This window comes from Alosa sapidissima, chromosome 5, assembly GCF_018492685.1.
Source record: "Alosa sapidissima isolate fAloSap1 chromosome 5, fAloSap1.pri, whole genome shotgun sequence".
Taxonomy (NCBI): Eukaryota; Metazoa; Chordata; class Actinopteri; order Clupeiformes; family Clupeidae; genus Alosa; species Alosa sapidissima.
Genome location: NC_055961.1, coordinates 6,535,740 through 6,607,828, shown reverse-complemented (window position 1 = coordinate 6,607,828; position 72,089 = coordinate 6,535,740). Strand labels below are relative to the sequence as shown.

At 40.5% G+C, this 72,089-nt stretch overlaps 3 protein-coding genes and 2 long non-coding RNA genes across 6 annotated transcripts; 3 read left to right on the top strand and 2 right to left on the bottom strand.

Annotated features, from left to right (window-relative positions):
- Window positions 1-27,822: 27,822 nt before the first annotated feature.
- On the bottom strand, window positions 27,823-29,320 carry LOC121709236. Its single transcript, XR_006031871.1, has 3 exons — window positions 29,217-29,320; window positions 28,491-28,576; window positions 27,823-28,273 (listed from the first exon to the last, which is right to left on the bottom strand). It is a non-coding gene; the product is annotated as an uncharacterized LOC121709236 (long non-coding RNA).
- Window positions 29,321-31,352: 2,032 nt separating this feature from the next.
- LOC121709243 lies at window positions 31,353-50,546 on the bottom strand. Its single transcript, XR_006031878.1, has 3 exons — window positions 50,536-50,546; window positions 44,986-44,992; window positions 31,353-31,823 (listed from the first exon to the last, which is right to left on the bottom strand). It is a non-coding gene; the product is annotated as an uncharacterized LOC121709243 (long non-coding RNA).
- On the top strand, window positions 36,652-41,189 carry LOC121709230 (odorant receptor 131-2-like). Of its 2 annotated transcripts, XM_042092453.1 has the most exons (2): window positions 36,652-36,846; window positions 39,514-41,189. In XM_042092453.1, exon 2 carries the CDS (start codon window positions 39,517-39,519, stop codon window positions 40,429-40,431), a length of 915 nt encoding a protein of 304 aa, XP_041948387.1. In that variant the 5' UTR covers window positions 36,652-36,846; window positions 39,514-39,516; the 3' UTR covers window positions 40,432-41,189. The 2 variants fall into 2 exon arrangements, with proteins under 2 accessions (XP_041948387.1, XP_041948386.1); XM_042092452.1 differs by lacking the exon at window positions 36,652-36,846 and having other exon boundaries at window positions 39,466-41,189.
- A 2,861-nt stretch (window positions 50,547-53,407) lies between the features above and the next one.
- Window positions 53,408-54,373, top strand: LOC121709233 (odorant receptor 131-2-like). The gene has a single exon (XM_042092456.1). The coding sequence runs from the start codon at window positions 53,408-53,410 to the stop codon at window positions 54,371-54,373; it is 966 nt and encodes a 321-aa protein (XP_041948390.1).
- Window positions 54,374-66,962: 12,589 nt separating this feature from the next.
- Window positions 66,963-67,931, top strand: LOC121709229 (odorant receptor 131-2-like). The gene has a single exon (XM_042092451.1). It carries the CDS (start codon window positions 66,963-66,965, stop codon window positions 67,929-67,931), a length of 969 nt encoding a protein of 322 aa, XP_041948385.1.
- Window positions 67,932-72,089: the final 4,158 nt, after the last annotated feature.

Below are 72,089 nucleotides of genomic sequence, written 5' to 3'. Positions count from 1 at the left end.
GCCAATCTTGGGTTGTATGGCATGGAACTTGCTGTGACTGCTTAAGGCTATATGTCTGATGCAACGGCATTGATTTACATGGTTAATCTGGCCTGCTGATCTCACTGCTTGGCCCCCTCATTGCTGCTTGCAGCTATATTTATTATTATTATTCCTCTGCCATTGAAGTCAATGGCAGCCCATAGAACCGTCTGGCAAAAAGTTCTGAAATTTGGCACAGTGATTGGAGACAGTCCAATGATTAATTTCACCAAGTTTCATGTCGGCACCTCTAGCGCTCTAGCGCCACCAACAGGCCAAAGTTGGACTTGCGTTCATGCACGTAACTTCTGACCCGTTGACCCGATTGTCAAAAATGAGGTATCGCTGGAATCCTTGGACCAAGCTGAGTTCAACGCACCCTATGACGTCAATTTCCGCCATGATGGATTTTCCGCCATTTTGGATTTCATCAAAAACACTAAAAAGTCTTCACAGGTCACAAATTTTGTCCGATCGACACCAAACCTGACACACTTCATCTTCAGACCAAGCCTCACAAAAGTTATTCATTTTCGTCTTCGGAACTCAAACCGTTCGCCCGTAACAGCCAATCGAAATATGCGGCGAAGCCGCCAAACAGGAAGTGAGCTCATATCTCAGCAACCCAATCATCTAACATAACCAAACTTAGTACATGGACTCAGGACCCAATCAGGGGGACGCTCAAGAAATCTGGTGACCTTTGACCTCTAGGGGGCGCTATAATTAAGAAACAGGCCTTTTGGCCTGTAGCTGCTGTTGTGCTTAGAATTAAAACGCACTACTGGTGTCTGGTAATACTGTTGGAGGTCCTTAGGCCGTCCCAAGCCAATTTGTGATGTCATCGTAATTGATTCGGCCGCCATATTGGATTTAATCAAAACCACGTAAAAATTTTCGCAAGTCACAAATTTCAGTGGATCCTCACCAAAATTGGCAGAGATCATCTTCAGACCATGCCTTATCAGTGCATTGCTTTCTGGAACAATTGACAGAAGCATTCGGCTGTAACAGCCAATTGAAATTTGCGGCGAAGCCGCCAAACAGGAAGTGAGCTCATATCTCAGCAACCCTTTCATGTATCAAAGCCAAACTGGGTGCATTGACTCAGGACCCAATCAGGGGGACACTCAATAAATCTGGTGACCTTTGACCTCTAGGGGGCGCTGTAATTAAGAAACATGCCTTTTGGCCTGTAGCTGCTGTTGTGTTTGGAATTAAAATGCACTAGTGGTGTCTGGTAACACTGTTGGAGGTCCTTAGGCCGACCCAAGTGAACTTGTGATGTCATCGTAACTGATTCGGCCGCCATATTGGATTTAATCAAAAACACGTACAAGTTTTCACAGGTCACAAATTTCAGCGGATTCTCACCAAAATTGGCAGAGACCATCTTCAGACCATAATCTATCAATATATTGCTTTCTGGAACAATTGGCAAAAGCATTCGCTTGTAACAGTCAATCAAAATTGGTGGCGAAGCCGCCAAACAGGAAGTGAGCTCATATCTCAACAACCCTGCCATGTATCATAACCAAACTTACTATATGGATTCATGACCCCATTAGGAGGACGCTCAAAACATTTGGTGACCTTTGACCTGTAGGAGGTGCTGCAATTAGCAATATTGCATTTTGATGTGTAGTTGCTGATGTGTTTTATCAATCTTTTATTTTTTGATGTGAAACTGATGACATCATGTTCCATCCAGTTAATTCTAATGCGTGCGTGCAAGGGCATGGCAGGACGGGGTGGGACGGGCTAGGGTGATTAGGTGGGGGGGCTGGCTGGCGGAGGCGTGGCAATACTCAGCCCTGTTTCAGCCCTGTTGATCGCGGGTGTCTGCTGAGTTCTATCTTGTCGCCGTAGCTACTCCGGCCTATTCTGCTTGGCCCCCTCATTGCTGCTTGCAGCTATATTTATTATTGGGGGCCAAGCAGCGAAGCTGCGAAGGCACCCATTGTTTTTCTATCTTTTCTTATTATTATGCAACTTTCTTCCGCCATGGAAGTCAATGGCAGCCCATAGAACCGTCTGGTAAAAAGTTGTGAAATTTGGCACACTGATTAGGGACAGTCCCATGATTAATGTCACCAAGTTTCATGATGGCACCTCAAGCACTCTAGCGCCACCAACAGGCCAAATTTGGACGTGCGTTCACGCAAGTAACTTTTGACCCGTTTGTCCGATTGTCAAAAATGAGGTATCGTTGGAATCCTTGGACCAAGCCGAGTTCAACGCACCCTATGACGTCATTTTCCGCCATGATGGATTTTCCGCCATATTGGATTTTATCGAAAGTGAAACTAAAGTTTCACGCCTCACATAGTTTGTCCGATTTTAACGAAACTTAATACATATGATCTTCAGACCAATCCGCACAAAAGTTATCGATTTTTGTCTTCGGAACTAAAACCGTTCACCCGTAACAACCAATCGAAATATGCGGCGAAGCCGCCAAACAGGAAGTGAGCTCATATCTCAGCAACCCTTTCATCTATCATAACCAAACTAAGTACATGGACTCAGGACCCAATCAGAGGGACGCTCAAGAAATTTGGTGACCTTTGACCTCTAGGGGGCGCTGTAATTAAGAAACATGGCTTTTGGCCTGTAGCAGCAGTTGTGCTTAGAATTAAAACACACTAGTGGTGCCTGGTACTACTGTTGAAGGTCCTTAGGTCGACACAAGCCAACTTGTGATGTCATCGTAATTGATTCGGCCGCCATATTGAATTTAATCAAAAACACGTACAAGTTTTCGCAGGTCACAAATTTCATCTGTTCTTCACCAAAATTGGTAGAGACCATCTTCAGACCATGCCTGATGAGTTTATTCCTTTCTGGAACAATTGACAGAAGCATTGACCTGTACCAGCCAATCGAAATTTGCGGCGAAGCCGCCAAACAGGAAGTGATTTCATATCTCAGCAACGCTTTCATGTATCAAAACCAAATTTAGTACATGTACCTCAGACCCCATCGGGAGGACGCTCAAGAAATTTGGTGACATTTGACCTCTAGGGGGCACCGTAATTGACAAAAATGCATTTTGGCCAGTAGTTGCTGATGCGCATTATTTTGCAATGGAAGTCAATGGCAGCCCATAGAACCGTCTGGTAAAAAGTTATAAAATTTTGCACACTAATTGGGGACAGTCCAATAATTCATTTCACCAAGTTTCATGCCGGCACCTCAAGCGCTCTAGCGCCACCAACAGGCCAAAGTTGGACTTGTGTTTACGGACGTAACTTTTGACCTGTTGACCCGAATGGCAAAATGAGGTATCATTGGAATCCTTGGGCCAAGCCGAGTTCAACACACCCTATGACGTCAATTGTTGACCTCTATGTTTAAATCACAGCAAGTGTGATCATATCTCAGTCAATCTTTTATTTTTGATGTGAAACTGATGACAGCGAGTTCCATCCAGTTAATTCTAATGCGTGCGTGCAAGGGTGGGGTGGGACGGGCAGGGGCGGTTGCGGCGGTGGGCTGGCTTTGTGAGGGGGCGGCGACACTCAGCCCTGGTTCAGCCACACAAAATCAGTTATGTTTTGATGTGAAACTTGACCTTGTAACTCAGCCAATCTTGGGTTGTTTGACATGGAACTTGTTGTGACTGCTTAATGCTATATGCCTGATGCCACGGCATTGAGTTGCATGGCAAATCTGGACTTCTGGACTGCTGAACTGCCTGCTTGGCCCCCTCATTGCTGCTTGCAGCTATATTTATTATTATTATTCCTCTGCCATTAAAGTCAATGGCAGCCCATAGAACCGTCTGGTGAAAAGTTGTGAAATTTGGCACACTGATTAGGGACAGTCCCATGATTAATGTCACCAAGTTTCATGATGGCACCTCAAGCACTCTAGCGCCACCAACAGGCCAAATTTGGACTTGCGTTCACGCACGTAACTTTTGACCCGTATGGCCGATTGTCAAAAATGAGGTATCGTTGGAATCCTTGGACCAAGCCGAGTTCAACGCACCCTATGACGTCAATTTCCGCCATGATGGATTTTCCGCCATATTGGATTTCATCAAAAACACTTAAAAGTCTTCACAGGTCACAAATTTTGTCCGATCGACACCAAATTTCAGAGATATCATCTACAGACCATGACTCATTAATATATTACTTTTTGTCTTCAGAACTAAAACCGTTCGCGCGTAACAGCCAATCGAAGTTTGCGGCGAAGCCGCCAAACAGGAAGTGAGCTCATATCTCAACAACCCATTCATCTATCATAACCAAACTTACTACATGGACTCAGGACCCATTCAGAGGGACGCTCAAGAAATCTGGTGACCTTTGACCTCTAGGGGGCGCTGTAATTAAGAAACAGGCCTTTTGGCCTGTAGCTGCTGTTGTGCTTAGAATTAAAACGCACTAGTGGTGTCTGGTAATACTGTTTGAGGTCCTTAGGCCGACCCAAGCCGACTTGTGATGTCATCGTAATTGATTCGGCCGCCATATTGGATTTAATCAAAAACACATACACGTTTTCGAAGGTCACAAATTTCAGCGGATCCTCACCAAAATTGGCAGAGACCATCTACAGACCATGCCTTATCAGTGCAATGCTTTCTGGAACAATTGACAGAAGCATTTGGCTGTAACAGCCAATCGAAACTTGCGGCGAAGCCGCCAAACAGGAAGTGAGGTCATATCTCAGCAACCCTTGCATGTATCAAAGCCAAACTTGGTGCATGGACTCAGGACCCAATCAGGGGGACGCTCAATAAATTTGGTGACCTTTGACCTCTAGGGGGCGCTGTAATAAAGAAACATGCCTTTTGGCCTGTAGCTGCTGTTGTGTTTGGAATTAAAATGTACTAGTGGTGTCTGGTAATACTGTTGAAGGTCCTTAGGCTGACCCAGGCAAACTTGTGATGTCATCGTAATTGATTCGGCCACCATGTTAGATTTAATCAAAAACATCAAAACGTTTTCACAGGTCGCAAATTTCATCTGATCTTCACCAACATTGGCACAGACCGTCTTCAGACCATAACCTATAAATATATATTGCTCTCTGGAACAATTGACAAAAGCATTCGCCCGTAACAGCCAATCGAAATTGGTGGCGAAGCCGCCAAACAGGAAGTGAGCTCATATCTCAGCAACCCTGCCATGTATCATAACCAAACTTACTACATATATCCATGACCCCATTAGGAGGACGCTCAAAACATTTGGTGACCTTTGACCTGTAGGAGGTGCTGCAATTAGCAATATTGCATTTTGATGTGTAGTTGCTGATGTGTTTTATCAATCTTTTATTTTTTGATGTGAAACTGATGACAACATGTTCCATCCAGTTCATTCTAATGCGTGCAAGGGCAGGGCAGGGCAGGACGGGGTGGGACGGGCTGGGGTGATTAGGGGGGGGGGGGCTGGCTGGCGGAGGCGGCGGCAATACTCAGCCCTGTTTCAGCCCTACAAAGTCAGTTATGTTTTGATGTGACACTTGTTGAAAGTGTTGATCGCGGGTGTCTGCTGAGTTCTATCTTGTCGCCGTGGCTACTCCGGCCTATACTGCTTGGCCCCCTCATTGCTGCTTGCAGCTATATTTATTATTATTACGCTTCCGTCATTGAAGTCAATGGCAGCCCATAGAACCGTCTGGTGAAAAGTTGTGAAATTTGGCACACTGATTAGGGACAGTCCCATGATTAATTTCACCAAGTTTCATGTCGGCACCCCGAGGGCTCTAGCGCCACCAACAGGCCAAAGTTGGACGTGCGTTCACGCACGTAACTTTTGACCTGTTGATCCGATTTTGAAAAACGAGGTATCGTTGGAATCCTTGGACCAAGCCGAGTTCAACGCACCCTATGACGTCATTTTCCGCCATGATGGATTTTCCGCCATATTGGATTTTAGTGAAAGTGAAACTAATCTTTCACAGGTCACAAATTTTGTCCGATCGTCACCAAACTTGACACACATGATCTTCAGACCATGCCTCATTAATGCATTGCTTTTTGTCTTCGGAACTAAAACCGTTTGCGCGTAACAGCCAATCGAATTTTGCGGCGAAGCCGCCAAACAGGAAGTGAGCTCATATCTCAGCAACCCATTCATCTGTCATAACCAAACTTAGTACATGTACTCAGGACCCAATCAGGGGGACGCTCAAGAAATCTGGTGACCTTTGACCTCTAGGGGGCGCTGTAATTAAGAAACATGCCTTTTGGCCTGTAGCTGCAGTTGTGTTTAGAATTAAAATGCACTAGTGGTGTCTGTTAATACTGTTGGAGGTCCTTAGGCCGACCCAAGCCAACTTGTGATGTCATCGTAATTGATTCGGCCGCCATATTGGATTTAATCAAACACACGTACAAGTTTTCGCAGGTCACAAATTTCATCTGTTCTTCACCAAAATTGGTAGAGACCATCTTCAGACCATGCCTGATGAGTGCATTGCTTTCTGGAACAATTGACAGAAGCATTGACCTGTACCAGCCAATCGAAATTTGCGGCGAAGCCGCCAAACAGGAAGTGATTTCATATCTCAGCAACGCTTTCATGTATCAAAACCAAATTTAGTACATGTACCTCAGACCCCATCGGGAGGACGCTCAAGAAATTTGGTGACATTTGACCTCTAGGGGGCACCGTAATTGACAAAAATGCATTTTGGCCAGTAGTTGCTGATGCGCATTATTTTGCAATGGAAGTCAATGGCAGCCCATAGAACCGTCTGGTAAAAAGTTATACAATTTTGCACACTAATTGGGGACAGTCCAATAATTAATTTCACCAAGTTTCATGCCGGCACCTCAAGCTCTCTAGCGCCACCAACAGGCCAAAGTTGGACTTGTGTTTACGGACGTAACTTCTGACCCGTATGGCCGATTGTCAAAAATGAGGTACCGTTGGAATCCTTGGACCAAGCCGAGTTCAACGCACCCTATGTCGTCATTTTCCGCCATGATGGATTTTCCGCCATATTGGATTTTAGTGAAAGTGAAACTAATCTTTCACAGGTCACAAATTTTGTCCGATCGTCACCAAACTTGACACACATGATCTTCAGACCATGCCTCATTAATGCATTGCTTTTTGTCTTCGGAACTAAAACCGTTTGCGCGTAACAGCCAATCGAAGTTTGCGGCGAAGCCGCCAAACAGGAAATGAGCTCATATCTCAGCAACCCATTCATCTGTCATAACCAAACTTAGTACATGTACTCAGGACCCAATCAGGGGGACGCTCAAGAAATCTGGTGACCTTTGACCTCAAGAGGGCGCTGTAATTAAGAAACATGCCTTTTGGCCTGTAGCTGCTGTTGTGCTTAGAATTAAAATGCACTAGTGGTGTCTGGAAATACTGTTTGAGGTCCTTAGGCCGACCCAAGCCGACTTGTGATGTCATCGTAATTGATTCGGCCGCCATATTTGATTTAATCAAAAACACGTAGACATTTTCGCAGGTCACAAATTTCAGCGAATCCTCACCAAAAATGGCAGAGACCATCTTCAGACCATGCCTTATCAGTGCATTGCTTTCTGGAACAATTGACAGAAGCATTCGGCTGTAACAGCCAATCGAAATTAGTGGCGAAGCCGCCAAACAGGAAGTGAGCTCATATCTCAGCAACCCTGCCATGTATCATCACCAAACTTACTACATATATTCATGACCCCATTAGAAGGACGCTCAAAAAATTTGGTGACCTTTGACCTGTAGGGGGTGCTGCAATTAGCAATATTGCATTTTGTTTAGTTGCTGATGTGTTTTATCAATCTTTTATTTTTTGATGTGAAACTGATGACAACATGTTCCATCCAGTTAATTCTAATGCGTGCGTGCAAGGGCAGGGCAGGGCAGGACGGGGTGGGACGGGCTGGGGTGATTAGGTGGGGGGGCTGGCTCGCGGAGGCGGTGGCAATTCTCAGCTCTGTTTCACCCCTACAAAATCAGTTATATTTGATGTTACACTTGTTGAAAGTGTTGATCGCGAGTGTTTGCTGAGTTCTATCTTGTCGCCGTGGCTACTCCGGCCTATACTGCTTGGCCCCCTCATTGCTGCTTGCAGCTATATTTATACTTTCTTCCGCCATGGGAGTCTATGGCAGCCCATAGAACCGTCTGGTAAAAAGTTGTGAAATTTGGCACATTGATTGGGGACAGGCCAAAAATTAATTGCACCAAGTTTCATGCCGGCACCTCCAGCGCTCTAGCGCCACCAACAGGCCAAAGTTGGACGTGCGTTCACGCACGTAACTTTTGACCTGTTGATCCGATTTTGAAAAATGAGGTACCGTTGGAATCCTTGGACCAAGCCGAGTTCAACGCACCCTATGACGTCATTTTCCGCCATGATGGATTTTCCGCCATTTTGGATTTTATCGAAAGTGAAACTAAAGTTTCACGCCTCACATAGTTTGTCCGATTTTAACGAAACTTAATACATATGATCTTCAGACCAATCCGCACAAAAGTTATCGATTTTTGTCTTCGGAACTAAAACCGTTCGCCCGTAACAACCAATCAAAATATGCGGCGAAGCCGCCAAACAGGAAGTGAGCTCATATCTCAGCAACCCTTTCATCTGTCATAACCAAACTTAGTACATGGACTTATATCCCCATCTGTAGAGCACTCAAAAAATCTGGTGACCTTTGACCTCTAGGGGGCGCTGTAATTAGCGAAAATGCATTTTGGCCTGTAGCTGTTGATGTGTTTGGAATTAAAACATACTAGTGGTGTCTGGTAGTACTTTTGGATGTCCTTAGGCTGACCCAGGCCAACTTGTGATGTCAACATAATTGATTCGGCCGCCATATTGAATTTAATCAAAAACACTAAAAAGTTTTCACTGGTCACAAATTTCATCTGACTTTAACCAAAATTGGCTCAGACCATCTTCAGACCATGCCTTATCAGTGTTTAATTTTCTGGAACGATTGACAAAAGCGTTCACCCGTAACAGCCAATCGAAATTGGTGGCGAAGCCGCCAAACAGGAAGTGATTTCATATCTCAGCAACGCTTTCATGTATCAAAACCAAACTTAGTACATGTACCTCAGACCCCATCGGGAGGACGCTCAAGAAATTTGGTGACATTTGACCTCTAGGGGGCACCGTAATTGACAAAAATGCATTTTGGCCAGTAGTTGCTGATGCGCATTATTTTGCAATGGAAGTCAATGGCAGCCCATAGAACCGTCTGGTAAAAAGTTATAACATTTTGCACACTAATTGGGGACAGTCCAATAATTCATTTCACCAAGTTTCATGCCGGCACCTCAAGCGCTCTAGCGCCACCAACAGGCCAAAGTTGGACTTGTGTTCACGGACGTAACTTTTGACCTGTTGACCCGAATGGCAAAATGAGGTATCATTGGAATCCTTGGGCCAAGCCGAGTTCAACACACCCTATGACGTCAATTCTTGACCTCTATGTTTAAATCACAGCAAGTGTGATCATATCTCAGTCAATCTTTTATTTTTGATGTGAAACTGATGACAGCAAGTTCCATCTAGTTCATTCTAATGTGTGCGTGCAAGGGTGGGACGGGGTGGGATGGGCAGAGGCGGTTGCGGCGGTGGGCTGGCTGGGGGAGGGGGCTGCGACACTCAGCCCTGGTTCAGCCCCACAAAATCAGTTATGTTTTGATGTGAAACTTGACCTTGTAACTCAGCCAATCTTGGGTTGTATGGCATGGAACTTGCTGTGACTGCTTAACCCTTAAGAACGTAACTATCCGTAAAAGCGTACCGTCACACTTTTGTGTTTGGAATGTTGCTACATAAGTATTCTAATTGCTGCTTAACAATGGGCTACCACTGTTTGGCTAACATGGGCTGACATTGTACATTCTCAAAGTCAAAAATGGTCTCTCGCAAATCACTTTGCCACTACCATTTTGTTATGTCCACATTTTGCAGATCTAGTTTATATTATGATTGTGTGGTCGGGCTATACTGTACATGACAAAATCCACGGAAGTGGCAAGTATTGGGAAGACGTTTATTTACAGGAGGCTACAAATGTTTCTAGCTTCACTGCCATTTATTGCCATATTTCTGAATGTCAGTCATTACACCAAGCACAATAAAACAAGCAAAATGAGTGATTTTTCTAAATTAAATGATGATGTTATTCAGTGTTTAGTCAAATCTCATGGCCACTGAAAAGATGAAAATCAAAATGACCGCGAAATGTACGGAATGCTGGAAACAAACATCGTTCATTCACGAGCTATGAAGCTTTCAGTAACGCACGGCTCAGGAAACCTAGTTTGCTACATTCATGACATTAAAACTCGCACAAGAAATGCACATACATCTTTATCTTGTCCCATTATAATCACAGCTTTATTTGCGCAATAGCAGTGCATCCATCAAGTCCGTCAATGCAAAACATTACAGCGACCGGCATCTCGAAGTTCATTCATTCAGAAAACATTCGTAGTATTTACAGACGCTATACAATTTCATCGATAATATTAGTCATGGCACATTTGAAAAGGCGTCAGCTTACTGATGAAGAGATCAGGGTTATTTTTACATCTAATGACGACTCTGATGTGGACATTGAACATCCGTCTGAGGTAAGAGCAGAGATATTTGCGTGTCCTGTTATTCTCGTGACAATTGTAACACGTTGTCAGCGCGACTTCATTTGCGTAATCAGGTGCATGCATGCAACACATGTGATCACATGATGAAAGCATGTGTGTGTGTGGTACTTTGCAATATTCACGTGAAATAAAACAGACCAGCCTCATGTACAAAGCTTGCATACGCACAAAAATGCTGCGTACGTCACTTCTCACGCTCACGTGCGGATGTACGAAGGCTGACTTGAACGTGAGAATGTGAGGTCCTCCACGCAAACTTCATGTCTGGCGTAGGCCTACGCACATTTCCAATGTGTATCGTCAGTTGGCGACACTTAGAGGCAATGCAGCGCAACAACATTAGTTGATCGCGAGTCTAGGCCTTTATTTGCACAGTATATTGTGAAACGTGGGTTATTAAAAATGATAACACTTCGAAAGTAGTTGACCTTTGACCTGTAGGGGGTGCTGCAATTAGCAATATTGCATTTTGATCTGTAGTTGCAATGTGTTTTATCGATCTTTTATTTTTGGATGTGAAACAGATGACAACATATTCCATCCAGTTCATTCTAATGCGTGCGTGGTAGGGCGGGGCAGGACGGGGTGGGACGGACAGGGGTGATTAGGTGGGGGGGCTGGCTGGCGGAGGCGGTGGCAATACTCAGCCCTGTTTCAGCCCTACAAAATCAGTTATGTTTGATGTGACACTTGTTGAAAGTGTTGATCGCGACTGTCTGCTGAGTTCTATCTTGTCGCCGTGGCTAGTCCGGCCTATTCTGCTTGGCCCCCTCATTGCTGCTTGCAGCTATATTTATTATTATTATTATTACTATTATTATTATTATCAAATTATGATTAATTATAGTATCCATATATTATTAATTATATTATTATTATTAAAGCTATTGGTAGTGTAGTGGTTAAGGAGCTGGGCTAGCGTGCAGTAGCCTGAACGTTGTCGGTTCAATTCCCGGCTTCCACTGTTGTGCCCTTGAGCAAGACACTTCACCCCAAGTTGCTCCGGGGACAATGTGATCCCTTGTAATATAGCTGACATACATGTATGTAAGTCACTTTGGTCAAGAAGTGTCTGCTAAATGTAATGTAATGTAATGTAATTATCAGAACCTCACCTGCATCTAGTCAGTTAGCAAATAGAATTCAGTGAGGTCCCTGATGAAGGAGATTACATGGGGGTTCATGTATGACATCTTCTGCTTCACCACTCTCTCAGTCGTCTTGCTCATCTGCTCCTTGGCAGTGCACTTGTTGGAGTCAGGATTAATCCTGACTAAAAACCTATGAACATAAGTATAGGAGTTACGGGGTGGGGCAATGTATACATGTTAATGAGTAACTGTAAGAGCAATGAGCGATGTAGAATCATACATGAAGACCAGCTGACAGGCATTTCACATCACAACAGGAGTTAGACAAGGCTGTTTACTTTCCCCATTACTATTCCTCTTAGTGGTCAGTGTTGGGAGTAACGAGTTACAAAAGTAATGTAATTACTGTAATACATTGCTTTTTGCTGTAACGGAGCAATGTAAGGCATTACAAAAAAAAATTGGGTAATATTTTACTCGGTACAAACTTAAGTAACGCGCATTACAATGCATTTTAACCTGAAATTAAGTGGTATTATGTATTGATACATATTCGCAAACAACACTGCAAGAACAACAGAGGAGAAAAAATCTGCGCAAATAGCAGAACATAGCTCCTGTTACTGGTTGAAGATGACTGTGGCTGGCTGCAACTGACTCGATGGACATAAGCCTATACGCTCATTATTTTCAATTTGTCAGAGACAACTAGGATATGAAGAACAGTTAAGTGCACTTTGTGTGTTAAACCGAAAGATCTCTATACCTCGCGAAATAGCACAATTAATTTAACTAGAAATGCAATTCCAAGGAATTACCAGTGCATGAAAATGCTAAAGTTGTGATGTAAAATATCATGTATAGTTAAAACAGATAATACAGAGATGGTTACTACGGTGATGCTAGGATAGACATGGTGGTTGCATAGCTTAATAAAAGTTGATAGTTTAAAAGTAGACTGTTTAAAAGCTGAATGTAGATAGTTTAAAAGTTGTTGATAGACAGTAGATAGTTTAAAAGTTGTTGATAGACAGCTAGTTTAATAGATAGTTTAATGATAGTTTAAAAGTAGACCGTTTAAAAGTTGAAGGTAAATAGTTTAAAAGTTGTTGACAGACTGGAAGTTGAATGAATGTTGATATTCAAATAGTTTAATGGCTGTGTATAGGTAGATATTTGACGATAACTGAAAGTTGGAATGGCTCTAATGTTTGCTAGCAGTTATGCTAAGATTTTTAACTATGCTAACCATGCTACTTAGCTAATGTTTTATAGTAGTGCTAGCAATGCTAACATGCTAACCATGCTACTTAGCTAACTTAACTAACATTTTCTAGCATTTTTGCTAAACATGCTAACTATGCTAGCAATGCTAACATGCTAACTATGTTAACCATGTGACTTAGTTAACCAAGCTTATCATTTTAGTAGTTATGCTAACTAGCATGCTAACTATGTTAACCATGTTACTTAGCTAACTTAGCTAATCGTTTTTAGTAGTTATGCTAACTAGCATGCTAACATGCTAACCATGTTACTTAGCTAACCTAGCTAATCATTTTTAGCAGTTTTGCTAAAAATGTTAACTAGCATGCTAACATGTTAGCATGCTAACTATGCTAACCATGTGACTTAGTTAACCTAGCTAATCATTTTTAGCAGTTTTGCTAAAAATGTTAACAATGCTAGCAATGCTAACCATGCTAACTAGCTAAAGTAGATAGGAGTCATAGTTGATGAAAAGTGTTGACAGTTGATGACAAGTTAAAAGTTGTTGATAGACAGCTAGTGAATGTATATAGTTTAAAAGTTTAAAAGTTGAATGTAGATAGTTTAAAAGTTGTTGATAGACGGCTAGTTTAATAGATAGATAGTTTAATGATCGTTTAAAAGTAGACCGTTTATAAGTTGAATGTAAAAAGTTCAGTAGTTTAATGGGTTACATTGTTTAACAGTGGATTATTGTAGTGAGGACTTTTATTTTGAAACCGTTTTGGGCAGAGGAAACAGTTGAATAGGATGTGTAGTCTTAATTGACCCAGATTGTATGCTTAAAGCCTGAGGCTGCAGGTGGCCTGAACACCTGCCATAGGATTCTAATTGCTTAACGGCCGTATTATGATGTCACAATCGGCAATGTTAAGTATATGGGGATTTTTAAAAAGTTTTTCTTTAATAGTTTAAAAAGTATAAAAGTTTCAAAGTTGAAAAGACATAGCAGCTTGGTCCGTTTGAATACCTACGTTACAAAGTTTGAATGAAGTTTCTAAGTTAAACTGTTCAAGAGAAATAGCGTACGGAAAAAGTGGTAAGCGGAATAATAATAAGAAGTTGTTGAAGTTGCCTAGGAAGAACAGTACAGTGCATTTTCATGCACTGTAAGGACACATCTAGAGCGGTGCCACGCTAATCTTTTTGATTCTTGATAAAGCATAAATGCTCTTCTAGTGCATGTCAGCTTTGTGCTGTGAACTTGAATTAAAGAGAATGAAGGGATAGAAATGTAAAAAAGATGGGGACTTGTTAAACTAGCAACTGATCAATATGATTCCATTACCAGTAGCAACAGTATATAAAAAAAATCATTAGCTCAGGGTAAGCTATTCCTATATTGACTCATCCCACTGTCTCCCTTACCTAGGGTCAGTAGGCACTAGATAGTGTAATATATATATTTTTTTAATAAGGTGAGTTTGTTCTATGGCCACAAAGCTACTGTGAACCAGAAACATGATTGTTCCCTCCTATTCAAACTTTGAAAAGACCACTGTAAGGCTGTACTTTGGACTTTGGAAAATGCATCCTAGGGTGTTTTGTGAATGTACCTGAGTCTTTAGTTTAAAAGCATAATTACGTCCGAAGTGCCACTTTTAAAGGAACCATATGTAAGATTGTGGCCAAAACTGGTACTGCAATCACTTTCAAATTACTATAGAGCGGTGTAACCCCTCCCCCTCCCCCCTGACTGGAGGTTGCCAACTCGAGGTTGCCAACCCTTTTTCAGGTGAAATGGAATTTTGGGAATGGGAATCCTAGGGGTTACTACTTTCATACATGATCGCGTCAAAATCGCAAAGGCTCGACACAACTTGAAACTTTGATCAAAGTAACATCAGAGTGTCTCTACACATGAACTCGAGCATTGAGAACATTGTTCGTGTACACATAGTTTACTAAAAAGAAAGGTTTTGGACAACTCACTCCTTGACTGGCAAGATGGCGGCGAGCAGAAAAACGAAGTGAGTTGTAAAAACCTTTCTTTTAGTCAACTCTGTGTAAACCAACAGCGTTCTTAATGCTTGAGTTCATGTGTAGAGACACTGATGATACTTTAATCAAAGTTTCATGTTGTGTCAAGCTTTCTTAGTGTTTTAAAAATAGCAATTTTGACACAATCTTGTATCAAGATAGTAGTGGCCCTCATCCCCATTCAAAATGCCATTTCACCCGAAAATGACAACGCGTATAGCATTTGCTATTTCTTTTAGTATGAAAAGACTTACCTAGTGCTCTCTCAAAAGCTAATTTTGACTTAATTTAAGAAGACTTTCACTTATTTTAAGGAGTCTTAACAAGACAAATTTAGGCCTACTCAACGCCCTGGCAGACTAATTTGCTTGTTTTTAGGACAATTTTGTTTAACGCACTTGGTTTAACGCACTGATTTAGGTATGCAAAGTCCAGCCTTACATTGGACATTTCAGAGATTTGCATGGAGGAAGGAGGAAACAACCATGTTTCTGGTTCACGGTAGCTCTGTGGTCATGCACTAAGCTCACCTCATGAAAAAGTTTTCCAGTCTTTGTCTGCTTTAAAAGTCATATACTGGATGAATGGAGTATTTGATCTTATTTTTTAGTTTTATAGGTTAACACTTACGTAGCCATCTATAGGCTTGCAACAATAGAATTCTCTGTCCTGGTATCCTTTTAAGTGTCAGTGCAGTCTGGTCGATGCATTGAAACAATAACAAAGTTATTTGTTGAAGGTTTTCCAATAAACTGCATGTACACAGTGCAAAGGGGGGTTAATCCAGAAAGGAGGTTTAACAAACACTGAGATGAACTCTAGCAGTAGTAGCAATACTAACATGCTAACTATGTTAACCATGTGACTTAGTTAACCAAGCTTATCATTTTTAGTAGTTATGCTAACTATGCTAACTAGCATGCTAACTATGTTAACCATGTTACTTAGCTAACTTAGCTAATCATTTTTAGTAGTTATGCTAACTAGCATGTTAGCATGCTAACTATGCTAACCATGTGACTTAGCTAACCTAGCTAATCATTTTTAGCAGTTTTGTAAAAAATGTTAACAATGTTAGCAATGCTAACATGCTAACTTTGCTAACCATGCTAACTAGCTAAAGTGGGTAGGAGTCATAGTTGATGAAAAGTGTTGACAGTTGATGACAAGTTAAAAGTTGTTGATAGACAGCTAGTGAATGTATATAGTTTAAAAGTTGAATGTAGATAGTTTAAAAGTTGTTGATAGACAGCTAGTTTAATAGATAGATAGTTTAATGATAGTTTAAAAGTAGACCGTTTATAAGTTGAATGTAAAAAGTTCAGTAGTTTAATGGGTTACATTGTTTAACAGTGGATTATTGTAGTGAGGACTTTTATTTTGAAACCGTTTTGGGCAGAGGAAACAGTTGAATAGGATGTGTAGTCTTAATTGACCCAGATTGTATGCTTAAAGCCTGAGGCTGCAGGTGGCCTGAACACCTGCCATAGGATTCTAATTGCTTAACGGCCGTATTATGATGTCACAATCGGCAATGTTAAGTATATGGGGATTTTTAAAAAGTTTTTCTTTAATAGTTTAAAAAGTATAAAAGTTTCAAAGTTTAAAAGACATAGCAGCTTGGTCCGTTTGAATACCTACGTTACAAAGTTTGAATGAAGTTTCTAAGTTAAACTGTTCAAGAGAAATAGCGTACGGAAAAAGTGGTAAGCGGAATAATAATAAGTTGTTGTTGAAGTTGCCTAGGAAGAACAGTACAGTGCATTTTCATGCACTGTAATGACACATCTAGAGCGGTGCCACGCTAATCTTTTTGATTCTTGATAAAGCATAAATGCTCTTCTAGTGCATGTCAGCTTTGTGCTGTGAACTTGAATTAAAGAGAATGAAGGGATAGAAATGTAAAAAAGATGGGGATTTGGACTTAGGTCGCAAAAACAGTGCCTTCAGACATGACTTGCGACTCCACTCAAAAGACTTCAGACTTGACTCGGACTCGAGCTTTGAGAATCCTGAACAAGCTGTATTTCATGCAATTACTGTTTTTTTTATCTAAATGTATTCATGTATTTCTATTTTATTTTATTGCTACATATACTTTGGGAAACGTATAACGAGCGGCATTGCCCCTTTGCCATAATGTGCAACGTAACGCATGCGCTATGTGCGCACACTCACAGATATATAAAAAAAAATGCATTGACCATGGTGACAAGAAGTCCTCCTGGAGTTGTGCCTTTTATCGTTACTTTCAGTTACAATAACTTCATACACAGAGGAAATAAGCGAACAGCTACGTGCAAGGTGCGTGGCACCAGGATAAATTATGCCTATTCAACAATGTCTGATTTCGTCAGGCATCTCCAAACACACCCAGATAGGTCAGTCACTTAGGCCTAGCATATATCGTCACAGGTGACAAGCTAATCATCGTAAAGTGTTGTGCTAATGCTGGGAACAGGCAGGGATGGGCAAAAATACATCAGAATGTATTTCTAAATAAAATACCTAATACCCTCATTTTTAATGTATCAAAATAAACTACAAAATACAGTAGGCCTAACCATATTATGTATCAAAATAAAATACTGTATTTTTGTATTTAGAAAATACTCAAAATACTTTTTTCAAGGAAGTATGGAAGCACTGCAAAAAAAGCTTTTTTTTTATCCCAAACATTTAGCCTATTAAAACTATATAGTAAAAAGTTATCCAAATGACTGACATAGCTTTCAATTAAACACATTATAATCAATAGGCCAAAATCATAATTGTGTATCTGTGCCGAAATTCGTAATTCAAGTCCAGTGCAGAACTGAATAAGAAAATCATACTGCTATGTATCTTGAAGTTCCAGTATGTGAGAGACTTGACATGCCTTAATATAACCTCAAGTATGCAGCTAATAAGGAAATAGAATTGTTATTTAATTAAACAAGGTGAACTTCTTCCCTCTGTGGAATGCAGAAAAGGATGCTACAAGGAAGGGAATTCAAACACACTCAACACATTACCATCTATTGACGTCATTGTGGTTGAGATATCTGACATTTTTCTGTTAAAGATTGGCATGGAGACAATGAGACATGGTTGCCTTTGTCAGTGTCCTTATGTGAACTTGCACAGGTAAACTTGCTCATCTTTACTTGCGTACCACTTCACACCAGTGCTTCAGACCAGAGCTGATGCTTCAGCAATACTGAAAAGCTGTAAGTGTTGTTGAACACTGTTCTCACATTAGCTGATTGTGATAAACATAAACCATTGTTGCCTAATTACCAATTATTCATTATACCTGTGTAGTATCTACTTTTTTTGTGTTTTTCACATATAGTATTTTGCAGTATTTTTAAAATACAAAAATACACACCAATAAAGTATTTTGATACAAAATACAGAGCCCTTTCCTTCAACCCAATAAAATACAAATGACAAAATACTATTTTGCATTTGAAACACATATTACATGTTTCAGAAATACTACCCATCCCTGGGAACAGGCAGATTACATCTTTATAGTTGCCCATATGATGACATACTTAGGTTAATACTGTATTTCACCAGTTAGGGCACCAAAATGGCCAGTAGCTGCACTGTGTAGCCTATCTTGACATGTCTTTAAGTTTTGGGTTACAATATACAGGTAGTGGGCTCTCTGTTGATTTTAATGAGTAGGCCTAAGCCTAAAGACTTTGACCTTTTGTCTTCTTTTAACAAAATTCTGGCTATGATTGTTCCTTGTATTGCATCATGAGCCATCACTGCACCTATTGCATTCTACTGTTGTTAGCCTTAAGCCTAGCTCAGTCATTATGTTGTACTACATCACCCTCGATTAGAAGTGCAATGAGCTGCTTTGAGCATAATAAACTGCATTTAGTATTCCAAATCCATATTTCTAGATATTTTGGTAAAAGTAACTTAAAAGTAATACAATAGTAGTGTAATGCCTTACAATTCAGAGACAGTAATATTATAATGTAATGAATTACATTATAATGACAGTAATAAGTAATTAAATGACAATAATAAGTAATACATAATATATTACGATTTTGAAGTAACTTGCCCAACACTGTTAGTGGTCGACTGGATCATGCGGCAAGCCACTGACAACAGGTGCCCAATGGACCCTGTTTACACAACTGGACAACCTAGACTTTGCAGATGATTTCACATTACTGTCCCAAAACCACCAAAAATGCAAGATAAATTGAGAGAGGAAGAACAGAAGGCTGCTGAGACAGGTCTCTACATTAGCACACAAAAGACCAAAGTGCTCAAGGCCAATGCAAAGATGCTAGCCAGCTTGATGGTTAGCCACCAACCACTAGAGGAAGTGAACTCCTTCATTTACCTGGGAAGCGAGGTAGCGAGTGATGGCGGATCAGAAGGAGATGTAAAGAGGAGAATAGGAAAAGCAAGAGCTGCATTTGGCATGGTGAGACCATATGGACTGGAGCGCCTGTAACATCACACTCAAGACTAAGGCTGCGTTCGTGAAATTCAATCTGACACTCTGAAAATAAAATAACGCTCTGAAGTTCGAAAAAGATGAGCGTTCTAACTCCCTGTGAATTTATTTAGGATTACAGACAGTATGGTTTACAATTTGGACATCACTATAGCACTTGTGGAACAGGGTTTATGTGTCATTCAGAACTCAATTCCACTAATGCAAGAGCTTCTTGACCGTGATGATGAGGACTGTGTAAGCAATTGTTTTAACCTACTAAATAACAACAGTTAGCTTGTAATGTGAAAGCATTCTAGCACTAGCCTGCAATCTACTGTGTGACGACACACTCTGCCACTCCGTCCCTTCATCTGGAGTGCCCAGAATTTACGAACGGTTAAAAAGTTTCAGAGTGTGCTCAGAGTGCCAATTTACGAACGCACCCTAATTTAATAAATGCAATACTTATGTGTACTTATGCTTAATATTATTAAAAAAAGAAATACCACCACTATACTACAAAAAAGGTGTGTAAACTTAGATAGCTGTTAGATCCTTCTGGACAGGTACTTCATTGTTAGCACTTATTCTGCCCATATTCTGCATTGGAGGGACCCCTATGAGAAGGTTAAACATTAATGTTAGATTTATGCAGTGGTGGACGAAGTACACAAATCCTGTACTTGAGTGAAAGTAGAGATACACATGGTCAAATGTTACTCCAGTATAAGTCCTCCTTTTACATTTCCACTTGAGTGGAAGTACAAAAGTACTTGCCTTCAAATGTACTTAAGTATCAAAAGTAAAAGTCCTGAAATGTATTTTGACGAATACAGTTGCATTTACTTTTGTTGAAATGATTCGGCACAGACATAGGCATTCATTGAGCCTTTCTCCTCCATTCAAGGACAAAATCAGCTAATAATTATTGTAAAACAAACTAATGTGATATCTTATCTTAGATTCTTCAAAGTAACCACATTTTTCTTTGTTGAATGCTTTACACTTTCAGACCAAATCAAGATGTTCCCTTTTGTGTTTGATAATGTCAGATTGTCCATCATTGTCTATCATTTGCTCATGGCGTCAAGAGGTTTGTTATATTAACATCAATATTGTGAATTATTATTGGGGTCAACAAGGTACAATAAATAGTGGATATGATAATAACATAGGCAACACCATTATTTAAAGCCTAGCTCGCTTAATAGAAAATATACATGTAAGTACAGTACACATGTATTTGGACAGTGTTTTTTCCAAAAGGAACTTCAGCTGTAGTTCAGCTGTTACAAAATGTAGTGGAGTAAAAAGTAAGATATTTGGCCTTGAAATGTACTGCAGTAAAAGTAAAAAGTTTAACAAAATCGAAATACTCAAGTCAAGTACAGATACATGAAAAAGCGACAGAAAGTACAGTAATTGAGTAAATGTTTTTGTGAATTATTTATAAAAGATAGGCCTACATAAATGTTCCAGAAAGGGTAAGCCTACATGTTGCTATGTTTGGGGCTAAAGTTATTTTTAACCAATATGTTTTTAAGAGTGTAAGATAAGATAAAGAAGGAAAATACAGTAGTTTACTTTAGTATTTACAGTACTACAGTGGCTATCTTGTGATTTTTTTACAGTAATGCTCAGACTACTGTGATTTTGTCATGTGGACACGGGTTTACTGTAAATTTTACAGTACAGTACTACATATACAGTAATGGTACTGTGAAATCCACAGTAAATAACTAGATTTCACAGCCATTTTTTACAGTGATAGCTTTAATGATGGGGTGAAGTGCAGCATCAATATCATTTTTGCTCCTCCTTGTAATGTTCTATTCACGACAATTGATTGACTGATTTAATTTCATCAACACAGTGGATGAGGTGATGGAAGAATCAGATTCCAGATTTCCACAAGACTAGTTCACAATATATTGCAACATTATTTGCATTTTATCACTTTTAAAATTTACTTTACATTTCCAAAATTTTTTGGTGGTAATTATGAAGGTTTAAGACCGAAACGTTGTGTTCTGTAGTGTTCTAATGAATAATTGAGTAACACTTTACGGTAAGGGTACATCAATTATCATGAATTCCTGCATGAATTAATTCGTGATTTATGCATTACTCATAGTTCATAGTCTCTCATTAATGACCTCATGCATTGACAACATATCAACTAAACCATTAGGTATGGTGGGTCCACCATTAGGATTTATGATTTTTTTAAGCATGATCATCATGATTACATGTATGTCAGGTTAGTTCATGAGTTCATCATGTTTGTGGCCCCTCAACTAAGGTGTGAACAATGGCATTGTTGGCAGAAAAAGAAATCATCATGATCATTCTCATACGAGGAAGAGCAGAGACATCGTCACGGCGTTTTACGTTCATGTATGCCTGGGTGCTCGGAATAATGGACTGCACCCACATTCCACTCATTTTTCATGGCACTGTGCGTAATCCAACCTTTATGAATCATTACGTAAGGCTACATCCCCTGATATTATATTACCAGTCATGTTGCTTAAAAAAACAGTAGAGATTATGTTTACACATTTGAACCCATAAACACTTCTGTTTGTCTGCATTGAAACATTTGGTAGTCTACATGGTAAATGATGTGAGAATTCATTTGGGTAAGTCCTTTGCTAGATAGTTGATATACTATAATGCTCCCATTTGTCGTTTGACTTGTCTGAGACCTTCTCAGCTTCAAACTTTTAATCACACACATTTTCCTGCCATTTCCGCCTAAATCATCTTTTTTCTTTTAATCCCGTGGCATCAGGGAGCATCAGAGATGCAAGATGCAAACACTGCAATACTGGCATGACTAAGGATTCAGAGCGGTCTTGTTCCGCCCTGAAGGGACTTATTTTCACAGTAATGACCGGCGTTACATTATCCCGCTTATTATAAGGCTACTTGCCAAAACGAAATAATAAACTCCCCACGATATGACTTTAGCCTACATAACCTAGCCTATTTGTTACCGTTCATCGTGGCATTTTCTGAGAAACAAATAGTTCGCAACACACGCTGCTGAACTTGAATCAAACATTCTTTAGAACACAGCTGATCAACCGTCTGCTTTCACGTTTGAATGAAGTTCCAGTCCTTGCGTAGTGATATGAAAGACATTAATCAGAAGCACAAAACCCGTTGCCATTGACAGCGGTCATTAAATGCTTTGCCGGTGATTTATGTAGATTTAACATAGGCCCGAACGTTGGGAAGGCCCATTCATGTGAATGGAACGTTCTGCAGCACTCTGAAGAGCCGTGTAATAAGTAAGGGATAATGTATAGAACGCCGGTCATTATGGGGAAAATAAGTCCCGACAGGGCGAACCGGACTTGTTTCGCCCTGGAGGGACTTATTTTCCCATAATGACCGGCGTTCTATACATTATCCCGCTTATTATACGGCTACTTGCCAAAACGATAAAATAAACTCCATGATATGTCTCTTTACACTTATTTGTTACCGTTTCGTCGTGGCTTTTGCTGAGAAACAAATAGTTCGCAACACACGCTGAACTTGAATCAAACATTCTTTAGAACACAGCTGATCAACCGTCTGCTTTCACTTTTGAATTAAGTTCCAAGCACAAACTCCGTTGCCATTGACAGCGGTCATTCTTGTTTTCAGAGGTCCTTTCCCAAGAAATAATGACCGCTAGAACTTTCGGAAATCCCATTCAAGTCAATGGAGCATTCTACTTGCATTGCGAAGAGCCGTATAATAAAATGTCATGTCATTGTTGTTATTATCTTATCCTAAGTTTCTATCTTATTATGTGTGAGATGGTTTGCAGATTGCAGATTTGGTAGTGTGTTTTATAGTTGGGTTGTTAGTTGTTGTAGTCACTGATAGAAACTCACTGAAGAAGAAAGTTAGGCTACTCTCCAGTAGGGGTTCTTCTATTTCCGTAAGCTTTTTTTGGCAGTTTGCAAACTGAGTGCATTACCACCATCTGCTGGACTGAGGTGTAATGGCAAGTGTGCACTGTAGCCTCGATCTGGCCGCCGGGTGAATTCGCCTCAGAGCCTCCCCGTAGGGGGTGCGCTTTCCAATTGTTCGCTTACCTCTATCTACACGCACAATTGCAGCAGAGCTCTAGCACCAATTTAAGACATTTACCCATAGATATTAGAAAGCTAGATATCACATTGGGCTCCAGAACGTATATAAATAGTGCGGCCATTATGGTGGGGGTTACTAGAGGCCGAGAGAATAAGAAGCAGAATGTCTCTGATTACCAGCAAGTGTTGCCCATAGACAGTAAGGTGTTTGCCCCCAGCAATATGGCGGTCGTGTTCATATGCCACCTAACAGAACTCAATGGACAATCCGGTATATAGCTTTCTAATATTTGTGCGTTTACCTTCCCTTACATAATATGACGCGTTGTGGGTGGAAGAGGCATATTTAGGAGCCTGCTTAAAATGGGCACACTTTTTTCTGAACTACTGCCTGTAGGTTTTGCAATACAGTAATCTGTCATTTACAGTAACATTTCAGAGTTACATGTAACATTTTCAGAGAAGATGTATACTTCTATAGTATAAATAGAAGATACATATTCTTCTATTTATTATAGAAGTATACATTATAATATTAATTATTAATATTAATAGAGTCTATGATCCTGGATTGTCATTGCAATTTAGCAGAGGTGTCCACTGTCCAGCTTCAGAAAGTCAAAGTCCTGTCACATCTTTATTCCAACAATTAATTTTAATCAGCATGAGACTTCAACCAGGTAGTTTTGATATTTAAGGTAAACAATTCATTAAGTTGGTCAGAGCCATACATTTGAATCATTGTGTCGATAAATTGGATAGTTGGGGGCCTAGCAGGAAACCTCCCAAGGCACTCCAAGTGTTTTTACCTTTTTTACATCTTTCCTATGAGAGTCTGGCAGCCCATAGAATTATGCTAGACATCCAATAATGTCATTTGACTAGTGGCACAATTTTGAAACAGTGTATAAAGCCGCATACTTGTATTTGACTCTGCATCCGTTTTTTGTTCTTTGCTTAGCGGCTCCATGGTTGTTGAAATTTTGCTCATTGTACATTTGTGGTGCTTTTTAGAGTTGTGTTGTTTATTGTTGTAGTCACTGATAGGAAGGGTAATTTAAATGGTGTGGAGTCGGGTTAATTGGTGTCAGGTACAAAATCATTTAACAAGCTGATAGTCATTGCTGTGACAATTTGTATGACTGTGATTGACTTAATCCTAACCCCTACTAAATTTGTGTAAGTGCATGCAGGGTGTATATTAGGTAGCCTATGTTTTAACAGGGCACCAGACTGCGACCAAATGCCCGTTGCCAATGCTCGACCATTTTTTAGAGTCGAGTGATTTGCACAAAAATTTGACGAGAATGTGTAGCAATATGTCTACGTTATAACCTTCATTTGTTATTATAACATGCAACAGAGTAGCCTGGCTATTGATAGGTTTATTAAATGCATTATGCTGTTTTATTTATTTTGTAATGAAATATGAACAATTAATGACATACCTTAAAGCACAACTTCTCAACTGAAATTAAAGAGCAGATAAATGCAGCCTCCGGATGGCACTTTCGTTTGAGAGTGGGTTATCAAACATTTTGTATCAAACAAGTGCATCACATTAGGAAATGTATCATAGTTATAGGTAGGCTGATTAACACAATGAATTAATTGAATGGACTGTGATTTCGAGTGGAACTAGCAGTGCCCTTGCCAGAACTAAGGGGGCCGGGCACTACCGGTAATTCGAACCTTACATCTACCTGGGTAATGTAACATTAGGAAGCAAAGTTAGCCTACATGTATAATTGACTTACAGATACAACATTACCATCAAGATAAGAGTAGGCCAACCACCAATCTGAAGAGAACAGGTACATTTGTATGTAAACAAAGGTTGCAAGAACTGTCTGCATTAGAAGTAGCCTGATGAGCCAGACCCACATCAAGATGTAGGGTCTGGGAACTTACCATAGGCACTGCTCAATCCGAGGGGCGGGATAAACGGTTGTCTTTCAAATTTCCTCTGCACGTAATAGGATAGCGCTACAACTCATGAGTCCCATGCATTTTCCCACCAGCGGAGCTAGTTGGCTAGTTGATCAAACTTTTGCCAATTTAAAAAAAGTTTAACTCGAGCCACACTTCAAAGACCGCTGTTCGCCAGCAGCAGCATCCATCTTCTTTGTTTTCAAGTAGTAGGGAATTCACACGAAACCGTCTCCGAATCTATACACGATGTGATTGGCCTGATAGAAGTTTCATTTTTCCAGCTCGCAAGCCAACGGAGAGTTGCTAGACTACCCTGGCTGCAAATTACATTTGCTGCCGCTAGGGTGCGTCTAGATTTCTAGGCTACATTAGAAGCCTAATTCATTTACATTGAGATCATAGGAGGTACTTTGAAACAGTATTATATAGTTTGAGTTTGAGATGGTTCAGCTGAATCCAGAGTGTGTTTCACATGCTGGGTTACTGATTAGGGGTATAAGAAAATAACGATAATATTGAATATCGCAATATTTTATTTGGCAATTCTGTATCGATTTTCATAAACATATATTTTTCATTTATTAATGTTTACATGCAAGCACTTTAGTTATTGACATGTACAGAACTGTAACTGTACAGTGTACTGAATTGTTTGTCTAAAGCAAATTTTACATATAAATATATAAATAACAAAAACCACCCCCCACCCCCCCAATCTTCCCCTCCCCTGCCATGATCAACCTCAAACACCACTGTGTTATATACCTGTTGGTAATTGATCGCCCCCTACTGGCGAATGGAATATACATGGAAAAGTAGGTTACTGTGTGTAGTTCTGCAAGCGGTTTGATTCAGTAAACAACCTAACCTGCACACGGCCTCCGTTTCTTCATTATTATAATATCACGGATATAACACTCTGGACAATACTGCATTCTGTGCACCTATGCACTTGGCACTTTTCTTGCTATTAGGCTGCGGCTATTTTACTCATGTGTGCTGGAGGGTGTTCTGCCTGGGAGGGTTTGGAGCGTATTTTTGTGTGTAAATGTGTAAATGCGCGTTTGGGGCTGGGTGGATGAGAGTGTGTGTGTGAGGGTAAGAGAGAGGGCGGAGCATATAGGGGATGTTTTTCTGTATATTTACCTATTTATTTGTGAACTATTTATTGCTCTTTTAAAAAAAGCACTGACCAAGAGTGGCAACTTGAATTTCGTTGTTGTTGATACTCTGTATTTTATGTAATGACATAAAATAATGCTTCTATCTATCTATCTGTTGTTCCTCGTTGGTGGAACGCACTGCCAGTTCCTACAAGGGCAGGGACATCCCTCTCCATCTTCAAAAAACTCCTGAAGACCCAGCTCTTCAGAGAACATCATCTCTCATAGCACTACTTACAACTAGTCTTGCTGATCCTAGCACTTACCACCTGACTAGAACTGTCACTCGACTGTTTAAAAACAGCACTCACTGATGCACTTATTCTTACTGTACTCTACCTTTTTTAAATTTTCCTAGAATTGTTGAGAGAATTCCTTTAAAGGAGAATTCCGGTGTGATATTGACCTAAAGTGTATTGAAACATGATACCGAGTGTGAACGTATGTCTCATAGCCCATCTCGGCTTGTCCCCTGCACTCCAAAACATTTAAAACGAGACATTGAGAACTTTGAAAAAGCACTGGTAGTTTACTTACAAGACGATTTATACAGACAGTATCTTCACGAAGTTTAGCGTTTGCAGCCATCTTGAATTTAGTCATGATAAGTCGAGCAACGAGTAAGAATGAACAGGTATGATAAGGGATCAGATTCCAAAAATAATTCAGTGGAAATGCATGGATTCCAGTTTCTTCCAGTAGCAGGCAGTTTGACAGATGCTCATGATAATGAACCATCATATCTTTGTAAACATCGTAGAGGAATGCATTCAGAGCCCAGGAGTTATCAGATGATCAGATTAACATGGCATGAATAAAGCTGGCACCAAGTGTTTCTAAAAGAGATAGAGATATTCAAGCAGTTTAACACCATGGTATTTTGTGTTTTAATGTTTGTGCTCACCTTTCTTTAGAAAAACAAAACTTTATTAGCAGTTGTTAACTTGTTCTATGAGTACTTTCTGTAAAATGAGGCATTGGGAAGTTTGGAAGTAGGGTTGTCCTGTGAGGAAATTTGTTCTCTGCATTTTACCCCCCATCCGGGTGTACCACACACACACACACACACACACACACACACACACACACACACACACACACACACACACACACACACACACACACACACACACACACACACACACACACACACACACACCTGACGCATAAGATAAAGGTGAGGACATGTCAATATCACAATAAATGGAGCACATGCAGTAAAGCTACATTGTGGTTTTGTTATTCATCCAATTTAGTGCTGTGTACTTCAACTTTCAGGACCGGCTGGTTAGAGTCTGTCATTGTGGATGTAATGGTAATATCATCTTTCTTGTAAATCAGGCTAGGGCCATTGGCTCTACCTCTGATAAAGCCTTGTTGGGCACCACTGTACATTTTATTGTAAAGATTACAGTCACAGCTTGTGTCGCTGCAAAAGATTCCCACTCCAAACCAGTTAGAGTAATAGGTAAAGTCATAGGGATTAGAGAACATGACGGCTATTTTGTTCATAGTTTGCTTTGTCGATTCATTCACCAGATTGTAGGTGAAGACTCTGACAGACCCACAGACTGAGATAGAAGATTTGGCATACAGAGCGCTGCCTTCTTCAGAGGGACGAAGTGCTGATGGCAAAGGAGTGTCACACTGTCCACTGAAGATATACTGTCTGGTCAGAGAAATAATAATACAAATATTTCAGTTATAAAATACAATCAATTATTTTGGCACAAAGCCTGGGGGAAACCAAAGGAAAGGTCAAATGATAAAAATACATTCCAACACTGACATCAATCTTCTCATCTGACTAAAGTGAATCTACAGTATCTACAGAAAATCATGATTTAAATTTCACACTGTGACAACAATCAATAATATGTAGGCACCTTGGGTCAGTCAGGGTGTAGTTGCTCTGGTTGCTAATTTCAATGGTGCACTGGCGATGTGTTAGTGCCCCGCCCATGATGTATCACTGCGACCCATGAAAATACAGAGAGAGAAAAAGATAAAGAACCAGAATTACATTACAATGAATTTATAAACTCCCTGGCATCTCCTGATGGAGAGATAGTTAAGCAATAAGCCCCGAGAGGCCGTAGGTTACACTGATTCTACAACAGCTAAGGGGCATTGTTAGGCACGACGTGCTAGCGGATTGCCTAAACTTGGTCTCTGCATTTATCCCAATCCGTGAATTAGTGAGACACACTCAGCACACAGTGAACACACAGTGAGGTGAAGCACACACTAATCCCGATGCCTGCTACATTACAACGGCGCTCAGGGAGCAGTGAGGGGTTAGGTGCCTTGCTCAAGGGCACTTCAGCCGCTTCCTGCTGGTCGGGGTTCAAACCGGCAACCCTCCGGTCGCAAGTCCGAAGCCCTAACCAAAAGGCCATGGCTGCCCCAAATACATTTCCCCTATCTGAATGGTTGATAAGCAACGTCGAGACGCAGCTACTTTAACTTCTGTATCAAGTTATGGTAGCGCAGTAATACAGAACGAAATCCAGTCAAGATGTAAGTTTATGCTGCATCGAACACGATTCAGCCAATAACAATCAAGGACCAGATCTATCAGTTTTAGAATAAAAAATAAAAGTATGACTTACAGCAGTGAAGAGGTGAAGTCAGGTAGTAAGCATCAAGAGCATACTCTGTACGAGTGGTCCTGCCACAGCTTCCTGTTTCCCCATTTATAGGCTACTCAAGTAGAAAGTGAAACTGCATGCGTGCCCAGGCAGGTCCCAGGTTAGTGTGAAAGCATGCAGACCACTGCAGTGCTATGTACGAAGGGGCACCCTTCCCTGGCGTTGCCACCATGTCCTTGAGGACATCCTTGGGTGACCAAGACAGCAGATGACTACAAGAAGGTCGATGTTGCCCATATCCTGACAGAGATATTTATATATTTTATTTTCCAGGCAGTTTGACAGATGCTCATGATAATCAGACTATACAACTTCCAACTAGTGGTGATCAATCGTTTGCAGTTAGAGTTATTATTTGTATTATTATTATTACTATTGTTTGGTTTCTTGTTTGTATGTAAAGCACTTTGTGTTCTGTGCTTGAAAAGTGTATAAATGCATTTTATATAATTATTATTATCATTATTATTATGAACCACAGGTCATAGGAGGACAGGCTATATATTTGTGAACATCGCAGAGGAATGCAGAGGAATGCATTCAGAGCCCAGGAGTTTTCAGATTATCAGATTAGCCTACCATATAAGGCATGACTAAAGCTGGCACCAAGTGTTTCTGAAAGAGATTGAGATGGAGATGGATCACTAGAGAGGCCTTCCTCATATTACATGTGAATACTTCAGAGGCGAAAATCCTCTAAATCCATCTGACCACTATTCTTTTAAATTTTCAGCAGGCGACTACCCCAGGCTAAATAAAAAACAAACAAACAAACAAAAAAACAGGCTACTTTAAGGATGTAGGCCTAGCCAGAAATTATAAACGTGAGATTTTAGGTGGCATCAACCCAGTAAAAGTGAGGAGCGGAAATGTAAACACTATACTGTATAACAGTGCTCTCATAATTAACGTGATCGCACAATGACAATCAAACCGCACATTAAAATATGCTACTCGCAAGAAGAATTCACCTTCAGAGGCTGCACAATAATTCATTTTAAAACTTATATGTAGATCTTTTAATCTCTAATTAGAGAAAAAAATGAGCCATGAAGCTATTTTACATTAGACTGAAAAACTCAGAATGCAGTGCCTATTTTAGAGATGGGTTTTATTTTAGGTCTTAAAGGCACACCAGGCAAGCGTGATGCTTTTTCTCTATGAAGCTCCACCTAATGTCTGTACGTGTTGATACGTGTGCGAGCCCTCACTCGGTCTGAAGCTCTTTTCCTTTTCTTTGCATCTTCTGTCAAGGGTTTTCGCCAGACATGCAGGGCGAATTGTCATCAATTTCCCTCACGGGATCAAAAGAGTGTATATATACTTGCACATAATTTAATTAAAGGCTACACTTCCACATACAACAACTGTCAACAATCAGGGACAACAGATTGACAATCACATGGTAAAGACCTCAGTAAAAAGGCCATTTGACCCTCCTGCCTTTAGCCTGTGCCCAATCTCGATTGATAAAGCTACATGAAAGTTCTCAATATTGCAGGTATGATACAACAGATACAGTATTGCACTTCTCACAATGACACACATTAGGTAGACTGTGCCAACCTATGTGTATGTGTCTCATCTCTTTTTTGAAAATAAAAGAGTGAATGCCATTAGGGTTGCAAAATTCCGGGAATTTTCAAAGTTGGAAACTTTCCATGGGAATTAACGGGAATATACGGAAATTAACGGGAGTAAACGGGAATTAATCGGAATAAACTGGGAATTTTTAATATGGCAAGTTAGTCTATAACAGGGAACTTAAATGTAGTGGACAAAACCCCATCTTGCAGTCTAATATTAGTTAAAACAACCTGATTTAATGCAATTTCAGTCAAATTTCTACCCTGCATATATGTCAATCCCATGCACACAGCAATCTGCATAGGCTACTAGACATAAAGTAAACCTATGATGCGTTCATGTGCATGGGGAAAATAAATTTCCAGTGAAAATGTCACCTCATGTGTGAATAACTGGTGTGAAACTGGGGGAAGTTTGCAAACAGAGTTGCCCAGTTATGGGCTTGTCGTCACTTTTGTCCTCATTCAAATGGGTCTACGTCATTTTGCATAAACTGTAATGGGACGATTAATCTGTCTGATTAAGCTTGACAATATCATTTAATCTAGGTTTGGTTTGGTTGGGGTGGTATGTTGTCATTATATTTTTATTTATTTTACCATTTTCTGGGATTCTGACTGAACAAACTGATTGTCAGTAAATGTTCCAATCAATTGGATTTTGTTGTTGAGTGGCGTGGTGTATCTTGGGCAGTTCAGTGGTTTCAGTGTTGCTAGCTTAGCACGCTAGTAAACCATAGGCAGAGAATGGGATTCCTGCTAGCATGTTAGTCATCTTTGTATGTTAAGCTAAGCAAAAATACGAATTTTGCTATTGCTTATTACGAAACAAAATGTTAATGTCTGTATGTGAAACAGTAGGAATTACCAAACATTCCCGTAAATTCCCATTAATTCCCATAATTTCCTTTAATTCCATGAAAGTTTCCAATTTGGAATATTTTTAAAATTCCCCAACTTAACTTCCTATGGAAAGTTTCTGCTATATTCAGAATTTTCATGAAACTGTATGGATGGAGAAGGTGTGGAACTTTTTCAATGTAAGTGTGACTGTCAATCAGTACCCACCCCACATTTGCAACTTCTCATTGTTGCAGAACTTTGCTGGAAGTTTGCCTCTAGTGGCTAACACTGGCAAACTTCTGGAGATATTTTCTAGTGAACTCATTTGTTTCCTACAAATCACCCACAAGTTTGCTGCAAATCTTCGGCAAACATTACATTTTTGTAAGGGAAAGCAAGCAGAGATGACCGAATCCGCACTAAATACTGGTCTCTGGTGATCAGATAGTTTTGTGACAGCACTACTCTACAGCTGGTCCACACCTTTATTTTGGATTGTTTACATTGTGAGTCTGGGATTCCACTGGACCCTGATGTTACCATTGTTACTGAGAGACTACTGGAAGTAATGAACTGGACTGTTGTGAATGTTAGTAGCCTTCTTTTTTGGCAGCTACAAGCCATACTCAATTATAAGTAACTTTGCATCAACATGTGTCTGGTGTTGACAGTTTAAAGATTGCTAGGTGGTGCACACTTCCAAATAGGTAACCACCCAAACCCTAACCTTCACATGTTTCTCAAACGGTTACCGTGTATTAGTTACAATGGTGGGATCAAGATGTCTGAGGTAATTGTGCACTGTTGTCAGGCGCGTAGCAAGCGTGGGGGATGTGGGTGTTATAACGTGCGCACTTTTGCTGGAACACTATTCTATCCCCCACACTTTTTGTCAGATTAAAATGAAAGTAAAATATGGAAATAAAGCTCCCGTAAAGAGTTGGAACCGTATCTACCATAACGCACACAGAGAGACACATAGGTCTTGATTTGATGTTGATTTGATTGAACGGTCATCCAGCCAATCAAGTTAGCCAGTGAAGAACCAGAGCCGCTCTGATCAAATTCAAAGTGTGCGTCTTTCAAGACTGTGCTGCTGCTTGGGTCTGCATTATAACGTCTGCAGTGAGCAGATTTCAGGTAGAATTGAAATGATAATTGTTACCGCATTATGCTAATTTAGTAAACCAAAATTCACTGTCTGACTGACAGTTTTTGTCACAATGTAGAAATGCAGGGAGTCAAAGTGAAAGCGGGGGTGCGTGTCATCAACTAGGTTATAGGCATAGCCCAGTCAGCGCACATACGTCTCCAAGACCTTGGAAAAGATCTGAACAGCTTAATTACATTGCGTTCCATTTAGAACGTCTTATTTAATCTGATTTTACAAATGTCGGCGGCATTTCACTGTCAATGTGTCGTAGTGCTACATCTACTGGAGATCTTAATGTAAATACAATCACGTTCCATTTAGAACATCTTATTTTGATCTTACAAACAGCGGCGTTAAGACACATTTGAGTTCTACATCTGAGAACTAAGATTTCCATCATGTAGAACTCAAATAGAACGCTTATGAGCGCTCATGCAATGTGTGCGTCCCTGCAGCAAGTGAAACTGGAGGTAACGTGGGCTAGAAGCAACAATAGTTTAAACAACAACGTGGCTTCCTGTAACTTTCAATGGAAAAAGCATAGAAACTGCTAACCATAATCTTTAAATTGACATTAATTAAGCTGGCTATATGCAACACAATTTATTTATATTCCCTTTGCATATGTTTGGGTAGACTTCAAACGTTTTTGAATTTGGGCTTACAGTTCTGTCACTATTCTGTGTCCTTTACATTTATGTAATAGGTATTAGTGATACCTCGAAATTAGGCTGCTGTCTGTTAGGCAATTTATTGTAGCTTGCTAACCCATATGTACAAAACATAATTTCTGAAATGATTTCTTGATTTATAACATGAGATATGTCTCCATGTAGGGTAGTGTCAAATAGTGAAGTGATAGCAGGTAGATCATGTAGGCCTACATGTCACATGAGCCACACATATGAGAGGCGCTGCTTCTTCTGTCCCTCCCAAACTGCATTAAAATGGTGTGTTTAGCAATCAGAATTTCACATTTTTTTCGGGGGAGAAACTCCCGGACACCAATATAGTCCGCACCCCTCTCAGAAAATACTTACAATGTCCCTGTAGGGAGTTATTTATAATTTGGCCAGATTGTTTCATTTTCCTATCCCACAACCCCCACACTTTTAAAAAGCTTGATACGCCTCTGACTGTTGTGTTGTTTCAGAAGGGAATGTATTGACTTGTCTGTTGATGATGGTCAGAAAGAGCATGATTTTTTTGTGACATTTAGCAATCACATGTTCTGATTATGGGGTAAAAAGAATTTCACTCAGCCCTATTCATTGTTTTGACCCCCACCCTCCCCAAATCTCCCCCATATATATATAATCCATAAATAATATATAATAAATGAAATATAATAGCCCTGCCTGCTGGTTTCACAGATATTACTACTGTAGTCCGGCAGCCCAGAGCCTTTCCATCAAATGGTAGCCTATAGCGATGTGGTCAAGATACACACCTTTATACCGTGGTCTGCCTTACCTGTTACCGGATAATTTGTCTGGCAGGGGCCATTCAGCACTCTGTTTGATCTGTCTGTTCATATCAGATTGGTTTGAGGTGGTACTTTTGAATGTTTGATCAAACACATTTTTTCAGCCCTTTTGGAGGCCTCCAGGGGCCAAATGCAGCAGTGGGGCTCCGGCTGTCTGCATATGAGAGGTCATCCCCTGGATGCCCCTGTGCTCAAATGTTGGTAGTCTTTTCGTTTGATCAAAAGGCTCTGGATTGCCGGACTACTGATTACAGGCATGGATGTGAGTGTGTCGTATAGGGTGTGTGTCAGTGTGTTGTATAGTGTGTGTGATTGTGTCGTATAGGGTGTAGATGTGAGTGTGTCGTTTAGGGTGTGTGTGAGTGCAAGTGAAACTGTCAGTCTGTTGTCACAGTGTCAGAGGAGTGTAAACTCTGAGGATGGTGCAGTTTGTTAGCCTGACGAGCCAGACCCACATTAAAATGTAGGGTCTGGGCACTCACCGTTCGCAGTGCTCAGTCCGAGGGGCGGGATAATCAGTTGTCTTTCAAATTCCCTCTGCACGCAATAGGACAGCGGCAGCGCTATGAGTCCAATGCTTTTCCCACCAGCGGAGCTAGTTGGCTAGTTCAAACGTTTGCCAACTTAATAAAAGCTTAACTCGTGTCACACTGTTCGCCAGCAGCAACATCCATCTTATTTGTTTTCAAGTAGTAGGGAATTCAAGCCAAACCGTTGCAACTCTGCCATCAATCATTATGTTAAGCCCACCTAACGACTCTATACACGATTTCATTGGCCTGATTAAGTTTCGATTTCTGGAGCTCACAAGCCAACGGAGAGTTGCTAGACTAGCCCAGCCCCATTACATTTGCTGCCGCTAGGGGCGCGTCTAGATTTCTAGGCTAGCAGTTTGTCAGAACAGTGTCAACTCTGAGGATGGTGCCGTTTGTCCGTTTCTGTATTAATGCTCCTCTGGAGGGGACTTCCTGTATCCCTCTCCATCACTTCCTGTATCCCTCTCCATCACTGCTGTGTTTCTGTATTAATGCTCCTCTGGAGGGGACTTCCTGTGTCCCTTTCCATCACTGATGTGTTTCTGTATTAATGCTCCTCTGGAGGGGACTTCCTGTATCCCTCTCCATCACTGCGGTGTGTCCTCACCAGTGCCATGCAGTCATCATTAACGTGTCAAAGCGTGGTACGACAACAAGGACGTGATCGCTCAAAGCTTAAGGACCCCTTTGAACGTTCAGCTGAGTAGGATTTAGCAACGTCACAATGGGTAAACCGATCGTCCCGGGTAAACGCGTCGTCCACTGACAGACACTCTCCACAAGGCCTCTGCTGATTTTAGTGTTTACATTCATACACTGTAATTTGGGTACATAGTTCCTTTGTCATGAAAGAGAACCCCATATTTTTTACCCAAATCTCCACACCTCCTTCCTCTAGGCTAGCTATGGAGGCCTCAGTAATGTGTTTTAATGAGCATTCAGTAGTGTGTAAACATCGCCGATGGACCTGGAAAACACAGTAACAGCAGCAGTGACAGACTAGGCTCATCTATGATTCATGACCCTCAGCATCAGGAGAGCATGGCGGCTGGAAAAACAAGAGTGACTTTTAAAGGGGCGATTAGCACTTTGTTTGTGTGGGACGCGTCCTCTGTGCCTCAGCCAGTCACCAGTGGCTTGTTTTCCAGAGATAGAGACTCGAGTCGCCGGGCCTGGGAGATGGTGGTGTGTGTGTGTGTGTGTGTGTGGTGGTGGTGGTGCGGGGGGGGGGGGGGGGGGGGGCGGGAGAGCTGGAATGACTCCAGAGTTGATAATGATACCTCTGATACCAGAATGCACCAATGGCCAATTTCCTAGAATGCACCAGTGGCCAAATGGTGACATAATCTAATCCATCACCTCGCAAACACAGCTGATTACACTGTTCCTCAATGTGTAGGCCTACCTCAGTATTCAATGTTAGGGTCTGAATGGTTGTCTATTTGATACCCCAAAACAGAATAGAAGCACAGTCTGGGGTATTTCCACTGAAACTAAAATCTGCCACAAAAAGGGGAAAAGACTTACATAACTTACATAAAATGGATAAAAACAATCTGTGGAACAAGCGACAGTATCCTATCCCATACATGTTTCCATTACCCAGGTCCAAGTCAGGAGTCTGAGGTAATTTCTTGACACAGTATTTGATTTCAGGGTTGAAGTGGTTATATGCTCTGTGGTTTTCTATTTGATTCACCAATAGAGATGCATATCAGTGCTATTTTCAACTGAGACAAAAAAATCATGAAGCAGATACAGTTGACTTATGAAAGGAAAAGAGAAACACACACAGTTGGGGCTACTTACACCATATTCTTATACTATTTTCTGTACTTTCATTTCATCCAATCATCAGTCTTTGGGAACCTTTTCCAGATTGAGATTTCTGAGGCACTGACTAGTGCCTTTTTGCCCTTGGCCTTTGTGGGTCAGCTCCTTGGCCCTGGAACTCAGGCAAGATGGACGCCCAGCTCTCGGATTGTCAGTAAGTAGGTTATATTAATATGTTGAAAAGAAAGGTTACTGTAGGTCAATGTCAGACATGCAGTCAGAATTGTACATATAGTAGGCGTAGCATTCAGGAAAATCCCCGATATGAAATGGCTAGCAACAGAGAAGTCAATGTCAGAAAACAGCCAGATAGGCATGCCAGATGTACCTTTTATTTAAACTTTGGAAACATTTAACATTTCCTGTGTCACAAATAACAATCACAAAACTGAAAAAAAAAACAACAACAACATAATAGTCAGACTAGGAAGACATTGTGGTGTATATGTAGAAATACAATCAATGAAGTAATGCCAAAACACAAATATATGTAATGTGAACTAACAAAGCGTGGGCAAAACAAAGCTGATGAGATGAGTTTGTACGAAAATCTGGGCAGGAGCAGAGATGATTGAATCCTCACTCAATACTGGCCTCTGGTGGGCAGATATCTTTATGACAGCATAACTCTACAGCTGGTCCACGCCTTCATTTTTTAATGTTTACATTGTGAGGCCAAACAAAACTTGAATTTCCCCATGGGGATCAATAAAGTACCTATCTATCTATCTAACAAAATCCTTTTCAGGTCACTTCAGTATGAACATTAACAGACTTTGAGAAAGTGAACTATTTTCATTAATCAAAATATGTTAAAAAGGCATCGGATGGGAGCCCTCTGTAACCTAAAACCTGTGGCATAGGGCTATAATAAGTAACATAAGGCTATATAGTAAGTAAGAGTGAGACAGGCCTAAAGTAAGAGTGAGACAGGCCTGAGGTAAGTAAGAGTGAGACAGGCCTAAAGTAAGAGTGAGACAGGCCTGAGGTAAGTAAGAGTGAGACAGGCCTGAGGTAAGTAAGAGTGAGACAGGCCTAAAGTAAGAGTGAGACAGGCCTGAGGTAAGAGTGAGACGGGCCTAAAGTAAGTAAGAGTGAGACAGGCCTGAGGTAAGAGTGAGACGGGCATAAAGTAAGTAAGAGTGAGACAGGCCTGAGGTAAGAGTGAGACGGGCATAAAGTAAGTAAGACAGGCCCAATTGGGAGAAGGAGAAATGGAAAGAGGGAGAGGAAAAGATGAGGAGAGTTGTGGCCACATGACCCTCTGGTTAAACAGTGAACTCTGGAAGGACAAACATATCAACAGATTTAAAGGAACCATATGTAAGATTGTGGCCAAAACTGGTACTGCAATCACTTTCAAATTACTGTAGAGCGGTGTATCCCCTCCCCCTCCCCCCTGACTCGAGGTTGCCAACCCGGATGCCAAAACACTACTGACTTTGTGATTAGTAGATAGGGTGGCGCATCAGGCCAAAACACAACATGACATGACAAAACACAACATCAACATCAGTTGAGGGCTGCAACTTCACTTTTTAAATGGCAATATCCTGGCCGGACTAACTGTTGTCAGTAATATTAGTATCTGAAATGAACATGATTTCTTAATGTCTAGTGACATATCAGGGCCATTTTATGATTAATTGAAATACATGTCTTACATATGGTTCCTTTAAGTAAACTTAGACTCCAATATACCGACCACACATGCTTAATGCTGATCATGTGTGTACTGTGGAACAGTTGCACAATATGTGAAGCAGAACGAGAAACAGACCAGGCAGACATAAGCAGGAAAAGAGAGAGAGAGAGATGCAGGAAAGGAGAGATAGAGAGATACAGGAAAATAAAAAGGTAAGGGAAAGACTGAGTGCAGAGAAACCATCACAAGACACACCCTACCCACCCTCAAAGGATTGCTATGGTGACATCCATCCCATAAAACCCAGGCAGTGGGGTCTCAATCTCACAGATGACCTGGCAGGTCAGTGTCTTCTTCCAGATGGGAGTAATGATTGATCTCTGAACAGACACTTAGGATTCTCATTGGCACATAGCTGTAACACACGTCGCTGAACTCTGAACTGGAAATCATACCGAGACACAGATTGGTGTCAACACACTCTACTTCTGTCTCAGTTTGTTTTTGTTTAATTTAAACAACTGTCATTTTGTCAGTTGTGTGTGTTGAAGTAACAGAACTGATATAGTTGTACTCCGTATGCTCTAAATAACCTCATTATAGTGGAGCATCTTTGAATACCAGCGTCACATTTTAATGCATTGTGTCTAATTGTGAACGTTAGCTTGTTGATATTTATATTACATGCTTATGCTTACTGAATAACTGTGGTCCTCCTAATGTTGTACTTTGAGGAAGTAATACAGCTTCACAGGTTTCAGTACATTTAATATGTTATGTTTGTTTATATCACATTTGTAGTTTGATAATTTGATGTGTAACCTAGTTTCTGTGCAATATTTCTTTTAAAATAGTTTTATACATTTGGAACCATTTTTGTATTTATATTTGTCTTGATATTTGCCGTCTTATTTGTCCTGATATTTGTCTAGGTATTTGTCTTGATATTTGTCTTGGTATTCGTCCTGATATATGTCTTGGTTTTTGTCCTGACCTTGTCTGTTGTATTAGTTTTTACAGTATATCCATATTGTGTGGTGATATCACCAGGGATATCCATATTGTGTGTTGATATCCATATTGTGTGGTGATATCCATATTGTGTGGTGATATCCATATTGTGTGGTGATGGCGGACGCAAACTCGTCCTCCCAGCAGGCTCTCTTTGTTCACCAGCAGATGTTCCAGGTCCAGCTGAACGAGGGCCCACTGACCAAGCTGGTGGTGTCCATCGTCATGTCGACGCTCTTCGTCTGGGTCAACTGCCTGCTGCTGTTCACGCTGAGCCGCAAGCCGGTGTTCCGCGAGACGCCGCGCTACGTCCTCTTCTCCCACATGCTCTGCAACGACTCCGTCCAGCTGGTGTCCACCTCGCTGCTCTACATCCTGTCCATGTCCTACGTGCAGGTGCACAAGGCCGCCTGCTCGGTGGCGCTCTTTGTGTCCAGCTCGACCTTCTTCAACGCGCCGCTCAACCTGGCGCTCATGTCGCTCGAGCGCTACGTGGCCATCTGCTTCCCGCTGCGCCACGCGACCATCGCCACGCCCGCCACCACCGCCGTCGCCATCCTGCTCATATGGTTCCTCGGGGGCGTGAACGTGGTGATCGACATCCTGTACGCGGTAGCCAGAGACGGCCGTTTCTTCAGCGAGCGCATGTTCTGCACGCGCGAGCGCATCTTCATGGCCCCGTGGCAGGCGGACGTGTTTCAGGGCTTCAACGGCTTCTATTTTGTGATTGTGACGGTGATCATCGTCTTCACCTACATCAGTGTGATGCTTGTGGCTCGTTCTGCCTCCAGTGATAAAGAGTCGGCTAAGAAAGCGCACAGGACGCTCCTGCTGCACCTCATCCAGCTGGGCCTGTGCCTGAACTCATTTCTGTATGGAACTATAGAGAGAGCCCTGGCTATGACCAGCAGCAGTCGTCTGTTCATGGACCTGCGCTACCTGAATTATCTCTTTGTTCTCATTCTGCCTCGTTGCCTGAGCCCCCTGATCTACGGCCTGAGAGACGATGCTGTTCGGCCCTTATTCCTCTACTACGTCAGGTGTGGAACCCAAAAGGTCAAGCCCTCTGTAACTGCACACTGAGATGAGAATGTTACTGAGCAACTGTTATGGAAATCATGCGTGTCATATTGCTGCCTCTGTTTTGAATTCTGGCTATTTGAGTATATAGGGAACATTGGAGTACTCGCATATTAAAAATACAATTCTAGTAAATATCAAAATGTTGGCTGATAAGATAAGCGATATACTTTATTCATCCCGAAGGAAATTTGACTGTCACAACAGCACCGTCCTGTGCATGTAAACAAACACACATAAAAGTAAAAGAAGTAAAAAAAAGGTAAATCACATCCTTCAGCCACACCACTGCAGCAAAGAGGGGGAAAAGTTATATAGCTTGATGGCCACTGATGTGTCTCTCAGAGGAATATTTGGAGATTAGTTTACCACTGAAGTTATTCTTTAGTTCAACAATCCTATCATTTAGACGTGTGATTTATCGTTTAGATTAGAAGTGTCTCTCTGCATGATGGCCTACAGGGCTTTCTTTGTTCCTCTGCACATGAACTTAACACTCTTACTCAAGTAGTTACCCACATGACAACCTCCCTCTTCTCTGAGTGTGGTGTAGTTTAACATGCCCAAACAACAAGAAGTGCACTGAAGCACATCATTACACAGTGTACACAGAACACAGCATTCCAACAACAACAACAACAACAACACGTTACATTTATATAGCGCTTTTCTCAACACTCAAAGCGCTTCACAGTGTACACAGAACACAGCATTACACATCTATACACTCAAACTGTTTCACTCTGCTTGATGTTACACTATCAGAGCTGATTCCTCTGGTGCGTATTTGGTATCTTGTTTGAAAATAAAGTATAATTCTAAAACCCTTGATGGCCTAAATGTGTTCTGGCTTTAAGCAGATGGGGTCATTCCAGACTTCCCAAAGCCCCAGGAGCAGAACAGGCAAGTCTGCTGTCAGCTTTGGACATGCCACAGCCACTCTGTACCGGGCCTGTGAGGATATCTTGATTTATTACAACTTACAACATACAACTTTATTTTATTTTAACATTTAAATAGGTAAATTAAGCATAAAGGAGAAATAAATCACAATTCTTCCTTCGTCACACAATAATGTAAGTTATACAAAAAAAAAATCAAATGAAAAAAAAATGTATTCCATGGTTTGATGTCAAATTGCAAACTTTGTGTTATGATGTGGCTGAATTATGACTTTATTGTAGTTTGGTGATACATGGGCAGCTTTACTTAATTTAATTCCATCTGTTGAGTACAGTCTGAGTGAGGTCAAATGCAGACAAGCTGCTTTGGGAGGATGTAAGTTATATCCCATAATAATAACAAGGCCTACAGCACCATCCCTAAACACCTGCTTCTTCCAAAATACACACACACTTAATAATTAGTGTTTATGTGCCTCTATGCAGAAAACTTGGGAAATGTCACTGGTGTTCTAATGTTCCTTAAGTCCAGGATCAGGTTTCAGAGGCTTGGCGTCAGCCATTTAGCATCAGTGATATTGGTGCCAGGAGCTTTAGAGCTTTCCACAGTGTAGGGTCAGTGCAACAAGTGTAACCACAACCATAACCATAACAAATGGTACTATGTTTTTACTTTAAATTGGCTGGTTACCAAGTCATTTTGGAAAGTGATTATCAATCCAGTGTCCCCTAGCACCAAGTGTCTGTCAAAGGTCATAGGTCACCTCGCAGCGGCATGTCCCATAGACCTTTGAATTTCATCTACAAAAAGCACCCAAAGCTGCCATCTTTGCTCATATAAGGAGATCCGGGTGTTAATTAAAGCTAACTACCTATGGTAAGTTGCATTGCAAGTTAGCTCTGAGGTAGCAAAAATCAAAGTGTGTCGTATTGACCTACCGGAGATCACAGTATCCACTCGAAGGCAGAGGACAAAAGTGTGTAGAGGAAAACGTTTGGAAAAATCTCAAGACACCGGATCTCCTTGTATGGACAAAAATGGTAGCTTTTTTGTAGGCAAACTTCAGAGGTCTATTGAACAGCTGTGGAGAAAGCTGCTGGTGGCCGCTGGGGCCCTAAAGTCTGTCATCTTATTCTAACTGCATACAAGCATCCGACTATGGCGTAGCATTGAGTGCTCTCTGTCCACACTCAATCCATCATACATGCAGTTCTATTGCATCATACTTCTCCTTCAAAATAGCAGGACAGCATGAGTGACAGAAAAAGAAACAAATGGCGCGTTCCACAAAAGTTCTGCTCAGAACATTGCGCTGCATTGACATGAGTCACGTCCACTTTTTTTCAATTGAAAACAATGTATTCAAGACGATTTTGTTGCTAACACTCGCCTGCATCACGTGCAGTTAGGACATGGAGTGCCTGTAGGGTGGTGGAGGGATCTCTCAAAGGTTTGTAAGGAGCACATGCCCTCAGAAGATGAAACCTGCACAGGCCCTCAGCAGTCCCAGCCACGACCTCACTCCTCCAGGAGGGGGCACCAGACACACACACACACACACACACACACAGGCAAATAGCAGGGTATGATTTCACACGCACAGAAACACACGCTCACTTGCGCATACACACACAGACATATACATACACACGTAACAACTGTCTATTTTGTTTTATTGGCACATGATACATTTTGACACACTTTTCCTAGGTGGTTCATCAGAACCATATCAAAATTAGAATACATGATGTCAAGATGTTGTTGATGATAATTAGAGAAGGGATTGTTGATGTTGAAATGTGTCGAAATGGTGACACAATAAATTTAAATATTTCGCTGAATAAACACAAAATGTGTCAAAATGGTTCCCACTGGCATCAAATCATGAAATTTGGCAACCATATCATCCCTCATATCTCCCCTAGTCTGGGACAGAGATTTGGCCCCAAGTGTCCCAGGGACTCCATAGCGCCCCCTTATGTAATTGAGTCTTGTGGTCAGCAAATAGTTTCACCCACACACACAAGAGTTGGTAGGGATATGGACCTCCCTAAGATGAATATAAGGGGAGGGGGGTCATGCCCCCCCCACCCCAGTGGGTAGGCTGACGGAGTTTTTGTCAGCTGTTGCACACCATATCAGGAAATGTATGTCATAAATTGGTTACTTGGAAGCACATCATTGTACCCCACATATTTGTGTATAGCGCCACCTAGTGAATATCATTGGTGTAAAACATCACATCCAACAGGAAGTGAGTAAGTGTTTCCGGTGTATAAAACGTGCAAAAACAAATAGCACACAAATCAGATACGTGCATTTGACGCATGCACCACATGTGAGGGCATTGTTGCATTCCGAAATACCATGTGTTGCGGACCGCAGGTGCTCGGGCCCGCTACTGCCGTTTGCGACTATATTTTATTATGTCTTCACAAATGCTATTAGAAATGTATGCCTGAAGACACAAAATGTTATTCTGTTGTAGAATTACAGATTTTATGATGTATAATTTAAAATTATGTTGTCTTTATCATTACACCACTTTACCAGCCTTTTTTGTCATAGTCCCAACTTTTTTGAGACGTATAATTCCAAATGTGCTTATATTTTCCATGACATAGCTACATTTCTCTCCTTCAACAGCTGATATGATGTCTTAGAACTATTCTCAATATAGGGTTGACATGATTTGTAAATCATAGCATTCTCAAAGTAATATATATATATTTCACTTTATTTGTCCTCAGCCAAAAATGACTTGGCAGTTATCATATCAAAGACTGATTATATAGGGTTTTATTATTGAGTCTGCAATTTGCTATAGTTGTAGGATTTCATGCTAATAATTGGATGTTAATATGAATAAGTGTGACATTTCTTCATAAATGACACCAGAATTTAAGTGTTATTCTGTTTGTAGGTGATACATAATTGTTACACATTGGCAAAAATTGTGACATTGAATTGAAATTGAGTCGCTTTGGTTAAAAATGTGTCAGCCTAATGTAATGTAATGTTATGTAATATAAATTGATCATTGTGAATGAAACAAACGATATTTAAAGGTGCTCTAAGTGATGTGATATTTAAAGGTGCTCTAAGTGAGTTATGCGGTTTCTAAAGTAAAACATCACATACAGCAAACATCACTTCACCATCCGCTAGCTGCCTGTGCCCTGAATACACTGTAAAAAAACACGGTCTCTGTGGACAGCCCAGGCTCCAAAAACGACAACAAAAACTTTGGTCCAGCCTGGACCATAAAAACATAACAAACTGTTCCAGCCAATCGCCAACAAGATGCATGTTTAGGAGAGTATCAATTACACGGGACGGAAATGGGGGGAGTAGCGAGCTAGCTCTCTGTTTTGCTTGAATGTCAACAGAAGTGAGGTTACCCAACATCACTTAGAGCACCTTTCCAGGGAAAATACTATTAAAGACATTAGGTTTCTGTTGCACTCACCAATGCTCCAAAACACCTCATGATCTAGAATTAGTTCATACACAAGCACTGCTAAATGACTGATTAGGGCTTTATTGTCTGTTACTGAGTGGGTATACATATGTTTGTGGGGTTGAATGTTAGGTTTGAAAAAAATAAAATAAAACACAATAAACATGGAACTGTTACACCAGATTCTTAACTACAACATTTCTTAAAGTATGGTAATCCCTCAGGTTTATCATGGGTTTGGCTCCTATATGAGGGACAGTTCTTATAACATTGTCATATGCGTAGTTGGCCAGATTAGAGTCCTGGTATGAAGAGTGTGCTCTCTCGGCTTGTTTTTATGTTTCGTTTCCCTCAGACGCAACATTCCCTTGGACTTGGGAAACACCTGGTGGAGGCTTGTCTGTTTGGGATAAAAAGGCCGCTTTTCCGTAGTCTAGGAGGAGATGACTTTGAGCAGTGGTGTTTTTTTAGAACTGTTCCGTTTACATCTCCTAATTTATTATAATATTAAGCCTAAGACGCATCTTTCATGAAGTTCACCTCAACAAACAAGCTGAGATGGGGACAGGGCCTAAGTGCCCCACATCCTCATACACCTCTCCTGAGCTGCATTCAGAATGTCGCTGTGACAGAGTCTAACACATGGGAAGCCCGACCCATAGTCATGACTGATGCCATACTTTGCTTACTGAAGTGATCATTCTGAAGTGAACTTTTCACCCAATTATTTTTTACGGCCTTTTTCTCTCTCAGTTTCGAGACATTCGTTGCTTAACTTCTGCCACGAGTTGGAGCAAACTTTGGAAGTTAATTACCAAGGTTGTAGTGGGGTCGTATGTATGTGTAATTTTTCTCAGTCATTTCAAATTGGTGTTAAAGTTTTATTTTCACTTCTAAGTTGAAGTGAAGGGTCTATAGAACAATTTGAGTCCGAGTGTCAAACACACAGATAACAAAATAGCCTCTAGGGGGCGCTGCAAAATATTTAAACTGCTACAATTTTTGACTAGTTTAACCAAATATAACATATGAGGTATGTATGGATTCAGGATTAAAATGAGAAACTGGTGAGCTAAGCATTTGGTTACCAGATTAAAAACACACTTTATAATAAACACACTTTTAGCCCATGGACAGCAAAATTGTGTTTTTTTTTTAGATAAAGGGTGGAAATGCCCTCAAAGTTGCAATGAAACATCATTTTTAAAGTTATTGTAAATAAAGCCTGGATAATCACTCAACTCGATTTAAGATCGTTGTTCAGAATATCCCTGAAGCACAAAGATACCTAGGATACCCATACACAAATATGGCTGCATAAAGCCGATGTGATATTAAGCACCCAACTTCGAGTTTATGAATTTGGATCATGAGTACCAACTTTTTTCAATCAAGCCATAATTTTATTCACAAAAGAAATCACAAAAGAACTTTATATCTGGAAGAAAGTAAATCAATAATAATAATAATAATAAAATAATAATATATGAGGAACAAAGAGGCTAACACAGAAGACCATAGGGCTAACATTTATTCCAATACTCCACTCTACAATAACTATGACAGATAACAGATACGATAACAGTCAAGCTTGAAAATTTGACAGGCATCAAAGACTCAACACTCGCTTGGTTTAGATCATACCTTCCTAACCGTCAACAAATTTACAGGTCCATAATAAACCATCTACTCAGATTATGGTAAAATATGGAGTGCCTCAAGGCTCAGTACTGGGGCCCCTGTTGTTTAGCAGATGATGCATAACTATACCTCTCCATAAAACCTGATGAATTAACTCCGTTAGCCAAACTTGACACATGTATAAGAGATATAAAGACATGGATGACAAATAATTTCCTGCTCAGATAAAACAGAAGTCATGGTTTTAGGTTCTAAAAAGATGAGGGATATCCTATCCACATCACAGGCTACATATAGTGATCTTCCACTGACCTCATCCACAAGTGTTAAAAACCTAGGAGTTATAATTGACCAGGACCTAGCACTAAATAATCACAAACAGATCACCAAAACTTAATTTTACCATTTAAGGAACATTTCAAAGATAAGGAAGTCCTTATCCTTACCATATGCCGAGAAATTAATCCATGCTTTTGTCACCTCAAGGATAGACTATTGCAATGCTATTGCAATGCTATTACGCTGGCTGTAATGTTACCTGTCTAAAGAGCTTACAGCTTATACAAAATGCAGCTGCTCACACACATACAAAATATGAACATATTTCCCCTATCCTAGCATCTTTACACTGGCTACCTGTTAAAAGTCATTGACTTCAAAATATTACTTATATCTCTTGGTTGGTTACCTGCATTGAAAGAGGATACCTCATGAAGACGCTCTTTTGTCTGCTTCTGACAGAAGAAGCACTTATCTATGATTTGCAGCAGCTGCTGCTGAACAAGTGTACAAAGTCCCTCTAGATGGACTTGATGCAGTTGCAGGTGTTGCTGCAGGTTCAGAAGATGGTCTACCACGTCTTTTCTGAGTCCTGCCTGGTTCACATGATTTCTAGTAGCAAATCTTAGCATGCTGCAGATGCTCACTGTTACAGGTGGATTTGTTGCAGTTCCTGTGCCAAACTGCTTTGTTCTGTTGTAAAATAAATGCACTGTAACAATGTAATCATTGGCTGATCCGTGATCACCATCTCCATACTCTCTCATGGATAAATACAAGAAATTTGGCATATGTCTCTAGTGATGGGTCATTCACCAGTCCACACATATCTGCCACTGGATACATAGCCCAAAATCTGTTTCTTTTAGAATATGTGTGCCATTACCTGACTAACAGAAATACACACCTCAGAATAAAACCTAACTAGACTGTGCCACCATTAACTATGAAAATGTGCTTGCTCAAATGTAAAAGGCTAGAAGGTCACTAATATCACCAACCATGAAGAACAGAGCACTAATTGCTTCAGGTTATTTGATATTCTAAATTCTATCACTGCCAGCTATCAACAGCCAACTGTCACTGGTAGTGTCTCTCTTTCTCTTTCACTCTCTTACACATACAGTACACACACACACACACACTCACACTCACCTGTCTGTTTGTCTATCTTACCCTTTCTTTTCTTCACACTTACAGCCTTACAGACTTCAGCTGGTACTAGCTATGTAAAAGTCTATTAAACTTGATTTAACAGAGATCTCTGCACTTTGTACTCTGAATGGGCGTAGACAAGAACTGACAGAGCAGGCTAGGCCTATACTCAAGCACACTAATAGGCATGAATTGATAGTATTGATATTGAAGTATTATTTTTTTAAGCGGACAATTTCGAGAATTTTAGGCACAATTTCTTGTTAAAGAGATCAATCATCAGCCTAAAAATGTTTTATAATGTTGTATTGTTTATGTGGTCCACTTTTGCCTGAAGAAGACCCAGTAGGGTCGAAACATTGCCTGTTGTGCATTAAATAATCATAAGCAGTGTTGCGGACATTATAATTTTTCCACTTTTGCACACTACCTTGTAGAATATCTTTGCTTTTTGGCACCAAACCCTATGCTATAATACCAGCAATGTGAGGTTTATGGACAAATCAAAGTTCCTTGGATTTACACCCTTAAAAAAAGCACAATTTTGCTGTCCATGGGCTAGAAGTGTGTTTATTTTAAAGTGTGTTTTAAATCTGGTAACCAAATGCTTAGCACACCAGTTTATCCTTTTAATTCTGAATCCATACATACCTCATATGTTAAAATTGGATAATCTAATGAAAAGTTGTAGCAGTTTATATATTTTACGGCACCCCCAGAGGCCATTTTTTATCTGTGTGTTTGACACTCGGACTCAAATTGTTCTATAGACCCTAAACTTCAACTTGTAAGTGAAAACCAAACTTTAACACCAATTTGAAATGACTGAGCCTTAAAAAAAAAACACTATTGTAGCCATCTTGCCAGTTCTTAGCAAGTCTACTGATGGCCTGATTAGCTAATGTGAGTTAACTGTTCGCTTTGGTCTTTTTACGGTCTCGGTAGAGCGAACTTGGTCTGTATTTTATCTTAAACTTCTTTTAATTTTCTCAGCATGTTGAGACAGATGTACCTGGAATGTAGGCACAGTGAGAAAGGAGAATGACACTGACGATGCATTGTTTGCCTGAGCAGAGAACATGCAGAGGCAGGATTGACTGGAAGTCCCTCCTGTGAGTTTTGTGCTGTAACGATGCCGAGGATAACTAAACGAGTTTTGTGCGGTAACGATGCCGAGGATAACTAAACGAGTTTTGTGCGGTAACGATGCCGAGGATAACTAAACGAGTTTTGTGCGGTAACGATGCCGAGGATAACTAAACGTGAGGCAGAAGTGGAGCTACTCACAGGGTTCAGCATACTCGTAGGGTTTAGCATACTCGTAGGGTTTAGCATACTCGTAGGGTTTTCTCCATACTCGCAGGGTTCAGCATACTCGCAGGGTTTTCTGCATACTCACAGGGTTCAGCATACTCGCAGGGTTTTCTGCATACTCACAGGGTTCAGCATACTCGCAGGGTTTAGCATACTTGCAGGGTTCAGCATACTTGCAGGGTTCAGCATACTCGCAGGGTTTTCTGCATACTCGCAGGGTTTTCTGCATACTCACAGGGTTCAGCATACTCGCAGGGTTTAGCATACTTGCAGGGTTCAGCATACTTGCAGGGTTCAGCATACTCGCAGGGTTTTCTGCATACTCGCAGGGTTCAGCATACTTGCAGGGTTCAGCATACTTGCAGGGTTCTGCATACTCGCAGGGTTCAGCATACTTGCAGGGTTCAGCATACTTGCAGGGTTCGGCATACTTGCAGGGTTCTGCATACTTGCAGGGTTCTGCATACTCGCAGGGTTCAGTGTACTCCATCATACTCCATCAACACTGCGCCACTGCTTCAGAGGTACCAGGCCAAGCTGCTCACTCAGATGCTCACCATCTGCCCTTGACGACAATATTGTCTGTAGTCCCACACGAGGAAATTCCCCTTTTGCAAAGGGAGACAAACTCTCTCTTACAAAATGGTGCTATTCAGGTAGTCCCCTGTGGGACAGAGAATGCAGGTCAAGAGAGGGTGAAGACCATCAGGTCTTGTGTTGTTCAGGTTAGGTTAGAGGATGACTTCTCTTGTTTGCCAGAGGTTTTTGGGCATGATGGTGTCGTGGGTTTTTATGTGGTTTCATGAAAAGATATTCTGTAGTTTTACCAAAAGATGTTCTGTACATTGGGAACACTGTCTGAGGGTGATGTGGTAAACAGCAGGGATAAGTTTAGCCAAAGGTATGCAGTAAAGACAATTACAGACCTATACAGGGCATAGAGGCCTAGGGAGAATGGTCATCCTCAGCGGCTGTTCAGCAGAATCAGAGGTCATTAGAAGGAAAATACCTAGGCACATACTGTATGTACTTCCTAATGTGGTTAAAGACGACACAGGAGATATTTTCTATTCTGAGTTCACACAAACAAGTGACGACATGAGAAGGTATAAGAACTATGTACAGAAAGTCAGAAGCAGCTGGCTTCATGAACCTATGCTCTGTATTGGATTAAAGCTACACCATCTGCAGTATCCTGTTGCTTTGTCACAATTCTTACCTTTCCATACCTTACTATGCACAGAGAATCACAGGCTCAGTTCCTGCCTCAGTCATTGCAAGCGCCTCTGATTTATTAATCACCACTATAGATAGATAGATAGATAAAAACGTTATTGTCCACTGAATGTACATACACTGGAAATTTATCTTTGGCACTCTGGCGACATAAAAACACACAGCAACAGACAATATAAGTTAAATTGTAGTTACATAAATAGTTAAAATATATAAATGAATAAATACTAGTGCAATTCTGTGGATACTGTTTTTAGAATTGATTTAGATTAAGTGTTAGTATAATTTGTATTTTTGTAATTGTATTTTAGTATATTTTTATATATTGTATTAAGTGTTAGTATAATTTATATTTAGCATATTCTTTATCTTCTACTGTCCTTACTGCTTAGTTGTGTTTTTATATTATATACTTTAATTACTCTTTCTGCTGTTAAAGAATGTGTTTGTGTTGTATGTATGCTGCTGCTGAGACCTTGAATTTCCCCTGGGGATCAATAAAGTATCTATCTATCTATCTATCTATCTATCTATCTATCTATCTAATTCTTCTGAGTTTGAATCAGTTAATTATAATTTGACACCACAATGGCATCTGTGGCAGTCATTACCACAGGGGCTGTTGCTCATGCAGCCATTTCAAATACAGTATTTGTCTCTAGAAAAGGTCCCCCCAATTTTTTAGCGCAGGGGACACTATGGGCTCCACTGCGGGATGGGGAGTTGTCTGCAATGGGACACACTGTGAACGGACGCTAGTAGCCAGGACAAGCTACTTCAATCTTTCAAAAATCTTTCCCAAATCTTGTTAGAGTTGTTTGGTGTAAGGAGGCCATAAGCTGTATCTATGAGCAGCCTCCACACATAAAGGCTTTTCTTTGGCAGGTGGGAGGGTGGAGTGCAAGTGCTATTGCATCGGGACCTGTTTGGCCTGTAGGTGAACTGGAGTGAGTCTAAAGGTGTCGGGCTGGGCTGGAAGGATGTAATATGAGCTTTGCTTATCCACTCAAAGCACTTAATAACGAGGTGAGTGCAAGCGGGTGACAGCCATTTAGGTTTCTCTGGGACTGGGATGGCTGTGCTCTTATTGAAGCTTGTGAGTATTACGGCTCCTACACACAGTTGCGTTCCGTCTACACATGCCAGTGGGTGTTCCCGACAGTAGCTATGCAAATGACTTGAAGTATAACCGTAATTTGATTGGTTGGTGCCGTCCGTCGATTGACTTGATTGGCCGGTGAATGGGATGCGTCTCCAGCACTGCAACGCACGCAACTGTGTGTAGGAGCCGTTACTGACAGAAGCGAGGAAAGGTGAAAACTGTCAGTGGAGACCTCTGCCGCTTCAAAGGCACATCAATCATGGCACCTGGTAGTTGATCCACTGCATCATAACTAATATCTTAAAGGAGAATTCCGGTGTGATTCCAAAAATAATTCTGTGGAAATGCATGGATTCCAGTTTCTTCCAGTAGCAGCAACTGGAATCCATGCATTTCCACGGAATTATTTTTTGGAATCTGATCCCTTATTACAGTGTTTTTCAACCTTTTTTGTGCCATGGCACACTTTTGACACTTAAAATGTCCCACGGCACACTAACATCCTGTGTGAAGAAAAAATAAACATACCATAGCCTAAAATTTCAAATAATACACAGATATGGCCTTATTATGGCTTCTATGCAAGACCTGCTCAATAAAACAAGCGCCCTCTGTTCCATTTGTAGGTGACTATATCTAATTTAATTGTTGTTATAAACTGGATATGTGATGATTCTGTGAATACTGGACATGGGGCCCCCCGTACAATGCCTGCATACCACAAATAGTGCAATCATACAATCAATGAGGGCATTTGGTTATAAATTCTTTGATGCAACAGTTGCTTTTCTGGACCAGTGAGTGACATTTGGGTAATTTTCTGCGGCACACCTGATGATCTCTCACAGCACACTAGTGTGCCCCGGCACAGTGGTTGAAAAACACTGCCTTATTATACCTGTTCATTCATACTCGTCGCTCGACTTATCGTGACTAAATTCAAGATGGCTGCAAACGCTAAACTCCATGAAGATACTGTCTGTATAAATCGTTTTGTAAGTAAACTACCAGTGCTTTTTCAAAGTTCTCAATGTCTCGTTTTAAATGTCAAGGCCCTCGGAAGTCTACCAATGAAGTATGGAGCTACTTTGAGCCTTGTAAATGGTGTAAAACAGTGATTTATTTGCATGGCTAGGCTGATGCCCGAGGCACCCCCTTTGAAAACCTGTTGGTACCATCGGCTAACTAGCGCCAGATTTTGGAGTGCAGGGGACAAGCCAAGATGAGCTATGAGACATACGTTCACACTCGGTATCATGTTTCAACACACTTTAGGTCAATATCACACCGGAATTCTCCTTAAAAATGGGGATATTTTTTTAGAAGCACAACGTGCATCCCTGATTGGGGGCGGGGGGAAGTATGTGTAGGGCAGGGCCTAGGCCCAGGTTTTTAACACTGACACTAATCAGATTCACCACAGATGCTCATGATTAGGACCGGGTGAACACCGCCACCCGAAGACTGGATGTGTCCTTTATTCAGACGATGACTGGTGCCCTCTGGCCAGCCCATGGTATCTTTGGGAGCAGCCCATGAGATACACACATCTTTACATAGAGGAAAACTTTAACAGACTAAGAGGAAAAAGTCAGAATGATTTACATTATGCATGACTCATTGATCTATGAGGTTTTGGTGTTTTATGTTCATGTCTGAAGGTACTGTTACACATAATTTAGAAAAAGCTACTGATATATAATCATTAAGTGTGTGTAAACATACAATAGGCTGTTGTAACTTCTTGTTAAAGTGCATTTGGTGCATTTCAATGCATTTCCAGGACTCTTGAGATTTCCTTTAATTGTTCAACCTCTGTCAAATGTTGATGTTTATTTAAGATATATTTTATTTAATTAGTCTGTATAGATTGTAAATCATATACAGCAATGGCTTTGACCAATCAGTCCAGTGAAGGCTCTGCCCTGGTGCATCAGCAGATGTTTAAGGTGGAACTGAATGAGGGGCCGCTGTCTAAACTTGTTGTGGCCATTCTCATGTCCCTGCTTTTCATCTGCATCAACAGTATCATGTTTCACACTCTCATGAGTAAGCCTGTGTTTAGAGAGCTGCCTCGCTATATCCTGTTTGCCCACATGCTCTGCAATGACACGGTTCTGATGCTGCTTGTCTCCGTGCTCTACGTCTTATCTTTAAATTTGCAGAAGATTCCTAAGGCTGTTTGTTCACTGATCGTTCTCATGTCGGCGACCATGGTTCGCATTTCTGCTGTAAACCTGGGTGTGATGTCGCTTGAACGCTATGTGGCTATTTGTTTTCCTTTACGCCACAGTGAGATGGCAACACAGAAAATGACAGTTGTTTCAATTGCTGTAATGTGGATATTATGTTGCATAAGTCCTGCGATAGGTATTTTATATGCACTGGTACAGAGTCCCGCATCTTTTAAAGACTCAATGTTCTGCACTCAGCAGGTGTTTTTTATGGCACCATGGCAAGTTACTCTCTTTCAAGGGCTCAATGGGTTTTTCTTTGTGGCTGTGACAGCCATTATCTTCTTCACATATATCAGTGTTATAGTGGCAGCTCGATCTGCCTCAGCAGAAAAAGACTCGACTAAGAAAGCTCAGAGAACAGTCCTACTGCACCTTGGTCAGTTAGTACTTTGTCTAAACAGTTTGTTGTATGGAACTATAGAGAGAGCCTTGGCTATGACCAGCAGCAGTCGTCTGTTCATGGACCTGCGCTACCTGAATTATCTCTTTGTTCTCATTCTGCCTCGGTGCCTGAGCCCCCTGATCTATGGCCTGAGAGACGATGCTGTACGACCCTTATTCCTCTACTATGTCAGGTGTGGAACCCAAAAGGTCAAGCCCTCTGTAACCGCACACTAGGAGACTGTTTCAATAAAATAGAGTATATCCTTCTATTAGCAGATGGACTTATGATATAGTAGTATAGTATAGTATATATACTCTTTTCATCCCGTGAGGGAAATTTGGTCTCTGCATTTATCCCAATTTGTGAACTAGTGAAACACACTCAGCACACAGTGAACACACAGTGAGGTGAAGCACACACTAATCCCGACGCAGTGAGCTGCCTGCTACAGCAGCGCTCGGGGAGCAGTGAGGGGTTAGGTTCCTTGCAAGGGCACTTCAGCCGTTCCTACTGGTCGGGCTTCGAACCGGCAACCCTCCGCTTACAAGTCCGAAGTGCTAACCAGTAGGCCACGGCTGCCCCAATGATATAATAGAAACAGACACAGGAGAGGTGTTAAACTCCTCTGTATATATGGGATATCCCATAGGGGCCAATCAACAACCAAGTCTATCTAACATTATACAACATGGCGCAGGATACAACGACATTGGCTGGCGGCAGTCACAAACGTGCCGCGTGTTGTACCTAGTCTCCGTAACGGCCCTCCTTCACTGTACCACATGCGCTGCCAGTAGCCTGGATGCCCAACCAAATAACCAACGCATCACTGAGAGCCTTTCACTGGGGCTACCAAGCAGGCACCTTCCATCATCTGTGTTTAGTTGAATTAAGGCCTGCAACACCTCCAGAAGGCTCAACAGTAGTGTCTGGCATCCCAATATGATCCCATAAAACAGATCATGGCCCAGGGACAGAGCAGGCTGTTTTGGACAAGTGCATGATCATGTTTTTGTTTTGTTTATGCATACTTATTCAGCCTACAGTATACTCTTGCCTTATATTACACCTGAGTGGTGATCTATATATATACAGTATATACACACACTCACACACAATAAGATGTAGTTCTATGTGAAATGTAGTGTTATTTGATGATATAGGTTCCATTTTATTATTTTTTTTAGATTGAGCTTTATTTCATGATATCAGCATCATGAAATACATATTGAATATTGTGTGATCATTCGCATCAGTGGTGATCCTAGACTTTGATTGACCCTCCACACACACACACACACACACATAGAAAGTGATGGCTTATGTCATAAGTTCCTATTTCATATTTTGGAATTCATATACTTTATATATTTTGTTAATAAATGTATAATATTTTATGATCTGCATTTAATTACTAATAACTAAACATATTTCCATCATACTGATATTTAAATTATTATGATACACTTGTTTTTAATTTCATCACATTAGTGGTGTATAGGCTATGTCTAATTGAGTGCCTGTCACTTTCAGAAGAATGTGAACGAAATTAGCTTTCAGTCTCACGGTTTTAGGTAAATGGATAAAGTTGCGCATAGTGAAAGGATGTGGATTCAATTCATCATGTTTTCTATGTCATTAGATGAAGAGTATTGAAATGTACCATAGTTTATCTTTTTTAATATGCATTGTGCAGATACATTCACAAATAGCCAACATAAACAGAATATAGAAACAGGAAAATGTCTCAGATTTTTTGTTTGTTGTGACTACAAGATACTAACTTAAGGTAGCCTAAATAACAGTCAGTGGCTAAAGTATAATTCATGTGCACGATTCATATTCAACAATGGGAAAACCCATTTTCGGAGTGTTTCGTTATATCATTGTTCAAATACGCAAAATAAAATTGAGCGCACATCGTAACCTTGTGCTATTCTTAAAGGAACCATATGTAAGAAATGTATTTCAATTAATCATAAAATGGTATAAATGATATGTCACTAGACATTAAGAAATCATGTTCATTTCAAATACTTATATCACTGACAACAGTAGTCAGGCCAGGATATTGTCATTTAAAAAGTGAAGTTGCAGCCCTCAACTGATGTTGATGTTGTGTTTTGTCATGTTGTGTTGTGTTTTGGCCTGATGCGCGACCCTCCACCTATCTACTAATCACAAAGTCAGTAGTGTTTCGGCATCCGGGTTGGCAACCTCGAGTCAGGGGGGAGGGGGAGGGGATACACCGCTCTACAGTAATTTGAAAGTTATTGCAGTACCAGTTTTGGCCACAATCTTACATATGGTTCCTTTAACTTTGAAAATGAAAGTTGAACAAGGAAGTATATCATTGGTCAGTGACGTTACTGGTTTTCATAGTTTTAACCACAAAGCCTGTCTCTAAGGCCTAGGCCAGTGATTCTTAAACTAGGGGTCGCCAAAAACTTTCGTGGGTTCGCGGTTTAGGTTTTAGGTTTAGTTTATTAGGTGAAACAAAGGAAAATAATATTGGCCTTTTCTGCCTTTTTCTTATTTACACGCAGTTAAGAGAAGAGAGAGAAATGTTTTCGTCTTTCAACGAGATCTGGTTCAGTCTATGGGCTACTGGTCCGCTGATAGAAACAATGTAACTATCTGCTCCCACTATGCAAACTCAAACTCTGCTTAAAAAATTAAGCTCCTCCGTGAGCCTCCGTCTACTCCTCCGTGATCCTCAGATGGGACAAGTCTAGGCCGGTGAGACTAAAAAAGAACAAACGGCGCGTCGGCTTTATCAGAAAGAATTTCTGGAATATGCATTCACTTGCCAAGTTAAAGATAACCTCGACCACCCACAATGTGTGATTTGCGGCGATGTTCTGGCGAATGAGAGCTTAAAACCTGTCAAAATGAAACGACATCTCAAAATACATGTGGGCTCAGCACCGTGGAGGAAAATCTCCTTGTCGCCGTATGCAGCATTCCTCCTAGAATTAACTTGCTATGTTCACGGAAGCATGCCCACCCTTCCCATTGAAATGGTTAAAGATAGTAAACCAGAAAAGGCAAATAAAAAAATATTGTTATTGTTATCGCCATAAATATAATTAATGTAACGTTGTAGGCCTAATGCTGCATGTGTGTGTGCGTGCTTGTGTGTGTGCGTGCTTGTGTGTGTACGCGCTACGCACATAGCGCTCTGGGCCCACTTCCCCGATAACGACGGAGACACGCTCTTAAGAGGGTTTTCTACGATTCATCTTACGATCGTTCGTTTGGTTTTTCCGACTGTTTCCCGAACATGCTCGTAGCGTGAACGCACATGCACTGCTCTTAAGATGCTCTTAAGGGGAGCTGTCCACGTTAATAGTTCTGAAATATCCTCTGATTTGACGGTGATGTCAGGTGACCGCACGTCACAGCTATAGGCCTACCATTTAAACTTCGGATCTACACATTAATTCACATCAATACGAAAATAGAAACACTTTGACATCTGCATGTAAGCATCCCAAGTAGGTTATATACCGCACATAGACATAAATAATTGTAATTATTTTAAGATTAGATTGTTGCACCATGCAATAATTTTTCGCGGTGCCACTTAAGAACACGTTTGAAGATAAGAAAGAAGTCGAGTAAAAAAGAGAGGAAATGTGTAGGCTTAGATTTTGATGCAGTAGGCTACAGACTAAACCACATGTTGCTTTCTCTGCTTTTTACTTCATAGGCCTAATAAAATATTCACTTAGCTAAGATAATGTCTAATGTTATAACTATTCTGGCAACGTCTCGTTTCATAACTTGATTGCATTTTTGTCCGCTTTTCATCACATTAGTATGACCATTAAATGTAGGCTATTTTGCATGCTAAAATCTGATTCATCACAGGTAAACACAATAAAGAATGGGAACGTAAATTGGATTATGTATTCTAAGTTGTAATTCCTCTGTATGTCCTGTTGGTGACCTCAGTGAGAAGTACTGTTAAGACGCTCTTAGCCGGTAACGAGTACTCTGGAGCACTCGTAGATCTACGAGTGTTTTCACGATGCTCTTAAGCTATGATGGTTTCGGGAAACAGTCGGCAAATCTTAAGACGTTCGTAAGAGGGACTTTACGACGCTCTTAGGCTTAAGATGCTTTTGGAGAAGTGGGCCCTGATCTGATATGGCGGCAGCCTACACTTGTTTAATCGTGATTGTTTGGTTTTCTCGGTTCTTGTTCATAAATAAAATAAATGACTTTGCTTTCTAGTTTTTGCTTGATTTAGTTGTTAACATTTGAGGGGGGTATTTGAGTAGGGACTTAGAATGGGTTTGGGGAAAGTGGGGTCGCCAGACCTCGCCATATTTTTTTGTGGGGTCGCCAGACAAAAAGTTTAAAGGACAATTTCGGCGTAAAATGAACCTAGGGTACATGTGTTATTAACCCCTAGGTTCATTTTGCGCCGGAATTGTCCTTTAAGAACCACTGGCCTAGGCCTACTAAATTGTTTAGTTAACACCTTGTCATTTTGCGTTTGTCCAACCGTTCACCTCAGTGAACCTTGCGCCCCATGTCATGGCAACATTTCTGGAAAGGTATTGGCTTGATGAAATTCATTCTGGACTCTCTATCCAACCACATAAAGACCTCGGGATACTTCGGTTTGGCTTTAGGGACCCTCTACTCACTACCACGTAAGTGTAATGTTCTTTGGAACTGTAGAAGAGGTATAAAAATAGCGTTTTGTAGCGGCGAAATAATATGCCCTTCTCACTTCCACGCTAATGAGTTTTGACTAAAAACGGTAAAATCAAACTTTCTCAAAACACATCCGAATGACATGATTTTGATGTCAACTCAACGTATGTACTCCCAATCATCCGTAAAATTGATCTAAAGTGCATTTTACTCTGGATAGTTCCTTTAAGTCAACATTTTAACTCAATGTTGGTGCGGCGGTTGTAGCACCCACTCATGACAGAACTAGATTATCAGGGTCTGGATTTTCCAGGCTAAGTTTGGATAGGACTAGAGCTTTACAAGTTCAGATAAAGGCAAAAAATCATTATAGGCCAAATGTTAATTGACACTTAAAAACTTAAAACCGGGCGAAAAATCAAATGTCAGAAAGAGCCAATCTGTTATACTTGATCTGTAGATGATATGTACTGAATTCTGTAGGAATCGGAACAACGGTGTAGGAGGAGATACAGTGCATCTTATCCTGGCTGACTGAAAAGAAGTTATCTATCCTGTATACACTATATCCTGAGTATGACCAAATCCGGGATAAGCCTTATAACAGATAGGCCTATCTTGATATTCATGTAAATGTAACCTGCGTTGTGTTGAACCTGTGCGATTCAGCCCTGCACACGCCCGGACTCGAACCCGCGAACAACAGCACCTCGGATCGGGAGGTGAGCGCGCTAACAATTGAGCCAATAGCCCAGGCTACTGGCTTGCATGCCAGCAGCACTCTTGAGGCGTCGGGGAGTGAGGTTTACCAACGTTCCACAGCTAAGCTAGCTGGCATCCGTTACATAAACACAATATGCTGAGTATGACCAAAGCTGGGTTAATCCTCATAACTGGGATACAGGTGGGCATGTAAACACAATATGATTACAAAGATCTCTGGGATGCAGGCTGGAAGACCAACTCCGCCAGCATCACACCTTGGATAAAAGTGACTGAGCAAAGAAGGACTCACCAGGTGGGTTGGGTTGGATGATGTCTGATACTGTAATCTCTCTCAGGGTTGTGGGAACAATTGTCAATATCAGCATTATAAATGTGGGCACTTATGATTTCTTGTATGATGTTTTCACCACAGTTTTACAGTGTTTAATTTGGTGGCTTTTGGCATTTCACATTAAGCCACATTTGTCAGTTGGAATTCTGTGGTGCCTCATTGTATGAAAAGCTATGCATAATACTGTTTAAGATCTTTCTGTAGTAGCACGGATCATCTAGGTATTTGAATTTAGCTGTTCGTTTTCTCATTTGGTGGCTTTTTAATATTCCACTTTGTTCATTTTCAGTCTGCAATTTGTTCTATTGTTGTATCAAAAATTGTGCATAATGCGTGACAATTTGATATCCCTCAGGGGACTACTGTGTTAGGTAGTAGAACATTTTCGTACAAACTAAGCGAGATTAACAAAAATCATTGAGAACAAATATATTGTTAATTACAAAAGACACCACTGCAATGTTATCCCATTATGTCTATTTAATATAGAGCTTATGTCTATTTAAGATAGAGCTTGTTTTAACTAATTACATTTCCAGGACTCCTTTCCTTTAATTGGTTGTCCAACCTCAATGTCAAATACTGATAGCTATTTAAGATATATTTTGCAGTGTTTCCCATACATTGACTAATTTGTGGCAGCCCACCACAATATCAACATTGACCACCACACAATGATTTTCCAGGTTGTACTTAATTGTGCTTAAATCTGGTTAGCATCATAACCACACTGCACTAATTTGTTAAAAACTGTTGCATTCAAGTTAATTCTGCAAACTTACCACCACAAATATAATTCAATTCTGTGGGAAACACTGTTTTGTTTAATTAGTCTGCATAGATTGTCAGTGATATACAGCCATGGCTTCGACCAATCAATCAAGTGAAGGCTCTGCCGTGGTACATCAGCAGATGTTTAAGGTGGAACTGAATAGATAAAATAAATTTAAAGAGATAAAAAAAATTGTTAAATTTTGTTTCTTTTTCACAGTAGAATCCACATTTGAAAGCCTGGTCATGTTAGGCTACCAGTTGTAGTTGCCAGTTTATTCGTGTGGTTACTTTGCCTAGCTTAGACTTTGCAAAATGAAAAACCTTTGTATGTCCTTTTTCTTCTTTGGTGGCATAGCTGATCTACAACGCACAAAAAGGGGCAAAATGTATATGCTGAAGGGCAAAGGAAATATTAAAATGTTTTACACTGGCCTTTTTGGGTTAAGTATTGAAAGACAGCCCTGATACTAGCGCCTCCGACACACCCGCTCGCTTCATAAAGTGAAGAAGGCCTATGCTATGTTCCACTCGATCTCAGTTACAGTTTAAATTTCTGTCAGTGTAAAGTTCATCTTTTATTTCGGAACATCACTTAAAGGTAGGCCTACACTATGCAGGTTTATGTATTTTTGGCTACTGTAGAGTCGCAATATAGTTATATTTTAGTCTGCTGTTGCAAATAGCAAACTTCTTGACTTGTTCCCCATGGTCTGTACACAATGAAAATGTTTTTGTTGTGGAGGTGAAAGATTAACACCACCTCAGTACAACTGCTTACACTTAGAGGGGGGTGGGTATTGATATGGGCTATGTGTGTGTGTGTGTTGCAAGATGTATATCAAGAAAATGTGTGCTTATTTTACTAATGAGTTTGTTTTAAAATGTTTTTTTTTGTTCTTAGGTCAAATGTGAAATATGAATTACAGTAAGTGGTAACTTCTAGTTCTAACAGTGGATTGTGAGTTTCCTTTTCCACTGCGCTTGCGTGGTAGCATAACTGGACTGGTAGCCAAGTTTGACAGAACACCGGCCGTGTGTGACGGCCTTAAATATATTGTTTTTGCCCTTCATTTGCTCACGGCACTTCAGCCTGGGCTGTGCGGTCGCAGCCCCTCACTCGCAGTCCCCCCAAATATTAACAAAGTAGCACGCACAAAAACTGTTCAAAAGTCGCAGCCAAGTCTATATTTGCAGTAATTTAGGGGAGTAAATGTGGGGGAAGAATTTGGTTGGGTCAGATAGCAAGTCCAATATGTTTAGGGAAAAATATATACAGTATTTGTCACTAAAATGAATGAATAATCGTGATAAATAATCGTGATCTCAATACTGATCAAAATAATTGTGATTATCATTTTGGCCATAATCGTGCAGCCCTAACTTTTGCATTATCTGTTTTAACTATCTGTTAAATCTGTTTTATATTATTATTTAACATCACATGTTTTGCATTTTCATGTCCTTTCAGTGACTGAAACAAACTCTCTACACAGGAAACCACTGGTTTACTGGTCCCTGCTGCGTCTCCTACCTACTCTGGCTGGCTGACTGATCAATGTCACGTATGCTTTTGGTTTGCACAAAGCTGGACCACACCTTTCCACCAAGTTTTGCGAACACTGTAGCTGTAGTTTTTGCCATATTGTTGACAAACATACCACACCATAGCCTATGGTACAGTAAATGGAAGCTCTTGATGGCGTGTTGTGGACAATACCACTACTCAAATACCACTAAATTTAGCACTCTGGATAAAATGATCTGTGGAGACAAGTCTGAGATCTATAAAAACAATGTTTTTGGAATAAAAAGACAGGTACCGCTGATTGGTATTGCTGATTACTGTTAAATTGGAATGATGTGAGCACCAGCTAGCTGAGGGCACGTATATCCTGATGTACCCTGACAATATTGTGTGCCTGTCCTAATTCTGAAGCAGCAGCTGCCACTACAAAATGAAGAGGAAACACTGTGAAAGAAAGTTAATGCTTTTACAATAAACTAGGCTACATCAACAAAATATGTAGAGTGAAACTGGATATAATAACATATATTCATAACTATTCTCTTGAGTCAGTCCCTGACAGTAGAATGCATCAGGAAAAACACATAGGAAAAACATTGTTCACCAAGTCATGACGATAAGCTAGTGTAGGCTAATCTTAGGTAATGTATGAAAACTAGTTGCCAGGCAATACTGCAATGAAATGCTTTATTGTCGTGGCAATACTGGCAATACTGGTGACGGCGGACATGCAGGAAATGAATCTGTTATGAATCATCTCGCTTTATCAACGGCCTCTGATTTGGTCCTTGGTTACTTGGTTACTGGGCATGGACATGATTCAAAACTTAAAATTCTACAGATTTCATTGAATGTGTTTTGTTCTCTACACTACATTACTTGGGATGAGAGGCAAATCAGATATGTACAGTTAAGAACAAAATTGTTCATACCCCTGGCAAATATTGATTTAATATTTATTTTCTCTTGACCAATATGTTTGATCTGACTGAAAATGACACTGCCACATACCAATAGGTTGTAATACAATGTGGTAGAAACATGGAATTAAAACAAATAAGCGTTGAAACAGTGAAAGCGAAATTCTTTGTCCATGTGTCCCCTTATAAAGGTTTAGCTGAGATGTGCATGTTTGGAGAAGAGTGATCCATGATCAGTATCCAAGATCCATTTTGAGATGAAGTGAACATTTCAACCATCAAAACACCATCCACAAAGTGGAAAATATAAATGTATTAGTTTTGAGTGTTTTTCAGACAATGGGACCTAGTGAACTTCTCAAAGTAAACAGTAACACTAAAACAAGGGGTGGAGTTGAAGATCAGACTGTCTGCCGAGAGACCTGCCCCAATAGGCAGCATTGGACCATTAAACCATGTAATTCAAGCACTGAAGCCTATATTTTAATGTAACGTCTTTAATGGTAAGAGATCGCACAGGGATGGATAATGAGCGTTGTTTAAGATTAAATTACAATGCCAAACACCTTCAGATATGAGAGACCCCCTCAGATTTTTGACTTTGTTGTTTTCATGGGAGCCAGTCCTCACTCTAAGGGAGCTCGGCTCCCTCTGGCTCCCACGTAATTCAAGCACTGATTATAGGCCACTCCCCAAATGTTAATTAAAACTTAGGGTGATAAATCAAAAATCAGAAAACGCCAATCTGTTAGGCTTGGTCTGTAGATGATATGTACTGAATTCTGTAGGAGTCAGGTCAACGGTGTAGGAGGAGGTAGATTAGTTTCACTTTTGAGTTTTTGAAAATGGCGGGAAAATTGGCAATATGGAAATAGAGGTCTGCCCGCCCGCTCCCGCAATATTCTGTCCCGCTCCTGCCCGCTCCCGCATTAGTGTGTCATTTTTAGTCCCGCTCCCGCCCGCATCTGTAACATGATGTCCCGCTCCCGCCCGCTAAAGCCCGCATGCAGGAGGGATAGCCTATTCAGTTTTTCTTTCTGTCTCACGAAAGGAGCACACACACCTGAGAAAGTCTCCAGATGTCAGTTTCTTGGTTCTGAATGTAGGCTAACAACTGAAGTAGGCCTAGCCTGGTGCCCTCTTCCTCTGTCATGCTTTCGATTTCGAGTTTTGTCAATGAGCAGCAGGAACAAATTGAACCCACGTAAACGACAATATAGGCTATAGGCCTGCTATCTGTCAGTTATGCTTAAACCCCGTTTTTTAATGCTGCGTAACAGAACATCCAGCTGAACTATAGTTATGAACACTACTTTAATCATTTCCATATTTAATTTTACACACATATTTAATTTGCGGGAGTGCAGTGAATCATCGGTTTGTCCCGCACCCTCAAACGCACCTCTCTCATCCCGCCCGCTCCTGCAAAGAGCTTTCAAAATTTGTTCCGCGCCGCACTCTTTTGCGTCAGGACCCGCGGGTCTACCGTGGGAGTGCAGACCTCTATATGGAAATGGGCATGGCTGGGTTAATTGGATGCAAGAGCTCTGAAGGAACAAGAAGAAAGAAGAATTTTGGAAAAATTACGTACAGTTCTGGAGATATGAGCAAAAACGTAAAAGTGATTATTATAGCACCCCCTATGGACAGAAATGGGTAATTCCTGTTGTGTGAGATCATTATGGCTGCAGATACAGTTTTACTGCAGAAATATAATTTCATGAAAGGGTTAAAAGTTAGAACAAAAACAACTAAATAATATATCCGCAAGCAGAGATTGTCGGGGTCCAAGCAAAATGGCATAAGTGCCCATTAGCAGAATGAAGGTGGGGGCTGTACTGCCCCCTTGGACCGAATTGTACCAAATTGGGTGTGCATCGATGTAGTATTGATTTTGCGTATGAAGTTTGAATATGATTTGAGCTTTACAAGGTATGATATTGGTAAAATAATTGTTATAGGCCACTTTCCCAGAATTGGATTGATGCGTAACTTTAAAACGGAGCGACAAATCAAAAATCAGAAGAAGCCAATCTGTTAGGCTTGGTCTGGAGGTGATTTCGTAGGAATCAAATCAACGGTCTAGGAGGAGATAGATTAGTTAGGTCTAGGAGGAGATAGATTAGTTAGGTCTAGGAGGAGATAGATAAGTTTCACTATTGAGTTTTTGAAAATGGTGGGAAAATGTGAATGAAGCAAATGGGTGTGGCTGGGTTCATTGGATGCAGGACCTCTGAAGGAACAAATGGAAAACATTATTTGTGAAACATTCCATGCCGTTCTGGAGATATGAGCAAAAACGTAAATTTGCTTATTATAGGGCCCCCTATGGTTAGAAATGGGTCTGTTGTTTTTTGTTTTGTGAGATCATGCATTGATTGTGGACCTATAGTGAAAATGTAGTGTCTATACGGTTATGGCTGCATTGTTTTGGTGCGGTGGCTGTTGCGCACCCCCCCCCATAGACATAATTTCATGAAATGTTGTGGCCATGCAAGGAATGTCATATTGATTGTCTGTACCAAGTTGGGATGAGATTGGACATATTGGATATTGATTGTCTGTACCAAGTTGGGATAAGATTGGACATATTGGAGAAATGGACAGCGCCCCTGTGGACAGAATTTCACAAAATTCAGTGTGTGTCCAAAGAATGTCGTAATGATTATGTGTACCAAGTTTGAATAGGACTGGAGCTTTAAGTTCAGATAAAGGCAAAAAATCATGATAGGCCACTCCCCAAATGTTAATTGACACTTAAAAACTTAAAACTGGGCGAAAAATCAAATGTCAGAAAGAGCCAATCTGTTATACTTGGTCTGTAGATAATATGTTCTGAATTCTGTAGGAATCGGAACAACGGTGTAGGATGAGATACAGTACATCTTATCCTGGCTGACTGAAAAGAAGTTATCGATCCTGTATACACTATATCCTGAGTATGACCAAAGCCGGGATAAGCCTTACAACAGATAGGCCAATACTGATATTCATGTAAACACCATATGCTGAGTATGACCAAAGCCGGGATAAGCCTCATAACTGGGATACTGATGTGCATGTAAACACAATCTATGTAATATATAATCTATGATTACACAGACCTCTGGGATGCAGATAGTAAGACCCACACCTCCAGCATCACACCTCGGATACCTATAAAAGTAAATGAACACAGAAGGACTCACCAGGTGGGTTGGGTTGGATGATGTCTGGTACTCTAATCTTTCTCAGGGTTGTGGGAACAATTGTCAATTTCAGCATTATAAATGTGGGCACTTTTGATTTCTTGTATGATGTTTTCACCACAGTTTTAGAGTGTTTAATCTGGTGGCTTTTGACATTTCACATTAAGCCACATTTGTCAGTTGGAATGCACTGATACCTCATTGTATGAAAAGCTATGCATAATACTGTTTAAGATCTTTCCGTAGAAACACGGATCATCTAGATATTTGAATTTAGCTGTTAGTTTTCTCATTAGATTTTTGACTTTTTAATATTCCACTTTGTTAATTTTCAGTCTGTAATTTGTTCTACTGTTGTATCAGAAATCATGCATAATGCGGCACGATTTGATATCCCTCAGAGGACTACTGTGTTAGGTAGTAGAACATTTTCGTACAAAGTAAGCAAGATAAACAAAAATCATTGAGAACAAATATATTGTTAATTACAAAAGACACCACTGCAATGTTATGCCATTATGTCTATTTAATATAGAGTTTATGTCTATTTAAGAAAGAGCTTGTTTTAACTAATTACATTTCCAGGACTCCGTTCCTTATTGGTCGTCCAACCTCAATGTCAAATACTGATAGCTATTTAAGACATATTTTGTTTAATTAGTCTGTATATATTGTCAGTGATATACAGCCATGGCTTCGACCAATCAGTCCAGTGAAGGCTCTGCCGTGGTGCATCAGCAGATGTTTAAGGTGGAACTGAATGAAGGTCCGCTGTCTAAACTTGTTGTGGCCATTCTCATGTCCCTGCTTTTCATCTGCATCAACAGTATCATGTTTCACACTCTCATGAGTAAGCCTGTGTTTAGAGAGCTGCCTCGCTATATCCTCTTTGCCCACATGCTCTGCAATGACACAGTTCAATTGTGGATTGTATCACTGCTCTATATTTTGTCTTTAAATGTGCAGAAGATTCCTAAAGCTGTTTGTTCACTGTTCGTTGTCATATCTGCAACTACAGCCCGTGTTTCTGTTTTAAACCTTGGTTTGATGTCTCTTGAGCGGTATGTGGCAATTTGTTTCCCTTTACGCCACAGCGAGATGGCAACACAGAAAATGACAGGTTTATCGATTGCCATAATCTGGGTTTTAGGCTGCATAAGTCCTGCGATAGATATCTTATATGCAATGATAGTGAGTCCCACATCTTTTAAAGACTCCATGTTCTGTACTCGAGAGAGGTTTATTTTCGCACCATGGCAGAGAGATGTGTTTGAAGGGCTCAATGGGTTTTTCTTTGTGGCTGTGACAGCCATTATTGTCTTCACGTATATCAGTGTTATAGTGGCAGCTCGATCTGCCTCAGCAGATAAAGAGTCTGCTAAGAAAGCTCAGAGAACAGTCCTACTGCACCTTGGTCAGTTAGTACTTTGTCTCAACAGTTTGTTGTTTGGAACTATAGAGAGAGCCCTGGCTATGGCCAGCAGCAGCAGTCGTCTATTCATGGACCTGCGCTACGTGAACTTTCTCTTTGTTCTCATTCTGCCTCGGTGCCTGAGCCCCCTGATCTACGGTCTGAGAGACAATGCTGTTCGGCCCTTATTCCTCTACTATGTCAGGTGTGGAACCCAAAAGGTTAAACCCTCTGTAACGGCACACTAGGAGAGTGCGCAGAGTTGCAAAGAGTATATTCGTCCATCAGCAGATGATGTTTTGCCTTTTTAAAAGCTATTTCTGATCTGAATTGTAAAGACATGAAGTGACTATGAGCTTTGAAAGAAATATATTGGACATTTCAATTGTGCATGCTTGAATACAAGTTACACTGAACGAAAAATGATCGTCTGTAAATCAACACTTAACTTTGTCCGTGTAAATCAACACTTAACTTTGTCCGTGCACTTAGGTTTGACATAGACAAAAAAAATTGTGTTAAATTTTGTTTCTTTTTCACAGTAGAATCCACATTTGAAAGCCTGGTCATGTTAGGCTACCAGTTGTAGTTGCCAGTTTATTCGTGTGGTTACTTTGCCTAGCTTAGACTTTGCATAATGAAAAACCTTTGTATGTCCTTTTTCTTCTTTGGTGGCATAGCTGATCTACAACGCACAAAAAGGGGCAAAATGTATATGCTGAAGGGCAAAGGAAATATTAAAATGTTTTACACTGGCCTTTTTGGGTTAAGTATTGAAAGACAGCCCTGATACTAGCGCCTCCGACACACCCGCTCGCTTCATAAAGTGAAGAAGGCCTATGCTATGTTCCACTCGATCTCAGTTACAGTTTAAATTTCTGTCAGTGTAAAGTTCATCTTTTATTTTGGAACATCACTTAAAGGTAGGCCTACACTATGCAGGTTTATGTATTTTTGGCTACTGTAGAGTCGCAATATAGTTATATTTTAGTCTGCTGTTGCAAATAGCAAACTTCTTGTGACTTGTTCCCCATGGTCTGTACACAATGAAATTGTTTTTGTTGTGGAGGTGAAAGATTAACACCACCTCAGTACAACTGCTTACACTTAGAGGGGGTGGGTATTGATATGGGCTATGTGTGTGTGTGTGTTGCAAGATGTATATCAAGAAAATGTGTGCTTATTTTACTAATGAGTTTGTTTTAAAATGATTTTTTTTTTGTTCTTAGGTCAAATGTGAAATATGAATTACAGTAAGTGGTAACTTCTAGTTCTAACAGTGGATTGTGAGTTTCCTTTTCCACTGCGCTTGCGTGGTAGCATAACTGGACTGGTAGCCCAGTTTGACAGAACACCGGCCATGTGTGACGGCCTTAAATATATTGTTTTTGCCCTTCATTTGCTCACGGCACTTCAGCCTGGGCTGTGCGGTCGCAGCCCCTCACTCGCAGTCCCCCCAAATATTAACAAAGTAGCACGCACAGAAACTGTTCAAAAGTCGCAGCCAAGTCTATATTTGCAGTAATTTAGGGGAGTAAATGTGGGGGAAGAATTTGGTTGGGTCAGATAGCAAGTCCAATATGTTTAGGGAAAAATATATACAGTATTTGTCACTAAAATTAATGAATAATCGTGATAAATAATCGTGATCTCAATATTGATCAAAATAATTGTGATTATCATTTTGGCCATAATCGTGCAGCCCTAACTTTTGCGTTATCTGTTTTAACTATTTTATTATTTAACATCACATGTTTTGCATTTTCATGTCCTTTCAGTGACTGAAACAAACTCTCTACACAGGAAACCACTGGTTTACTGGTCCCTGCTGCGTCTCCTACCTACTCTGGCTGGCTGACTGATCAATGTCACGTATGCTTTTGGTTTGCACAAAGCTGGACCACACCTTTCCACCAAGTTTTGCGAACACTGTAGCTGTAGTTTTTGCCATATTGTTGACAAACATACCGCACCATAGCCTATGGTACAGTAAATGGAAGCTCTTGATGGCGTGTTGTGGACAATACCACTACTCAAATACCACTAAATTTAGCACTCTGGATAAAATGATCTGTGGAGACAAGTCTGAGATCTATAAAAACAATGTTTTTGGAATAAAAAGACAGGTACGCTGATTGGTATTGCTGATTACTGTTAAATTGGAATGATGTGAGCACCAGCTAGCTGAGGGCACGTATATCCTGATGTACCCTGACAATATTGTGTGCCTGTCCTAATTCTGAAGCAGCAGCTGCCACTAAAAAATGAAGAGGAAACACTGTGAAAGAAAGTTAATGCTTTTACAATAAACTAGGCTACATCAACACAATATGTAGAGTGAAACTGGATATAATAACATATATTATAACTATTCTCTTGAGTCAGTCCCTGACAGTAGAATGCATCAGGAAAAACACATAGGAAAAACACTGTTCACCAAGTCATGACGATAAGCTAGTGTAGGCTAATCTTAGGTAATGTATGAAAACTAGTTGCCAGGCAATACTGCAATGAAATGCTTTATTGCCGTGGCAATACTGGCAATACTGGTGACGGCGGACATGTAGGAAATGAATCTGTTATGAATCATCTCGCTTTATCAACGGCCTCTGATTTGGTCCTTGGTTACTTGGTTACTGGGCATGGACATGATTCAAAACTTAAAATTCTACAGATTTCATTGAATGTGTTTTGTTCTCTACACTACATTACATGGGATGAGAGGCAAATCAGATATGTACAGTTAAGAACAAAATTGTTCATACCCCTGGCAAATATTGATTTAATATTGATTTTCTCTTGACCAATATGTTTGATCTGACTGAAAATGACACTGCCACATACCAATAGGTTTTAATACAATGTGGTAGAAACATGGAATTAAAACAAATAAGCGTTTTTATTTTTTTTACCATTTTTATAAAAAATGGTGTGTCCACAATTATTCATACCCTTCTGAAATATGACATTGTTCTCTGTTAACCATTTCTTGACTTGTTTGGCTGTATGTTTTGGATCATTGTGTGGTTTTATGGCCCAATGATGCCTATTGGGGCAGGTCTCCTTGCACACTGCCTGATCTTTTCCTCCAGAATCTCATTGTAGCCTCTTGTTTTAGTGTTACTGTTCACTTTGAGAAGGTCACCAGGTCCCTCTAGTTGAAAAACATCCCAAAAGAATACTTTTGTAACCCCCACAAATGGACATGGTGTCATTGGAATTTAATGCTTCTTTTTTATGCCAATCTCAGGCCATGTCCCTGGGTAAAAAAAACAGTGAAAGCGAAATTTTGTCCATGTGTCCCCTTATAAAGGTTTAGCTGAGTTGTGCATATTTGGAGAAGAGTGATCCATGATCAGTATCCAAGATGACCAAGTTATCCATTTTGAGATGAAGTGAACATTTCAACCATCAAAACACCATCCACAATGTCGAAAATATAAATGTATTAGTTTTGAGTGTTTTTCAGACAATGGGACCTAGTGAACTTCTCAAAGTAAACAGTAACACTAAAACAAGGGGTGGAGTTGAAGATCAGACTGTCTGCCGAGAGACCTGCCCCAATAGGCGGCATTGGACCATTAAACCACACAATGATCCAAAACATATAGCCAAACAAGGCAAGAAATGGTTAACCGAGAACAATACCAACATTTTAGAGTGGCCCAGCCATAGTCCAGACCTCAATCTGTCAAAAAAGTGAGTACAAGGCCAGAAGGGATGGCAAATACTCGCTCTTGACTCAAAACCCAGATTGCTGTTAAAAAGGTGCAGTCTAGAATCATTGTGGAGACATGGAGAGGCTTGGTAGGTATTATAAGAACCATTTTGAGAGCTGTGAATGCAAATAAAAATGTTTCCATTGATTATTTTAAGGGTATGAATAATTTTGGACACACAATTTTTCATAACATTTTTTAAAAAGATGAAAATGCTTCTTTTTTGATTCCATGTTTCTACCACATTGTCTTACAAGCTTTTGACATGTGGTAGTGTCCTTTTCAGTCAGAACCAACATATAAATAAAGAGAAAATCAACATTGAATCAATATTTTCCAGGGGTATGAATCATTTTGTTCTTAACTGTAGCTGGCTTTTTGGATGGTGTGGGTCTTAATTTGTGAATTGTGGACCCTTTCTCTGTGTAATCACTGTAGGCTGTACTTAAATTGTACAGTGTCAAAAAGCAATTCTAGGTGGGTTTGGAGGTATGCTCCCCTGGAAAACATTTTGAAAAAAGGACCCCTCAAATTATGTCTTCTAGTGAGTTTTGAGGGAATATGGACAAATTTAGTCATACAAAATAAGCCATTAATAGATTTAGCTATCTGGATTGAAACAAGATTCTGGGGGTATGCTCCCCTGGAGAATATTTTGAAAAAAAAAAACGACCCCTCAAATGACGT

Bases quoted from the DNA above. Each gene is read 5' to 3' on its own strand.
- LOC121709229 (XM_042092451.1), top strand. From the start codon at position 66,963: ATGGCTTCGACCAATCAGTCCAGTGAAGGCTCTGCCGTGGTGCATCAG.
- LOC121709230 (XM_042092452.1), top strand. From the start codon at position 39,466: ATGGCGGACGCAAACTCGTCCTCCCAGCAGGCTCTCTTTGTTCACCAG.
- LOC121709233 (XM_042092456.1), top strand. From the start codon at position 53,408: ATGGCTTTGACCAATCAGTCCAGTGAAGGCTCTGCCCTGGTGCATCAG.